Below are 68460 nucleotides of genomic sequence, written 5' to 3'. Positions count from 1 at the left end.
CCCCCTATCTATATAACTTGGACAGCCAGTCACTTAGCGGGGCTTTCACACTCACCCGATGTGATGCTCTTCCCTCAGCAATGCTTGAGGGCAGATATAAAAAAAATCCGTATATTGACAGGTTTTGTCCATGTGATATGGGGGAAATAGAGACCCTGACCCATATTTTTTTTACAATGCCCCACTCACAAAGAAATGAGGGCAAAACTGTTTGACACTCTTCCAACATCAATTTTTCTTGGTCCTGAGGATTGTGCCATGGAAAGACTATTAGAAGATGTCAATCCGAATATAACCAGAGAGGTGGCAAAATTTAGTGCTTATGTGGCTAAAAGGTGTGGACAAGTAGGGCAACAAAAATAGGAACTTTGGATCAATGATTTTATCTTTTATTCAAATTTTATTCCAGTTTTTAACTTGAACTTATGTTATGGTTTGGACAAACAGTCTTTGGAAACTGGTCACATCAATTTTATTTTGTATCTGGTCTGGAAATGTACTATCTGGATTTTATATTTTATATTTGATATTTTCTGGTCTTCGACCGAAATAAAATATTGATTGATTGATTGATACTCCACCTTTCTCTCCTGTAAGGAGACTCAAGGTGACTTATAAGCTCATTTCCTTTCCTCTCCCCACAACAGACACCTTGTGAGGCAGGTGGAGCTGAGAGAAGTCCAAAGAACTGTGACTAGCCAAAGGTCATCCAGCAGGAATGTAGGAGTGCAGAAACACATCTGGTTCACCAGATAAGCCTCTGCCACTCAGGTGGGGGAGTGGGGAATCAAATCCGGTTCTCCAGGTTAGAATCCACCTGCTCTTAACCACTACCCACTACCCCATTTTGGTGCTGCTAGCCCAGGGGTAGGGAACCTGCGGCTCGAGAGCCGCATGCGGCTCTTCTGCCCTTGCACTGCGGCTCCACGAGCCAAGCTGCCAGCTTCATCCTTGCCTGCCCTGTAGGCAGCAGGGCGGACGCACCAATTGCCCGCAGCCGGCTGGGCTGCGCCGCGGGCCTCCCCTCTCGCCTGCCCCGTTGGAGCGGGGCGGGTGCTTTCCCGGTGGCCGGCAAGGCCGAGCCGCTGGCCCCATCCTTGCCCGCCGTGCAGGCAGCAGGGTGGGTGTATCCATGCGCTTCTCAGAATGAGTGGAGTAAAAGGTAAAAAAACCCTATACAGTGTTATCTTTATTTTAAATGTCAAAAATTATTTGCGGCTCCAAGTGTTTTCTTTTCCCGTGAAAAACGGGTCCAAATGGCTCTTTGAGTGTTAAAGGTTCCCTACCCCTGTGCTAGCCTAAAAACTGCGACCCCTGCAGGCCAAAAACTGAAAAACACCAACAATACAAAAAAAACCCTGAAATTTTTGCTGCCCCCCAGGTGCGTGCCCGGTGCAACGCACACCCCCCGGTCCCCTTGTAGCTACACCTCTGCATTCTACAACTGAGCTATGGCTCTCAGTTACATGCCCCTTTCTTTTAGGCGCAATGCTATTTAAGAACCCAGCCCTGTGGCACAGGACCAACTATCAGCGCAGTGCAAATTTATACCCGGAATTATCCTTATGTTTGTGACCGATGAGCCCCCTGCGATTCTGCTGATTTGTGAGCAGGGCCAATTTTGCAAGGTGGCTTCCTTCTTTCTTCCCCCTTCCTACCCCCTTCCTGGCTTTACATTTATTTTTGGCAAGAGCTGCTGCCTCCAGCACAAAGCCACGAAGGCCGACTCGGTGCTCATAATTGTCAGGGAGAATGAAGAGGCCGTTTCTCACATCAAGACTTCTCTCCCTGCATGACAAATGCTAGCCCGGGCAGATTAAAAATCAATGCATGCCACAATATGTCATACATAAAAGCGAGTACATGCCATTAATTGGCAGGCCATCCATTAGTTGCTATTAGGGTACAAGTCTATGGCTGTAGTACAGAAACTATTGAGACAGGGGAAGGAGATAGATTATTGGCTGGTGTAAATCAAACTGAGATCTATTGAGTCCAATAAGAGTCCCAAGGATTTAGGGTATTTCTGCATTGGCTGTTGTTTGCATGAATTGTTCTGTTATGCACTGCGGGTAATTTGTGCTGCTCCCGTCTAACACTTCGTGCCCTCTTCGATCGCAGTCTGCACCTGATTTTTTTTAAATGCCAAAAGCGGCACCACACAAAACAGGGAAGAAGAAGAAGAAGAAGAAGAAGAAGAAGAAGAAGAGTAGTAGTAGTAGTAGTAGTAGTAGTAGTAGTAGTAGTAGTAGTAGTAGTAGTTTGGATTTATATCCTACCTTTCCCTCCCGTAAGGAGACTCACGATGGCTTAGAACCTCCTTTCCCTTCCTCTCCCCACAACGGATACCTTGTGAGGTAGGTGGGGCTGAGAGAGTTCCAAAGAACTGTCACTAGCCCAAGGTCACCCAGCAAGATTGTAGGAGTGCGGAAACACATCTGGTTCACCAGATAAGCCGCTGCCACTCAGGTGGAGGAGTGGGGAATCAAATCCGGTTCTTCAGATTAGAACCCACCTGCTCTTAACCGCTACACCATGCTGGCTCTCAACCGGTTTGTCTGAGATAATCTATAGATAGATAAATGCTTTTAAGTCATGTGCAGCTTATGGCAATTCCAGCAAAAGGTTTTAAAGGCAAATAGGTCACCAAGAATATGATAGAGTCTGATGGACAACATGGACTTTACATTAGATGTCGCTCATATCGCTGGACACTATAGGACACAAAAAGAAGCAGAAGACGAAACAGAAGAAGTAGAAGCAGAAGAAGTAGTCAGGATTTCTACCCCGCCTTTTTTTTCTGTAAGGAGTCTCAAGGTGGCTTACAAACTCCTTTCCCTTCTCCTTCTCCTTCTTCTTCCCACAAAATACACCTGATGAGGCAGGTGGGGCTGAAAGAGTCCTGGAGAGAACTGGGACTAGCCCAAGGTCACCCAGAAGGCTTTATGTGTAAGATCAGGGAAACACATCTGGTTCACCAAATAAGAGTCCGCCAGTCATGCGGAAGAGTAGGAAATCAAACCTGGTTCTCCAGATTAGAGTCTACCTGCTCTGTCTTAACCACTTCACCACACCGGCTGTCAAGATGCTGGACTACACGTATCATTGGTTTGATCCAGCAAAACAAACAAAAGCGGCTCGGCTTTTGACAGGTGGTTCTTTTAGAGATCATACTACCCCTGTGCTGTACCGTCTGCACTGGCTCCCAATGGAATTCCAGATCGTCTTCAAGGTGTTGGTGTTAACCTTTAAGGCCCTTAGCGGCTTGGGGCCTTCATACCTGCGAGACTGTCTAACCCCATATGTCCTGAATAGGCCTCTGCATTTGGCGGAGGCCAATTTGCTGGTAGTCCCCTGCCCTTCGTCAATGCGGCTGATCTCTACGCGGGCCAGGGCCTTTACAGCCCTGGCCCCGTCCTGGTGGAATGCTTTACCATCTGCTGTCCGAGCCCTGCGGGACCTTGGCGAGTTCCGCAGGGCCTGTAAGACCGAGTTATTCCACCGGGCCTTTGGAGATGCCAGCCTAATCTGGAGCCCCCACGACAGTTTTGCCATCTTCAGCATTGCCTGATTGCTGATCCCACCTATTTTTGGGCAATGCTGGCCCTCCTGACCTTTGAATTGGGCGCCATCTGTGCATGCATCTGTGCATGTATTTTATTTGTAAAATTTTTTTGAAATTGCTGCTATAATGTATTTTAATGAATTTTAATGTTTTATTGCTATATTGTATTTCTGAGATTTTATTTGTTTTATGTTTCATTGTACACTGCCCAGAGCCCTTCGGGGGTTGGGGGGTTTATCAAGCCCAATATATTAAACAAGCAAACAAGCAAACAAGCAAACAAGCAAACAAGCAAACAAGCAAACAAGCAAACAAGCAAACAAACAAATGTTTTAAAATCCTATTCCCTGCAATGACACTGCAGCATTCATATTTCGGTCATTTTTTTCTCTGAAGAAGCCTTCCTTACTGTAACTGTAGGAATTAAGGTTTACCTTTCCTTTTGTTATGAAACTCACCTGGCCAAAGATCTTGAGCGTAAACCGATGCATAAAAGATACTACTACAGTGTTATAAAAATCTTGAACACGAACCAATCCGTTAGAGGATAAACAGCATTAGAACGTTACAAAACACAGAATGATAAAATACAGAACTCCTAAAATTAGAACATAAATAAAATGAACCTACACAGTTCTTATATGATCGCGAGATAAAACTCATTTTGACGAGGCTTTGAAGAGATCACAGTTGCCAGGTATTATGCAACAGTTCCAGTTATTTCTGGACTGAAATATGCTAGCAGTAGGAACAGCACCCAGGTTTGCTTTTCTTGTTTCGAACAAAAGCAGCATTTTTTAAAAAATAATAATCCTATTTTTCTCTCTTGTTGAAAGACTGGCTTACTCCTTCCCCTGCCTTAGCGGATTTATTTTGCCCAATGTCTCTGAGCCTTAAATTAGTTTTAGACATAACATCAAGATTTCAAGACTGGCTTTTCCCCGCGTCCTGATTCTGAAGGGAGAACTAACTCCTCGTGATTGGAAGGAAAGGTCTTCTGGGGACAGGAGGATTATGGGTAAAAACCATTCGGCGTTTCTCCTGCCTGCTGTTGGGCCTGTAAATCCACATTTTCAGCCCCGCTTCCCCCCCCCCGAGCCAATCAAACGAGCGAATCTTTTATTGTTGCTTAAAACAACAGGCGAGCAACCGAAGCAGACGGGCTCATCTTCCGCGATCAAAATTCAGCAGGCGTCTGCTTTGGGAGACAGAGAGACGGAAAGGCAGCTTCAGAGTCGAGACCCTAGTGGTACAGACCCATTACAAAACCTTACACCACGCCATACTTCCAGTTCCGGCTGTTGAATAAACATGCCCTCTTAGAGAAGGTTTTCTCATGATAACACAAATATAGAGATAACAGAAGTATTGAGATAACACAGCTAGAGTTGCCAGATCCCCCCTGGAGGGGGTGCAGGGCTAGGGTTGTCAGATCCAGGATGGGAAAGTCCTGGGGATATGGGGATGAAGGCCGGGGAGGACAGGTAACTCAGTGGGGAGGGCCATAGAGCCCACCCCCAAGGTGGCGGCTATAGAGTCCACCTCTTTCTTTCTCACAATACTAGAACCAGGGGGCATTCATTGAAAATGCTGGGGGGAAAAATTAGGACTAATAAAAGGGAACACTTCTTAATGCAACGTGTGATTGGTGTTTGGAATATGCTGCCATAGGAGGTGGGGATGGCCACTAACCTGCATAGCTTTAAAAGGGGCTTGGACAGATTTCATTCATTCATTCATTCATTCATTCATTCATTCATTCATTCATTCATTCATTCATTCATTCATTCATTCATTCATTCATTCATTCATTTGATTTGTAGACCGCCCCATCCCCAAGGGGCTCTGGGCGGTGCACAACAATGTCAATATATATATACAGTATATAACAAAGGATCACAATAGTGACCACATAAACAATTGTTACATTTACTAAAATCCATTAAAATCCATTAAAACAGCTGTCAATACAATAATAACAGGCGCCCCATAACCCAATTTATTAAAAAGCCTCCCCAAAAGGAGGGAACGGCTGGACTCCTCTCTAGGAGGGTAACGTAGATGTAAACAAAAATAGAATGGTAAAAATAAGTGAGTAAGGGGGGGGGGGCGCCCTACTCAGCGACTGGACATTCCAAAGGCCCGGCGGGACAACTCAGTCTTGCAGGCCCTGTGGAATTCACCAAGGTCCCGCAGGGCCCAGACAGCTGGAGGAAGAGTGTTCCACCAAGCCGGGGCCAGGGCCATAAAGGCCCTGGCCCAGGTGGAGGCCAGCCGCATCATTGAGGGGCCAGGAACCACCAGCAAATTGGCCTCTGCTGAACGCATTTATGGAGGAGAAGAGATTATAGAAGAGAAGAGATGGCTACCAATCTTGATCCTCCTTGATCTGAGATTGCAAAAGCCTTAACTGTCCAGGTGCTCGGGAGCAGCAGCAGCAGAAGGCCATTGCTTTCACCTCCTGCACGTGAGCTCCCAAAGGCACCTTGTGGGCCACTGCGAGTAGCAGAGTTCTGGACTAGATGGACTCTGGTCTGATTCAGCTGGCTCGTTCTTATGTTCTTAAAGCATCCATTTTTTTTACAGAGGAATGTATCTATGTAGTCTGGAGATGAGCTGTAATTCCAGGGGATCCCCAGGTGCCACCTGGAGGCTGGCATTCCTGCTGCCAAGTCAATCTGATTCTTAAGGCATAATTCCTGGCACTCAGGTAGTGGTCTTTTATCTTGCCTACTGCCTGGCCTTTTTAACCAGATGCTGCCTGTGAAGCAGATGCTCTACCACCGAGCCATGCCCAGAGGCAAACTAGGCGTGTCGATAAACCGCATGCATAAATATTGTGTACACAATGTTCGAAAAACCATACATAAGGCATGCCCTGTCTCAATGCAGCTGCAGAACCAACGGTGAACATCGATGGGTGGAAATGGTGGACCGAAGGACACAATGAGGAAATGAACTCGGGAACATTTAACTGTGCGCCAACCCCCCCTCCCGAATTGCCCTGTGTGTATCAGTGTTATCTCCTTAAACAAAAATCCCTCTTGTTGTCTTAACCCGGGAGCTGCCCTCTGATCCCTCCTTTCTCTATGTTTCCTTTGTTCTTTTCCCCTTTCCAAATAGCTTTTCATGGAATCACTTGTATCTACAGGTCTCTCCTGCAGAAACGATGCCTCCTGCTTTCATATCCATGATGCTGGATCAGCTGGCCATGTCTGATGGGGCAAGTACTCTTTCGATTTGCCTCTTCCCTCTTCCCTTCTACTCAAGGACGTAGGTAAGGGAGAGGTTCTCAGGTTCGAACCCCCCCCCCCCATTACACTGTTTTAACTGGGGACCCCAGATTATCCCTTTAAGGTGGATATAAAAGGAGAATCTGGGCTCCCTAGTTTAAACACCATTGAAAGTGATACTGTTTGGGGGTGGATTCCAGCATCACAGTGACTGCCTGGGGGGTGGTGGTGGTGGTGGTGATGCAAAACTCAGATTTTGCACTGGGCTCCATTTTCCCTAGCTATGCTTCTGCCCGGAGGGAGAGGGTGAAACCGTGATGAAACCGTGATGAAAAGGTGCCATTTCTTTTGAAACCTGGTTGTATCTGGATTTAATTTCTTAGTGGGGATTCGACCTGAATGCCAGGTGAGAGAATTTTCTGATGTGCCAAGGAAAACCAAATTGGCAGCACATAAAATTACCGTGCTTCAAAACTTTGCGCAGCCATGCTTCAAAACTTTGAGTCTCCTTGCCCTTCCCCCCTCACAACAAACACCCCCCTCACAACAAACACCCTGACAATCTCCTTCCCCCCTCACAACAAAAACCCTGTGAGGTGGGTGGGGCTGAGAGAGCTCTGAAGAACTGAAACTAGCCCAAGGTCACCCAGCTGGCGTGTGTGGGAGTGCACAGGCTAATCTGAATCCCCCAGATAAGCCTCTACAGCTCAAGTGGCAGAGCTGGGAATCAAACCCGGTTCCTCCAGATTAGAGTACATCTGCTCTTAACCACTACACTAGTGTGCAGCGTGGAAGCCTAATGCTCTGGTTCGTATGTGTTTCTGTTGCTCCACATAATAACTGCTCATCAAAGACTGGCCCAGCTCCTGTGCTTTGATTGTGTGTTCCTGCATGGCAGGGGGTTGGACTGGATGGCCCTTGTGGTCTCTTCCAACTCTACGATTCTATGATTCTACGTTCCGTCTGCTCGGAAAGGCCCATTTCCCGAGCCTATTGAGACATCAGGTCTCCTCTCCCCAGGCCCCCTATCCACCTCCAGTGCTGTTTACTAGCTTGTGAAATCTAATGAAATGTCACTGAGTTCATGAATCTTTCCGTCCAGGGCTCGTAAGTTACGACCTGAATTATGGGGCATTTTCAATCATCTCTGAAAGCTGATCTCGCCGGCCTCCCGCGTGGCTGTGCTTTGTGTTGCTCAAATAACGGGAAAGCTCCCCTAAACAGGCACCTGGGAATTTCCTCTCATTCCCATGAATCCCCAAGTGGAGTCAAGCTGGCAGAGTTACGACGGGTGATAATATTTCACGTTTTTATAGAGCCAGCAATGCATGGGGGAGAGAGAGAGAGAGAGAGAGAGAGAGAGAGAGAGAGAGAGAGAGAGAGAGAGAGAACACAGAAAATGTCAGGATATTGAAAATTGCAAGGTGGTCATATGCTGGTCTAGAATGACTGGAATGTAACAGTCAGCAGAATTGTAAAGGTCGGAGCCTCTCTGTCTGGGTCTGCAGTGATTGGCATGTAACAGTCAGCAGAATTGTAAAGGTCGGAGCCTCTCTGTCTGGGTCTGCAGTGATTGGCATGTAACAGTCAGCAGAAGTGAAAAGGTCACAGGCCAGGATGATTAGATCATCTAGCTAATGATTTGCTGGACAAAACTATATAAGAAGACTGCATACCCAATTCAGTACCTCTCCTTCACCTTCAGGTTCGGGCTCAGATTGTTGTCAGAGTAGAGAGTGGATAGTTATTGTGATTTTTGTTCCTTTGAGAAACAAGAGATAAAGTATTCCTGTTGGAACTAAATCTACTGTCTGAGTGTTTCTTTTTCTTATACTGCAAGCAGTTACCTCCTGTTCTAGCAAGGGTGAGTTGGCACCTAGTCCTTCCGCTGTGCACTAGGCCAACAGAAAAGATGCAGCCTGCTTCAAGAGTGTGTGTAATTGGCAATACAACTTCAGTCTCCAACTGGTGGGTCAAACTAGGGTTGCCAACTTCCAGGTAGGGGCTAGAGATCTGGGATGGCAATTGCTCTTCACGCTGCAGATGTCAGTTGTCCTGGAGGAAATGGAGGGTGGACTCTGCATGGCATTTGTCAGGTCTTGGTCTGAAGTCAGTAAACGGACTCATGATGCTCGATCAGAAGTCTTTATGGAGCACACCCAGCACCTGGCTTTTGCAAAGCCAATTCTGCTGGGCTGTTGAAAATCAGTTATGTTCATCCTTCCAGATTTCCTGCCATAAATCCCCTGCCCTGGTTCCCATGAGAAAGGCCCTTCCGCACATGTGGAATAATACACTTTCAGTCCACTCTCACAATTGTTTGAAAGGGGATCTTGCTATTCCGTCCAGTAAAATGCAGCTGCAAAGCGCATTGAAAGAGGGTTGAAAGCAGAGGTGGGATCCAGCAGGTTCTCACCAGTTCCCGAGAGTAGGTTACTAATTATTTGTGTGTGCCGAGAGGGGGTTACTAATTGGGTCCGCTTTTCCGTCTCCACGCCCTCGCCTCCCCGAGAGGCATCCTGCCTTTGAACATGAAGGTTCCATATAGCAATTGTGACTAATAATGTAACTCCCTGAACTGGGTTAATCCCTTTCAAGTACTGCAATTCATTGATTCTCAGCCTTTCGTACCTTTTATCTCCGCAGTCTCTATCAAAGAACCTGTGCGTTTCACCATTGCTGTGTTCAGATTTGTGAGTTGGGGCATTTTCTACAATGTGATGATGATTTAGAAATGACCTGGTGCAAAAAAATTTTTTGGGGTTGTGGTGGAGTGGCTGCCCAAAGGGGGGCATCCAACTCAGATTTTGCCCAGGGCTCAGGTTTGCCTAGGTCTGCCCCCTTTGCTGAGGGGGGGGGGGGGCTGGCGAGGGAACCTGTTACTAAAAGTTTTGGATCACACCACTGGTGAAAGTACATTATTCTGCATGTGCGGAAGGGGCCATTGTGCAGGATGTTGGGCCCCCCAAGGTCCATTCCTGCCTTATATTTCTATGTCAGGCCCTAAATTTGGCCCTAAATAACTTTTCTTGAGAAGTTGCCACATATGTGAAGGAGGTCAGTGCGTCTGGCAAACTCTACCTCCATCCCCCAAACCAGGAAAGAGAAGGGACTCTGACAGTGTGCCAGCAGGTGATCCCCAGCTAACCAATAACCATCGTGGATAAATCAGCACAGAACAGAGCTGCCAGGTCTGACGATATTCCCACTTCCTGGATAGCTCTGTCTAGCTGTCTGTTTCAAATCTTCCGCAGGGCACGCACAATGGCATCCTCTGGTTTTTATACGAGATGACTGATGGATCAGTACGTTCTTAGCTGTGGCTTCATGATCCCTCTCAGGCCGTTAATTATTCCATCCGACGTCCGCACGGCTCTCAAGTTGATTGTTCCACAATAAATGATAAATCTCTTCTCCTCCAAAGAGCTCATTAAGGCATGTTTTATTATGAGGAAATTTGCTGATTAATCAACCGTCCATTTCCTTTCGGGCGCATTGTTTCCCCAGGATATGTTGCTGCTCCTCTTTTGAAAATACTACCATTTCCCCCCAAATAAAAGAATGTCTTCAAGTCAAAGCTGGCTTTTCTGATTTACTCACCCCCGTGCAGAGATGTTGGTGGAAATGTTAAATCCCTGGGTTCTAAATAAAAGCAGACGAAGAACTCTTCCGATGTATCTCTGACACGGTTGGAAGGCACAGATCTGGACAATGAAAACAGCTAACAGCTTTACAATGTAAAAAACAAAATATCTGTGCTGCTATCCGCCATTCTTCTCCAGGTGATAAATCCTAGTCACTCCCCATATCAGGGCTCAAATAGAAGAGGAATATCAAGGTCTCCCCTTTTTGTCCCCAGATGCCAACTGTTGATTTGACCGAATGTGTTACCTGGTTCTTCTGTTTGTGTGTAAAGTGCTGTCAAGTCACAGCCAACTTATAGCAACCCCTGCTGGGGTTTTCAAGGCAAGGGATTTGCAGAGGTGGTTTGCCATCGCCTTCCTCTGCAAAGAGGTCTCCCTTCAAAGTACCTAGCTTCCGAAATCTGATGAGATCAGGGTTTCTTCTTCTTCTTCTTCTTCTTCTTCTTCTTCTTCTTCTTCTTCTTCTTCTTCTTCTTCTTCTTCTTCTTCTTCTTCTTCTTCTTCTTCTTATTATTATTATTATTATTATTATTATTATTATTAATTCGATTTGATAGACCACCCTACCCCCGAAGGGCTCAGGGCGGTGTACAACAGAACAACAACAAACATAGTAAAAACAAATCGAATAATCCCAGTTAAAAATAATACAAAACCTTAAAACTATAGCAGCAGTGTCCTTCAATAAATAGTTAATAATTAATAACAAGAGACGTCTGGCATCACACCCCAGTGATCAAATATTTTGCCACTCTAGATCGCCCTGTCCTTATTTTGGTTATTTATAATCCAGTTTTGTATCGTTTATAACCCTTTCTGTACAGATCCCCCCAAAATGTCTGTAAAATGCTGTCAGTCTCTCCCTTGACCACAATGTATGTTTGCGGTCACCCCTTCCACATGATTGCTGGCCGCCATTTTGTGATTTCTCCCCTTTTCACTTTTTTTGTTTGTTGCTTCTAAGCTTCACAGCACAGTGCTGCCGTTCTTTACACTTCTTTAACACATCCTTCAATGATTGGCACCTTCCATCCCCCATATAGAAACCTGCAGGAAAAACAGGAAAAACCTGCAGAAAAACAGGCGAGAGGCACAGTGAGAGTTGAGAAAATGGCGCCTACGAGGTAGTGCAGGGAAGACACAGAGGCTTGGGAAACGCCTCAAAGGGATCGCACAGGGACATGAAGCCATGTTGAAAACCGTCCAATGAAAGAATCGTTTTAAAAGGGGATACATATATATATATATATAAACCTTTAATGGCATAATTAAAACAGCAGCAATATACCAGAAAAATGGCGACCTCAGTGTAATGATACAATCTCCAGTACAGTTATAACCGTTTGCTGATGACAGAGCACAAAAAGTTAGCCAGCGCTTCCAATACACTTGCAGAACCACAATCCAACATCGTTACCACAATTGATAGATTAATATTATCAATGGGGGGTTTTAACCACGGGTTTAGATATTTATTCCTGGCTAAACTGTGTAACGGGCAGTGTAATATCACGTGTTGGATTGATTCTTCGTAAGCTGAACTGCAGGGACAAAATCTTTCATTAAAAGGCACTTTCTGTATTCTGCCCTGAGTGGTAGCTGAAGGGAGAATATTGCACCTGGCAAGGGTCAGGGCTCGTCGCAATTTGGGTTCTAAGACCAAATGGAATACTTGGCCATGGTATAGGGTTTTAATGGTATACCCAAGTGCAAGGGAGAGCAGCGTTTATTAGCCTGCTGCATCAGGTGACTATACTCGAGATCATACAATCTCTTTTTGATAGTCAGCTTTAGCTCATTGGCATTCATTAAAACCAATGCATCCAAGGATAGACCCATTTCATGGATTTTCGCCTCAACAAAGGACTAAAAGGGGATACGTTTAAAACATTTTGAGGCTGCAAATAAAACGTTTTGGGGTTAAAAACAATGCAGAACTCCTCGGAAGAAACATTTTATTTCCTGCTTCTCTGTGTGGAAAGTGCCAAGGTATTATATGATGGAAAGTGCCAAGGTGTTATATGATGCTGCCTTACACTGCATTGGACCATAGGGCTATCAAGGTCAGTATTGTCAGACTTCCGGTGTGGGATTGAAGCGACTGTAGCTTTCTGTGAAAGCAGAGAGACCCAGCTAAATATTTATCAGGTTTGAGAGGCCACTCAAGCCTGAATGTCATCTCTACATCAAGGAGATTGATTTGAGATTTTAACCTGGATAGCTTTAGAGGGGCTTGGACAGATTTATGGAGGAGATGTCGATCTATGGCTACCAATCTGGATCCTCCTTGATCTGAGATTGCAAATGCCTTAGCAGACCAGGTGCTCAGGAGCAGCAGCAGCAGCAGCAGCAGCAGGCCATTGCTTTCATATCCTGCATGTGAGCTCCCAAAGGCACCTGGTGGGTCACTGCAAGTAGCAAAGAGCTGGACTAGATGGACTCTGGTCTGATCCAGCAGACTCTTTCTTATGTTCTTTGAGATCAACCACATATTTCCTAAAGGTTTCCTAAAGGAGAAGGGAGTGTCGGACACTTTTTTCTGCCCTAGAACAGAACCTGGGAGTGAGACCACCATCTTGGCTAAACCCAGCTGTGGAACTGTGAAAGGAATCAAGCTGCTTCCAAGCAGATTTCTTCCACTATGATTCATCATATGTGGATTTATAAAAAAAGAAGTATTGCCTACTCAGACTGGCAGCAACCTGCCATGGTTGCAGGGAAAGGTCTTTGATATGCCCTATCTCCTGGTCCTTTTAACTGGAGACCCTGGGAATTGAACTTGGGTCCTTCTGCACGCCAGGCAGGTACTCTACCACTGAGCCACAGCTGCTCCCATTATTTCCCCAGGATGAAAGATCACAAGGATTTACGTGAGTCTCCAGAATTAACTCTTTTGTGTTGTTTTCTCCCATTGTCTTGACAAGAGCCTCATTTTTATTAGGTTTCAAAAGGTTGTGCAAAGGGATGAACTCCAGGCACCACACAGCTTTCGAAAGGGAAGTTTGGGCCAGCAGGGCTCGGGAGCAGAAATGAAGTGAGACGAACCCTCTTAGTTATGATGGCCAGAGTGAGGGCGATCTCATTCCGCTTATCAGCCAAACACACAAGGTCAGCTTGGCTAGAACAAAAGGCTTCCTGGGAGAGACTGGAATATTCTCTTGCACGGTCTCTCTTGACCCCTGCTTTTATAAAGAAGGGCGGGGGGGGGGGATCTCTTAAGTGCTTTAAAATGGGTAGCAGTAGCGTGTGCCTGAAGCAGGGGGAAATGGAGGATTTTGGGCCACTCCCCACTTACCTCTTCTAAGTGCAACGCCGCAGCGACCTCACGTAGAAAAGCCTCCACGGCTTTTGACCACGGAGACATTTGTTCCCCACTCATTTGCCATTCAGGAAATAACGCGGGGGAGCAAGAGGAGGAGTTCCGTGGCAATCGAGCGTTCTGATTGGCTGGCACGCGTGTGCGTCATGGACACGTGGAAGTGGCGGCTGACACAAGAAGTTGTTTTTGATAGGCTCGCCCGCAAAGCCATAAAGCTCGAGCAAAGGGAGCAATGTTGGCACATCGCGTTGTGCACACATCTCAATTTCCACGAGCGTGCATTGTAAAAGAGGATGTCGCCTCGTGTCTACATCATCACGTAGCTTCATGTCGCCCACTTTCTGACGGGGACACCCTCCCTAAACAAAATGGCGGTTCCTGTTTCCTGATTGGCCGGAAGCTGTGCGTCACAGCGAATCAGCTGCGCATAAACAGCCAAGGTTCCCCACCACCCCGTGGCACCCGGGGTTTTTTTGAAAATGTTGCTCTTTGCAGAGGACCTAATTTGCCGCACGGCAAGGAGGTGGGAGAGTGGCAAATTCCGGGCAGCTGCGCAGTGGGCGCTGGTGACGTGGGGAACGTCCAGGATCCTCATGTCTTTTAAAGAGGTGACCCCGTGGCTTATGGTGAGTGGGGAGTGGCCCTTTGGCTAACGTTGTACAGGGCAAAAAAGCTCCTCTTCTTGAAATCTCTTCTTTGTTGTTACATTGGAAGTGCAAAAGCTAGCTAGTTTTCTGTGTACTGGATGGAAAAGGAGCTAGATGTCATGCCGAAGATGCCATTCCTTAAACCATGGTCAATAGCTATTCTGACAGAGGGGTTGATGGGAATCGTAGTCCATGAACTTCTGGAGGGCTGATGACACCACTTGTGAATACCCTGGAAGATAAGGATATAATTCAAAGAGATTTGAGCACACTGGGAAAGTAGGCAGATGTGAGCAAGATGCAATTCAACGAGGACAAGTGCGAAGTTCTACCTCTGGATATCAAAAATGATAAGCATACATACTGGCTAGGGCAGTGGTGGCAAACCTATGGCATGGGTGCCAGAGTTGGCACTCAGAACCCTCTCTGTGGGCACACGCAAACAGAGTCGTCCCCCCACACATCTAGGGTGGCCTATGCCACTGGGCTTGATTATTAGCATTAAACCTAAGACCTAGTTTTGGGGAAGCAGTGTAGGTAATCTGTTAAGCACTGTTAAACCTCACTGATTTTCATGCAAAGAACTAAGGTGTGAGCCTTTACCTGGGAGTAAGCTCGGTTGCTGGCAATGGGGCTTGCTTCTGAGTAAACCCTCCTAGGGTCATGATTCCCCCTTTGGAAGAGTTACACGGTTGCTTCAAAGCAAAGCCACCGACTATCACCAAGCTTACTCCTGAGTAACGTACACCTCGGAGCCAACCGTTTTTTCTAAACTAAAACCTCAGTATTCAGGTTAAATTGCCGTGTTGGCACTTCGCGATAAATAAGTGGGTTTTGGGTTTCAGTTTGGGCACTCAGTCTTGAAAATGTTCGCCATCACTGGGCTAGGGGATTCACCTCTGGGTAAGGCTGTGTGTGAACAAAATCTAGGGGGTTGGGTGGACTGTAAGCTTATTATGAGCAGTCAGTGTGATGCAGCAGCAAAAAAGGCTAATGCAGTCTAGGGCTTTGTATTTACAGAGATATAAAATCCATATCAAAAGGTGTCATAATCCCACTGTACACTGCATTGGTCAGGCCACAACTCAAGTACTGCGTGCAATTCTGGAGGCTGGACTTCAAAAAGGATGTTTACAGAATAAGAGTGGGTGCAGAAAAGAGCAATATGAATGATCTTCAGACTAAGCCCTAGGACAGTGGTGGCGAACCTTTGGCACTCCAGATGTTATGGACTACAATTCCCATCAGCCCCTACCAGCATGGCCAATTGGCCATGCTTGCAGGGGCTGATGGGAATTGTAGTCCATAACATCTGGAGTGCCAAAGGTTCGCCACCACTGCCCTAGGAGGAAAGAACTTGGGAATTTTCAGTCTGGAGAAGAGAAGAGGGGGTGGGGCAGGATTGCTCTTTTTAAACATTTGAAGGGCAAGGAAAAGCTCATGTTGGCAGCAGAGGACAGGACCCACAATAATGGGTTTAATTTGTGGACAGAAAGGTACTGGCTGATTTTTTTTCCATTGTAAGAGTAATTCAGCAGTGGAATTGGCAGTCTAGGGGGGTGATGAGCTCTCCCTCACTGGCAGTCTTCAAGGAGTTGCCTGACAAACGCTAGTCAGGGATGCTCTGGGCCAGCCTGGTGCAGTGGTTAAGAGCAGGTGGATTCTAATCTGGTGAACTGGGTTTGATTCCCCACTCCTCCACCTGAGTGACAGAGGCTTATCTGGTGAACCAGATGTGTTTCTGCACTCCTGCATTCCTGCTGGGTGACCTTGGGCTAGTCACAGTTCTCTCAGAACTCTCTCTGCCCCATCTACTTCACCAGGTGTCTGTTGTGGGGAGAGGAAGGGAAAGGAGCTTGTAAGCCACCTTGCGTCTCCTTACAGGAGAGAAAGGTGGGGTATAAATCCAAACCACCACCACCACCACCATTACCACCACCACCACCACCACCACCACCACCACCACCACCACCTCCTCCTCCTCCTCCTCCTCCTCCTCCTCCTCCTCCTCCTCCTCCTCCTCCTCCTCCTCCTCCTCTGATCCTGCATTGAGTGGAAAGTAGGACTAGAAGGCCTGTATGGCTCCTTCTAACTCTATGATTCTAAAGCCAATTCAACTTTAACTCAACAATAAATAGCAGCAAAATTTAGACTTAAAGAAGGCAAGAGTTTTCACAGTTGTTTGACTCGTTTGGGCTGCTTAATTTGTTTTTACCATCTATATATATATATAAAAGGAACCATGAGTTTGTTACTCACTCCCTAATGCGGAAACGCCTGGACCAAATACTTCAACATTTTCCCACTACGTCCCTTCCTGTGCCGGGCATGTTTTTGCACCTTTGCCGGGCGCCCGGGACACACTGGAGGCCGGGAAATTGCACGTTTCCCCCAACCTGTGGTGGCCCAATGAGGGGCTGCCATACCGGGGTGGCGTGGCTTGCCCGCCTTTGCCGCAGCGTGTGTGTTCATGCCGCGCACAACCGCCTGCAGCCGGAAACAGGAAGAGGACAGAGGAGGGCTGCTACCGAGGCCGCAGGGAAAAGCTGGTATGCCTCTCCCCTTCCTCCTACCTTCCGTTTCTAACCCCCTCTCCACGGTAAGCCACAGCGAAGCATGGCTGGGCCCGCTAGTTTACGATATAAGTATGATGTGCCAAGGCTAATGTGTACCTATGTACATACATAGCTGTCTTATACTGACTAAGCCAAGGGGCTATCAAAGTCAGTATTGTCTACTGAGACTGAAAGCAGCTCTTGAAGTGTTTCAGGAAGAGGTCTTCCACATCAGCTGCAACCTAGTCCTTTTTGAACTGGAGATGCCAGAGCATGAAACTGGCACTTTTTGTGTGCCGACAGATGCTCTATCACTAAGCTCCACCTCATCCTCATATCATTTTACAAGCATAAACAAAACCTTCCCAATGTTGCCAAAATGCCTTATTTAAAGAAAAGCAGATAGGGTGATGCCACAGTCACTGGCCAATTAATGCTGTGCATATCCAGGTTCTATTTCCAGCCCAAAGAAATGAATTTCCTCAAGTCTGGCCCTGAAAAGAGATCTCTGATAATTTTGTGAATGTGCTTTACTGTTCAGCAGTCCTCATTTCTTGGTTACATCTGTACATACTCTCTCCTTCCTGCAGTCAAAAAGTGTGGTGACCATGTAGGATACTGGCCCTGCCTGTCGTGTTCCCAAGAGAGAAAACCACAACCCGTGTGTAATATTCAGAGCCAGGCGAGGCTACGGCAGGGGAAAAAAGTCCCACTGATATCAAAAGAGCCAGGTTTTCATTCCATGTCTCCAGCATCCTCCACGGCAAGCAACAAATTGAACTTCGTGTCTGTATCGATTCCCATCTTGCTTTGAGAAAATGCTTGGGAGACATGAAGCATTAGATTTCAAAGGAAAGAATTTGCCACCGTTCCTACGGGCTCGGGGCCTCTCCCTCCCAGCCTCCCAGGCATGAAGGGATATAAAACCTCTGGGAATCTAATGAAAAGCCAGCTGCTATCAGTGTGGCTATCAGCGGCTCACCCTTCAGAAACTAAATTATCAGCAAAATCGCTTTGCCCAGGGCTTAACGTTTGCACCTTTCTTTCATTCTCAGGGGAAGAGACTCGGCATTCTACCAGTGTTTAATCAAGTTTTTCAGCAACGGGAATGAAATTGTGGCGCCCGCCCAGCCATTGACAGCCGGGCTATATATTGATATGTTTAACCCATGACTTCCGTTTCTGTTCTAACAAGAGACATGTTGGACTTGGCAAAATAAATCTGAATCAACAAAAGCCCCAGGATCTGAATAAACGCACCAGTGTTAATGCACATTAGTTTATCGCCATGCCCTGGAGCCAGAACTGATAAATGTTTTAAATCATAGGTGTCAAACTCGCGGCCCTCCAGATGTCATGGACTGCAGTACCCATCATCCCCTGCCAGCATCATGCTGGCAGGGGATGATGGGAACTGTCCATAACATCTGGAGGGCTGCGAGTTTGACACCTGTGTTTTAAATCAAAATCTCTTTACTTTCTCTTATCGATGCATCCTTTTAAGAAAGAAGAGCGGTGCGGCTCAGGGACAAAGCACTTGCTTGGCATGCAGGAAGTTCCAGGTTTGATTTCCAGTATCCCATCCTCCATTTTATCCTCATGACAACCCAGTGAGGTAGGTTAGTTAAAGAGCGTGACTAGCCCAAAATCTAGTTGGGATTTGAACCTAGATACCCCTCCCAACATACGTTCTTTAGTTATTATGCCATGCTGGCTCTCTCTTTAAAGACTCTCAGGTAACACGAATGACTTGACCCCTCAGCCTGAGTCCCTGGAGAGCCAAAACCAATCACTGAAGAGGCGAGAGAGGCAGAAGTCCGCCATGCATAGAGAGCTATCTTCCGGCTCTTTGCTGCGCAGAAGTCAGATGGTGGCAGAAAGTACTGTCAAGTCACCGATGAGTCATGGTGATCTCATGGGGTTTCAAAGAAAGAGACCTTCTGGTGTGGTTTGCCTGCCTTTACCTCACTGCCCTGGTATTCCTTGAAGGTCTCCCATCCAAATCCTGACCAGGGCTCACTTTTCTCAGGTTCTGAGATCTGATGATATTGGGTTACCCTGAGGATATTCAGGTCAAAGCTGCAGTCAGAGACAAAACAGCAAAGGTTGCCAGTGGTCATGCTTATCTAGTGAACTAGATTAGCCTGTGCACTCCAACATATGCCAGCCCTCTCAGTCCCACCTACCTCATAGGGTGTTTGCTGTGAGGGGGGAAGGGAAAGGAGTTTGCAAGCCCTTCTGAGTCTCCTTACAGAACCAAGCAGTTCTGGGGTCTGAGTCAGGGGTCTGCAAACTTGGCTCTCCAGATGTTCATGGACTACAATTCCCATCAGGAATTCCCTTACAGGAAAGAAAGGAGGGATATAAATCCAAACTCTTCTTTTCTTCCCCGGGACATATATTTGAAGTTAGTACTATTACCGTCCACATAGGTTTCAGTACCTTGGTCAGCAGCCCGCAGAGAAACTACCGCCCTATTTGCAAAACACCACCCATGTTTGAGCTGTCCATGGTGCTGAATAACCCTCCTCTCCGCCTCCTGACATTTCTGACTAGGTTTAAAATAAAGAAGCTGGCTATAATCACTGTGTGAAAATATGCCAAAAATAACCAGCTACCCCCCCCCTCTCTCTCTCTCTCTCTCTCTCTCTCTCTCTCTCACACACACACACACACACACACACACACACACACACACACACACACACACACACACACACACACACACACACACACACAGAGCGTACAAAATGCTGGATCCAGGATGCCACAAATCTCATGAACTATTTCCTGCAAAAGAGAAAGATTTTATTGCTCTATCCAGCATGCACACACATTTCTCCCTGTGAGTGCATATGGCCTTTGTCGGCTCGTAATGATATCCATGCAATAATAACCACTTTTGTGGAGTGGCCTACATGTGCACATTTGGACATGCACGAGAGCTCACTGCAACATTCTTTAGTGCAAGACTGGGTCACTGGGTGTGATGCCACTCCTCTCAGAGGGCTAGCATTTGTATATAGAGGTTAAGAGCAGGTGGACACTAATCTGGAGAATTGGGTTTGACTGCCCAATCCTCTCCACATGAGTGGTGGACACTTGTCTGGTGAACTGGATTTGTTTCCCTGCGCCCACACCTGAAGCCTGCTGGGTGACCTTGGCCTAGTCCCAGTTCTCTCAGAACTCTCTCAACCCTGTCTGCCTCACAAGGTTTCTGTTGTGGGGAGGGGAAGGGAAGGAGTTTGTAAGCCACTTTGAGACTGTTTATGGTTGAGAAAGGCAGAGTGTAAATCCAAACGTATCTCTTACTCTTCTGACTTCTCTCTGCCTGTTCTTTAAATAAGCAGATGAGGAAGGCTGTTATAGTTCTGAAATCTTTGCAACAGCCTTGTTAGGTAGGCCACTATCATTATCCCTATGTAGCTGTGGGGAAAACAGCCTGAGAGTTTGATGAAGGCTAATTAGTTTGCCTAGATTTGAACTGGGGACTTCTTAGCTGCTTGTGTTTCCTCATTCCCTAAAAGAGTGAACTATGAATCACAAATAAAATGGGGTCCTGTGGCACGTTAATGAGTTTAAGTGATTAAAATCTGGAATTCACTGCCAGAGGATGTAGGGGTGGCCACAGGTCTAGACTGATATAAAAGAGAATTAGACAGATTCATGGAAAAGAGGTTGGCCAGTGAGTGTTAGCCATGGTGACTGATTTGGAGAGAGTAAGCTTCTGAATCCTGGTGCCAGGTGACAACATCAGGGGAAGGCCTCATTCCCTGTTGTTGGCCCTTCAGGCCACTGCAGGGGCTGATGGGAATCGTAGTCCACAAACACCGGGAGGGGCAGAGTTGGACACATTTGCTGTAGTCAGGCTGCCAGAATGTGACCGATCAGCCAACGAGCGATTCAGATGGCGCTCTCCCAAGCCCGGATTCCCGGCATGCTAACCACTACACCACACCATCCCTTGGGCTGCTTTCCCTAGAAAGGACCTTCCAACGCCGGCGGTGCTGATGCCCCCAAAGCTGTGCCAAGCGGTTCTGGGGTCTGAGTCAGGGGCCTGCCAACTTGGCTATCCAGATGTTGGCAGGGACTGATGGGAATTGTGGTCCATGAACATCTGGAAAAGCCAAGTTGGCAGACCTCCGGACTTAGTCCAACTCTGCGCCTCCAGATGTTCACGGACTGCTGGCAGGAGCTGATGGGAATCTTGGTCCATGAGAACCTGGAGGGGCAGAGTTGGCCGCCTCTGCTGCAGAGCCTTCCCCTTTGCGCGCCCGCGCATCTCAGCGGGGGAGGAAGGCGCGCCGCGGGAGGGGGCGGAGGAGCGCGTCCCCTCCCCTCTCCTACCCTCCCCTCCCGGCTCCGGCAGCAGCGGCGGCAGCAGCAGCAGCAGCGGGCGCGGCGATGGCGCTGAGCAACCGGCTCCTGGCCCAGTGCCTGGGCGCCTTCCTGGCCTTCCTCTTCAGCTTCCTCGCCGCCGTGCCCCTGTCGGAGAACAGCCGCGACTTCCACGGGCGCTGCCCGCTGTTCGCCGAGGGCCTGTGGCTCAGCGCCAACCTGACGGCCGAGAAGCAGCGCTTCACCGTGCAGGAGTGGGGGCCCGGCTCGGCCTGCCGCTTCAGCCTCGCCGCCGGCCTCCTCTCCCTCCTTCTGGCCGCCGTGCAGGCCTGGAGGAGCCTCTTCTTGCTCTGCAAGGGCTACGAGGAGTAAGTGGGGGCCGCGGGCTGGGGGCGGGGGCGGGGGAGGTGTGCAGAAGAGATCCGGATAGATTAAAAGAAAGGGGGGGAATCCCCTAGAAACCTCCTCTCCCCTGCAGCTGCAGTGCGCATGAGTCAAGGCGGGGGGGGGGGGGGGGGGGGGAGAGGGAAGGGTGGAAAAAGGCATATATTTTTATTAGCATCCGGATCAATGCATTCGATGAAGGGGATGTAGGAACCTGGGCTGGCCCAGGAAAGCGTGCCTGGCGTTAGCGTCGCTGTAATAAATACATGCAATGTGATTATCCTGCTCTTTTTCTTCAAGAGAGAGCAAGAGCTCCCAGGGGCATGGCTGGGGAGGATTTGGAGCCTGCCCCACCCAAAGGACTCCTGGCAGGTCACCATAGCCATTCCCCTGGCACTGAACAAACTCGACTCCGCTCTGCTTGATCCCCCTGCAGGTCACCCAAAGCCTATTTGTCAATGTAAAAGGGTCTTGTAGTGGTTAAGAGCGGGTGGATTCTAATCTGGAGGACCGGGTTTGATTCCCCACGCCTTCCACCCAAGTGGCGGAGGCTTATCTGGTGAACCAGGTGTGTTTCCGCACTCCTACATTCCTGCTGGGTGACCTTGGGCTAGTCACAGTTCTCTCTGAACTCTCTCAGCCCCACCTACCTCACAAGGTGTCTGTTGTGGGGAGAGGAAGGGAAAGGAACTCGTCAGCCACCTTGAGTCTCCTTACAGGAGAGAAAGGGGGGAGGGTATAAGAAGAGAAGAAGAGTTTGGAGTTATATCCCCCCTTTCTCTCCTGTAGGAGACTCAAAGGGGCTGACAATCTCCTTGCCCTTCCCCCCTCACAACAAACACCCTGTGAGGTGGGTGGGGCTGAGAGAGCTCTGAGAAGCTGTGACTAGCCCAAGGTCACCCAGCTGGCGTGTGTGGGAGTGTACAGGCTAATCTGAATTCCCCAGATAAGCCTCCACAGCTCAGGCGGCAGAGCGGGGAATCAAACCCGGTTCCTCCAGATTAGATACACAAGCTCTTAACCTCCTACGCCACAGCTGTGTTTTTTTAAATCCAAACCCTTCTTCTCTTCTACACTTGGAGCCTCTCTGGGCCGGAATCAACTGGCTCTTGTGGGGTTTCTGAGCTGTGTGACTGCAGGCTGGTTGTTTTCTCCCAAGGTTTTGCCCGCATCTATGGCTGGCAGCTTTGGAGGCAGGCCACAGTAAGATGGGTCTCTACCGTGACGTGCCTCTGAAGATGCCAGCCATAGATGCGGGTGAGCAAAAACCACCGGACCGCAACCATGCAGCCCAGAAAACCCACCACAGCCAGCTCATCTTTTGTCTTAATTCAAACTATATTGGGCTGGGTGGGGAGTGTGTGTCCCTGTGCAAGTGCCCTTCACTTAGTATTTGCAGCCCATCACACGCAGGTATAGCAAACATTCCTTCCCATGCCATTTCAGGGTCTCCAATGGAATGGTTAACTGATGCCATCATTTGAGATATTGCCCAGAGCTTTGCAAATAGAGAAGTTTTGACACCATGGCCCTGCCTGTGCTATGAATGGCCTTCTCCGTGCATCGTGTGATACTGACTTGGCATTGAAGAAGAGGCTTCAGAAGGGAGTGTGGTGGAGTCTCCTTCTTTGGAGGTTTTTAAAGAGAGGCTGGGTGGCCATCTGACAGGAGTGCTTTGATTGTGTGTTCCTGCATGGCAGGGGAATTGGACTTGATGGCCCTCGGGGTCTCTTCCAACTCTATGATTCTGTGATTCCAATTTTCAGCAACTCCACTTAAGACATCTCAGATAACAGTTGGGAATGACCATTCTTGGACTGAGGCCTTGGAGACCAGTTGCCAGTATGAGTAGCCAGTCCTGGCTAGATAGGGCAATTGGTGGACTTTGCATAATGCTGCTTGGTCTATTAATGAAGACTTCCAAGTGATGGGATGCTGAGCTAGTGAGCAAGAAAAAGTTTTTAAAAATTTATTTTTGAGATTGACCCTTTGCAATTCTAACTCAGGCACAACCAAGAAGACACTATTTAAAATTTTTTTTTATTAGTTTCAGATATATCCAACATAAACTTATATGACACTTATTATGCATGAAATACCATTTTTACACATTTTTGCACAAAATTATAATTATCGTACAAGTCACTATAAGCTATAGAATACAATATTGAGAGTTATAAAGAACTACAGTAGAAGATTAAGAGAGAAGAGGAGAGAAGAGAGAGAAGAAAATTAAAGTCAGATTGTGGGACTTCCACTTAGCATCCTTTTTCCCCCTTGAATTTTAATTTCATTTATTATCCATATCTCTATACTTATCTGATAAATTTCTTATATTCTGATTTCATTAATATTAACACTTCAAATATATCAATAAATTCTTATATTCGTCTTTAAGTTGTAAAAATATTATTAAAGGTTTCCATACTTCCAAAAAGTTTTCTGTTGACTTATTTTTAAGTATGTTTGATAGTTTGTCGTAAGCTGCATATTCTGTAAGTTGCAATAACCAGTCCTCTACAGTTGGAGTCAATGTCTTCTTCCAGTTTTTGGCAAATTGTATCCTTGCCACCACTATCATGAAGACACTAATTCAGGACTTCTTGAGCAGCACAGTTTTTCCTAAGTGTCCCATAAAACTGGGAACTGTGTTAACATGTCCAACTGCTAAAAGGGATTTATTTTCTCATTCCCTGTTACCCAAATAGCCTAGGCAAGAACAAACTTGTCCCATTTTGTTCCATCTTTAAAAAAAACACTCACCAATGGAAACTTTTTAATCAGTTTTGAAACATGTGGTGGAAAGGGAAAAAAGCAATCTTGACACTCTTGTAGGAACGAGCATATCTTGAATCTTTCTGTACATGATTTTGTTGACGCAACCGTGCTTTCCTAGCATTACACAAATAAAATATATGCCTAACTTGCTCCTTTGCAATGTTTCTTAATGGGCATCTTATTATGCATCTAGCTAGTGTGGAAATAAGGGGAAAAAGATGTGAATGGGCTAAAGGGTGATCCAAAAGTTTCTGGCATCCCCCTTGCATGTCAAGGACACACACACATACATTCCCAGGGTTAGAACCAGCTGCCATCCGCCACATTGTGGGTGGGTTGTACTGTTGCTACTCTTTTAACGGGATTTTATGGATTTTAATGATGTTATTTGATTTGTCTTTTGTATACTGCTATTTGCTGTTTCTTGTTTGACTTGTATACTGCTCTGAGCCCTTCGGAGATAGAGCAGTCCATTCAATCGAATAAATAATAATAATAATAAATAATAGGCAAAGTTATATTCAAGGATGACTGCCTAATATGTTCTGGGATCCTGAACTTGAGCTGCACTTTGTTATGGGAATGGGGAGATATCTGAAGGGATATTATGTTGGTGAGGGAGCAAGCTTGTTTTCTGCTGCTCCAGAGACTGGGACCAGGAGTGATGGGTTCAAGGCAGAGGTGGGATCCAACCAGTTCTCACCACTTCTCCAGAAGTGGTTACTAATTTTGGGACTGGAGGTGCGTGTGTGCGGCGGCGCCACTGTTTGAATCCCACCACTATTGGAACCTGTTATTAAAATTTTTGGATCCCACCACTGGTTCAAGGTGAAGGAAAAGAGATTCTACCTAAACATCAGGACAAATTTCCTGACAGGCAGGGTTGTTTGACAATGGAATGCACTACCTCGGAGAGTGGTGGAGTCTCTTTTTTGGAGGTTTTTAAAGAGAGGCTGGATGGCCATCTGTCAGGAGTGCTTTGATTGTGCGTTGTGCTTTGATTGTGCGTTCCTGCATGGCAGGGGAATTGGACTTGATGGCCCTCTTCTTCTTCTTCTTCTTCTTCTTCTTCTTCTTCTTCTTCTTCTTCTTCTTCTTCTTCTTCTTCTTCTTCTTCTTCTTCTTCTTCTTCTTCTTCTTCTTCTTCTTCTTCTTCTTCTTCTTCTTCTTCTTCTTCTTCTTCTTCTTCTTCTTCTTCTTCTTCTTCTTCTTCTTCTTCTTCTTCTTCTCCTACTGCTTTAGAGAGGCTGAGTACAAACTGCTGTTTTTCACATGGTAGTTTATAAGCTGCATTGAATCTCGTTATGGTTGAGAAAAGTGGGGTATAAATCCAAACACTCCCTTTTCTGTTCTGAGTCCTCCACATCAGGGGAAATGAATCTAAAAATTGAGTGAATGCATAAAAATAAACAAATGTGCAGTTTGGAGAGATGCCCCACGTTGCTTACGAGTTTTGCTTTCCTTACTTCTCTCTGTGTTCTCCCATTTCTTGGTTACAGCTCCTTCTTTTATGCTTTCCTGAATTTGCTGATCAGCGCCTTTGTGATGTTCCTCGTCTTTATTGCCAGCACGATTGTGAGCGTGGGCTTTAAAATGTGGTGCAGTGCCCTTACGGACCAAGGCAGCCTGCCCTACAGGTGAGTACCGAAGCTGGTGCTTCTCTCTGTTGGCCTGTAAAGGCAGACAGATACGAGGGGATAAAGGTAGCAGTTGGATACAAGGAAAGCAAATGAGCAGAGGGACAGTCTTGCAATCACCTGGAAAGGTATGACTGGTTAAGCAACGCCAAGACAACATTGTTTTGCCTTTAGCCCAAATCCCCTGTTGGGGCCCAAACTCAATGTAGGTCAGAGATTCAGTTCTTTGGAAGAACTACATAGAAACATGGGAGAAATGGAACTGGCCAATATTCTCTTTTGAGATCCCAGAAGCTAAGCAGGGTGGACCCTGGCAAGTATTTAGAAGGAAAACCTCCAAGGAGTACCAGGGATATGACGTAGAGGTGAGCAATGGCAAACCACCCCCTAATGTCTCTTGCCTTGAAAACCCTACAGGCTCACTATAAATCAGCCATCTGACTCCAGACCTTTGGTTGCCAGACCTTTGGTTGAGGGCAGCAACAGTGTCCAACTGGCTGGCTTCCCTTCTCTTCCCCTACTTTCTCTCTCCTTCCCTTCCCTGCCCTTCCCTGCTCTTCCCTGCTCTTCTCTTCCCTTCCCTTCCTTTTCCTGCCTGACCTTCCCTCCTGTAGTTTGTTTTGAGGCTTCCTGTTTTCTCTATACTTGATGAGTGTGGCAATGGGATATGTATCTAATTGTTTTACATGTTGGTCAGACCCTTGCACAAATCTCCCACAAAACAGGAGCGGTAGTGGCTACCTCAAAATAGTAAGGTACAGTGTGGTATAGTGGTTAAGAGCAGGTGGATTCTAATCTGGAGAACCGGGTTTGATTCCCCACTTTTCCACCTGAGTGGCAGAGGCTTATCTGGTGAACCAGATGTGTTTCCTCACTCCTACATTCCTGCTGGGTGAGCTTGGGCTAGTCACAGTTCTTTCAGAGCTCTCTCAGCCCCACCTACCTCACAAGGTGTCTGTTGTGGGGAGAGGAAAAGAAAGGAGCTTGTAAGCCACCTTGAGTCTCCTCAAGGTGGGATATAAATCCACACTCCTCCTCCTCCGTAGAAAATGAAGAATTATTTCATCTAGACAGTGGTTCTTAGCCTTAAATCTACTACCTTCTAGTTTGTGACAGTATCATTACATATTCCTCCAGCTGCAAGGAAATGCAGTGCACAGTAGACAAATTATCTGGTATGTTCCACCATGCTTTGGGGTTGGTATTGGGAAAGATTTGTAAAGATGGTTTCTTTTCCTTCTGTTGGGTATTAACAAAATGGCTGAGGGCAGAAAAAGTGATGTGTCGCGCCTCATGATGAGGGTTGACTTATGCTTACACATCAATTTCTATGTTTCCTATTGTTTCCTATTGTCATATGTCGTAAAATGCCATAGTGAATGTTCTATTTAGGGCTTCAACGATTATTCGAATATTCGGTTAAAAAAATCTCTCAGGTTTTTTTTTTTGAAAAAAAAACCTCTGATGAATCGAATATTCGGATAAGCACCCAAGATGGCTGACAGCACTGGAAAGGCGAGAAAAAGAGGGACAGAAAAAGAGAGAGACAGAGAGAGAGAGAGAAGAGGCGTGCTGAAACCTCAAAAGCCCTGGACTTTTTTCACAGCACCAAGTAGAAATCCAAGTTATTGATAAAACAAAAAAAGGAAAAAAAAGGTAGGCAGACTTTCTTTAACTGACACTTTGCTCTGGAGCGAAACACCCAAATACTTTATTCGTCTGAAGTCTGCTCTGATGATGCCAAAAGGTAAATGGAGACTTCTTGGTTTGGTTTGATGCTAGGGTGAAATACATGGTTGGGACAATTCCTATGTGTGTTTGGGTGTTCTAGTGGATGCGGGCTTTATACGGAAGAAGGTGCTTAAGAAATGCATTCTCATTTTTTGGTCCTTTTCTGTTTGTGCGATATACATGAATTTGTCTCCATTCAGTTGCATGCCTTACTACCCTTCCGATACTGACACCATTGCACTACCACAAAGAGCCAGTTCAAATCCCTAGGTTCGAATCCCCGTTGTGCCATGGAAGCTTGCAGAGTGACCTGGGATCAGTCATATACTCCCAGCCTAGCCTACTTCACGAAGCTGCGCAAGTCTAAAACTGAGGAGTGGCTTGGGTCCATGATGGGGAAAAAAGGCAGAATATAAGCAAGCAAGCAAGCAAGCAAATAAACAAAACAGTGCTGTATCATGATTTATTTTATTTGGGTGCTGTGTGGTTTCCGGGCTGTATGGCCGTGTTCTAGCAGCATTCTCTCCTGACGTTTCGCCTGCGTCTGTGGCTGGCATCTTCAGAGGATCATTCCTGAAGATGATCCTCTGAAGATCCTCTGAAGATGCCAGCCACAGACGCAGGCGAAATGTCAGGAGAGAATGCTGCTAGAACACGGCCATACAGCCCGGAAACCACACAGCACCCCAGTGATTCCGGCCGTGAAAGCCTTTGACAATACATTTTTTGCCTTGACTCCAATCAGCTCACGAAAGTCCCCTCTCATTTCAATCCGCTTTCAATGCACTTTAACGATTGTTTGCAACTGGATCTTGCTATTTCACCCAGTAAAATCCAGCTGCAAAGTGCATTGAAAGTGCATTGTACTGCATGTGCGAAAGTGCCCTAAATTGATCCTCACAGGAGCCCTCTGTGGAAGGCTAGACTGAGCGAGAGATGAAGAGAGGCCATCCCAGGACCATCCAACAAGCTTCAGAGCAGAATGGAGATTTTTACCTGGATCTCTCCAGGTTTCGTCAGACACTGTGGCCACTACAGCCCACACAAATTGGTCCCAAACTGATGAAATGAATCTGGGCAGAATTAGACTTAGCCCGCAGGAACATTTGATGCTTCCTTACACTGAATCACAATATTAAAATATTGCTTAATTTAATATACATATATATTCAAACTTGTCAAACTTGTTATTTTTTCACGGATGCAAGACGACAGCTCAGCCGTGAAGAAACAACAAGTTTGAATATATATATTAAACTAAGCAATATTTTAATATTGTGATTGTGTTTACGTATTGCCTGGTTACCAAGCTGTTGTTCGGCATTAGGTATTATTTTGCAATCCCTCATTGTTTGATGTTTGATACTAAATCACACCATTTGGTCCATCAAGAGCAGCACTGCTTATTCAGGCTGGCAGCCGATTCCAGAGACTTTGGCTGAAATCTTTCCCCATCTAGATCAGTGGTGGCGAACCTTTTCGAGACCGAGTGCCCAAATTGCAACCCAAAACCCACTTATTTATCGCAAAGTGCCAATGCGGCAATTTAACCTGAATACTGAGTTTTTGGTTTAGAAAAAACGGTTGGCTCCCAGGCGTGCGTTACTCGGGAGTAAGCTTGGTGGTAGTCGGTGGCTTTGCTTTGAAGCAACCGTGCAACTCTTCCAACGGGTGAATCACAACCCTAGGAGGGTTTACTCAGAAGCAAGACCCATTGCCAGCAACCGAGCTTACGCCCAGGTAAAGGATCACACTTTAGTTCTTTGCATGAAAGTCAGTGGGGTTTAACAGCGCTTAACAGGGTTACCTACACTGCTTCCCCAAAACTAGGTCTTAGGTTTAATGCTAATAATTGAGCCCAGCATCCCAGGCCAGCCTAGATGTGAGGGGGGGAGTGACTCTATTTGTGCGTGCTCACAGAGAGGGCTCTGAGTGCCACCTCTGGCACCCGTGCCATAGGTTCGCCACCACTGATCTAGATCCGTATCCTTTTTAAATAGAGCTAAAACTGGATTGAATCTGGGATTTTCTGCGTGCCAAGTCGCTGAGCCACGGCCTCTTCCTGCCATGGCTTCCAAGGCTTGTACATATTACAAGCTGAGCATCCTTTCCAGGAGACGTTCCAAATTGATTCATACTCTAACTTGAGATTCTGCACTTGCACAATGTTAGTTTAATTTTCGTCTGTCCTAGTCTTGGACAGTATTTAAAATTCAGAATTGAAGCCTACAAGATTATTTTAAGGCTCCAGGGGACTCCAGGTATGCTGACGGAAGCGCACACTCTTTGTAAAAAGAGAGGAAGCTACCCAATCCCGGCATTTTTGTCTAAACCGTGGGAAATTTCTCAACGCAGTGTCTGAGGGATGGACCTCTGATTAGCATCCGAAGTTAGGACAAAAAAAGGCTGAAGCAAGAATATGTTTTGTGCGATTGCAGGACCTTCTCAATTTGAGCTCATAATTTCTGAGCAAACAATCCATGATGGCACTTGTCATTAGCCACCCATTCTTGTTCACAATGAGGAGAATTTGACAATTATGGACAACGTTGTCTGAGTGCTCCAAATGTAACTGGTTGGATACAGCTCAGCATTTCCACATGCTCTGCAGCTGTTGTGTGAGCGGATGTGCAAGAAAAAGACAGCAGTAGCTGCATGTGCTAAGTCAAACTTACTGCATTTCCACTTGTGCAAGATATTGTGCTCTATAATATATAGAGAGGAAAACACCGCACACACGTGCACTTTGAATCCACTTTCAACGCACTTTGCAGCTGGATTTTACTGTGCAGAATAGCAAAATCCACTTTCAAACAATTGTGAAAGTGGATTGTAAATGCATTATTCTGCACGTGCGGAAGAGGCCTGGGTGTTGGAAACAGAACTATGCTTAAGTCCATTTCTATTTCTACTTGCATATCACTGGATTCAAGCCAGTGTCTTGTATCCGGGCTGTGTGATACAGGTCATTCATAACTGTTGTATTGTTGGGTGGATTTGGGGTGCACAAACATCACTGTCAGAATTTTAGATATTGTTTGTGGTGCCGTTAGTACTGAGCATCGCACCTCCCGTTCCCAGTATGAATCTGTGAACCCTTTAAGGATTTCCAGTGGTCTAACATATACACACCACCTTTTCAAAACCCCTGTGCTCCCTTGCCCTGGTGTTGTCGTGAACAAACATGCATCGAATCAGAATTTTAAGAGCAGAAGAAGAGGTCTTCTGATCCATCTAGCTCAGCCTTTTGTTTCCATCAGTGGTCAGCAACATGTCCCCAGGAAACCCACCAACAGAGCATGAATGAAACAGCCTTCTTATTGCCTCTTGTTACTCAGTGTTCAGCAAATAGAAGTAAGCAAACAGCAATGCTCTCCCAGTGAGTCCAACAGTCTAATATGTGCTGATGTAACATTTACTAAAAATTCCTCTTCATATTACATAAGTATCGTGTAGTGACTGCCAGGCATGAAGCCTCCCAGTTTTAGTGACAGCACAGAAAGGCCCCGACAAACGTAGGGTTGGATCCTCTCGTTTTATTCCACCAACTTTACTCTGGCATAACATTCCTTCTCCTGGTGGAAAAAGGCTTTTTGGAGTGGTTGGATCTTATGGATTTATTCTGTAACAGTAGCATCTTCCTTTGGTACAAAATACCTTCCCTCGATGCAGGGGCGTATCTATAAAAATAGCACCTGGGCAAAGAGTAGAAAGTACGCCCCATTATGCCAGTAAAATTCTGCACCCCCCCAGCATCCTCCCTCCTGCCCCCTGCCTGCCCTGTGCCCCTACCTCTCTCCAGAGGCTTGTGTGTGTGAGCAATGCAGAGCTTCTCTTGGAAGAGCAGCCAATGCTCCATTTGCTTCAGCTTTTCCGCCCTCCCCCCATGAGTAAATGGCAGCAGCCCAGGGACATTTGATCCCATATATCCCCCTAGGTCAGTGATGGCGAACCTATGGCACGGGTGCCAGAGGTGGCACTCGGAACCCTCTCTGTGGGCACGCGCACACAGAGTTCGTCATGTGGGGGTGGGAAATCACCCCCATACACACACACATCTAGGCTGGCCTGGGCCACTGAGCACGACGTGCACGCACCGCAGTGAGCAGGGAGGACTTGGCTGGCGGGCCTAGTACCTGTGCTCCAGGTGGCTGCTGCCCTAGGGGGCGGGTGCAGAGGAGGCAGAGATGCTAGAGAAGCACAGAGCAGTGTACGCGGGACTTGCTGGAGGCTAGAGCAGGCTGGCCCCTGCTCGAGTGGGTGGAGCGGAGGAAGAGGGAGCCAACTGGTTTTTTCTAAACTAAAACCTCAGTATTCAGGGTAAATTGCCGTGTTGGCGCTTTGCGATAAATAAGTGCGGTTTGGGTTGCAATTTGGGCACTCGGTCTCAAAAAGGTTCGCCATCACTGCCCTAGGTGGTGCAGTGCTGCGATGGCATTAAGGGAAGGCACCTTGAGGCCATGAGTGGAACAACTCAATAGGATCCAACCCAAGCACAGTTTATGTACAGAATATGGCTATAGCTGAACAGTTCATACAGCATCTTTTGTTCACAACCTGAAGGAAACTGGCAGCAACACAGAAAAACACCTGAAAGTGTATTAACATTTTGGCCCTAGTTCAATTATTTCTGTGTGTGATAAAACTGAAGCGAGCTTTGATTGACAGGCTGCAAGAATGGCTGCAGGACGAAAGTTCGTCTGCTTTTCAAAGGGTCGAGGATGATTGTTTTAAAAGGACGATGTTGTCAGGCAGCGGTGGGCTTTTCGTGCTAGAAAATGAAGCTTTATGGCAACTTGATTCAGATGAAGCCTGGAAAGCTCTTTTGGAATGGCTGAAATGATTTTCTCTTCTTTCCCTTTTCACCCGACGCGTCTTCTCCTCCAAGTTGTGAAGAGTTGCAGGACATAGATCTTGAGCTGAATTTAGAAACCTCGTCGTTCTATGACCAGTTTGCCATCACGCAGGTGAGTCAAAGGCTATCCCACTTGGTCTCTCTGTTCCTAGGAAAGGATCTGGATATTCTGTAACAATCTCTCTGAACAAAGAAGCATCCAGTACCCCTACCATTGCTTGAGGCCTGTTTGCATGTGCATGTCCATCATTGTAGGCAGTGAGAAGTTACGGGCTGTGGTAGTCATCCAGTGATTCACAACTGCATTTGTGAATTGACTCAGGTGAATACCGTATATACCGGCCTATAAGACGACTTTTTAACACAGGAAAATCTTAACAAAAGCCGGGGGTTGTCTTATAGGCCGGGCACCCCCCACCCCCTGCTTGGACTTGCCACCGCCTAGCCCAAGGCTCTTTCCTGCTTGCTGTGCGGCTCTTGCCCGCCTGCCCGCCGCCGCCGCCGCCACCGGCCCCACACATCCCCCTCGGCTCAGGCTGGCTCCAGGTTGCCCTTCAGGCAGTCAGCCTGAGCCTCTGTCTATGATTTTCTTAAAAGGGCAATTCCCCAAAGACTGCTTAAAGGGGAAAGTTTCCCCTTTAAGCAATCTTTGGGGAATTGCCCCTTTAAGAAATTCAGAGCCGGGAAGAGACTGGCGGGAGATCTCCCCTCTTCCCCAGCCAGCCAGGCAGCCTCCGTGCAAGAGAGGAGCTCCAGCTAGCAGCTTCCATACGAGGATTGCAGGCTGGGGCACCCCTCGTTTCCACGGAGGCTGCCTGGCTGGATGGGGAAGAGGGAACATCTCCCCTCTTCCCCAGCCAGCCAGGCAGCCTCCGTGGAAACGTCCGTGTCCCGTCCCTGCAACAATCGGCTGGCCTCCACCGAGGCCAAGGAAGGCCACCCGGGGTGCCGCCGCTGCTCTGTCCCGCCCCCACGACGATCGGTCGGCCTCCGCTGAGGCCAAGGAAGGCCGCCTGGGGTGCCGCCGCTTCTGCTCTGTCCCACCCCCAGGACAATCAGCCAGCCTCCGCCGAGGCCAAGGAAGGCCATCTGGGGTGCCGCTGCCGCCGGGGCTCTGTCCCGCCCCTGCGACGATCGGCCTGCCTCTCCTGAGGCCGAGGCCACACAGGGTGTCTCCGCTGCCTCTGCCACGGGGTAGTCTTATATGGCGAGTATGTGCCGAAATCTATATTTTAACTGGAAAAGTGGGGGGGTCGTCTTATACCCCCAGTCGTCTTGTACGCCGGTATATAAGGTAGCATTATTTTGGAGATTCAAATGGAAGCGATAGTTGCCTAATTAAGAACAAGAGTCTGGCATCAATGTTGAGGGCAGCCAGTTTTGCCCAGAGAAGTTCTCTCGGCACAGAGTCAAAGGCAGCCTTTAAATCAATAAAGGCAGCGTAGAGTTTGTTATCTGCATTGATTGAGTATTTACTGGATAGGTGTAATAGCACCAAGGCGTGGTCCAGAGGAGATTTCCCCTTGTGAAAGCCTATTTGTTCAGCCCCCACTGCACCAGAGTGGGAAAGCCACAGCTGAAGTTTCTTCAGTAGCAATTTGGCATAAATCTTCCCTATCACTGAGAGGAGGCTGATGGGGCGGAAGTTGGCAGGCTCTGAGTGACTTCCTTTTTTATGGATGGGAAACACAGTCGCAGACAGCCAAGTCTTGGGTAGGATACCTGAGTTGTTTACTTGGGTAAAAAGAGTGGCCAGGATAGGGGCCCACCAATCAGTATGAAATTTCAGAATCTCTGGAATTATAGAATCGGGGCCAGGGGCTTTCCTTCCTTTGAGGTCCTCTAACAGCTCAACTACTTCTTGAGATGAGACAGGAGGCTGGAAGTGATAGGTGGATTTATAGGTGGGGTTGGATTCAGACTTAATAGTAACAAGAATTTTTCCACACCTGGAGCATGATTTTAGTGCCTCTCCCTGTTCCATGACTCCACAAAGGGCCTCAAAAAACTTGCTCCTGGGGAATCCCCTCTCTTCTGAGGAGAGGGTTTCAGGGAGGTATAAAATCTCTTTGAGCCCATGGAAAGATCTAGTCTGCATTCAAACCATCATTTGGATATTATCAGCCCTGTCCATGAGTTGGATGTGGCGTAGCAGCTGCCCTTGGCTGCTGCCCACAAAGAGGCTTCCTGGTGATGTGGGGAGGCTGGAAAAGTCCAATAGCCTCCTTACCACCAAGGACCCTCTGTAGGCTCCAATGGCTTAAGTCCAAAGCATGGCCCTCTAATGTAATGCTGCCAATGACCGGGAGGGGCCGGCTAAGGTTGGTTCCTCTCCTGACCATGCCCCACCCCACCCCACCCCTGGAGGACAGGAGAGATGGACTTGTCAGATCCTGCAATCCAAGCTGGAATACTTGGCAATCAAACCAACAATAGTTTGAGACAAAAAAGACCCAGTGAAACATGTGGGGATTGTTATTGAGTCAAAATCTTGCCTTCGTTCGGCAGAGGCGAAAATCTTGCCTTCGTTCGGCAGAGGCGAATTTACTGGTGGTCCCCCGTCCCTCTATGATGTGGCTGGCCTCTACCCGGGTCAGGGTTTTTACGGCCCTAATGGAACACCAGCTTTCACCAGCTGTTAGGGCCCTGCGGGACCTTGGGGGGTTCCGCACTGCCTGCAAGACTGAGCTGTTCCACCGGGCTTTTGGGGGGGGGGCAGGCCGTGGAGTTACTGCCCCTCCTTGATGCCCGGTGTATTATCTGTCTTCATTTCTGGCATTTTCCAGTCCCCTCCTGGGGGATAGGATCGGACGTCATCCATTAAATTGTGGGTGGGCCTTATTGCTGCTACTGATTTTATTGAATTTTATTGAATTTTAACTGAATTATTTGATTTGTCTTTCCTACTTTGCTATTTACTGTTTGTTTTATGTGATGTAAACCGCTCTGAGCCCTCTGGGGGTAGACCGGTCTATCAAATCAAATTAACAACAACAACAACAACAACAACAAAATCACTGTCTGCCAAATGCAGAAAGCTGCTCTACTAGGCTCTGCAAACATTTTACGCCGATACGTCACGTCTTCCTAAGTTCCAGGGTGGAACTCGAAGCGGATAGAAGGCCAACACCAACCAGTGATCTGGCGGTTGTGATACAATGTGTTTGTTGTTTTTGTCAATAATAATAATAATAATAATAATAATAATAATAATAATAATAATAATAATAATAATAATTCACAAAATACAAGGACCTACAAATTGAAGTTGAACGATTGTGGCAGAAAAGAACAACAGTAATCCCACTAGTAGTCAGTGCTCTAGGAGGAATCCCAAGAAATCTTGAAAAACATCTGGAAAGCCTAAACTTGGACAGAACATCAGTCCACATGCTGCAGAAAGCAGCACTTCTAGGAACTGCACACATTCTACGCAAATACCTCTAATATCCTAGGTCCTTGGGAAGGACTCGATATTCAGAGATGAATTCCAGACACTTGTGCTGTGTTGTTATGTGTATACTACTACTACTACTACTACTACTACTACTACTACTACTACTACTACTACTACTAATACTAATAATAATAATAATAATAATAATAATAATAATAATAATAATAATAATAATAATAATAATAATAAATGAAATTGCCAGTTATACTTTTGGTTCTTCAGCTGATTTTGCAAAGAACTGTTAAAAACCATTTAATTTCCTCTTCTGTATCTCTTTCTCTCTAGTTTGGCCTCTGGGCTGCCTGGCTGAGTTGGCTAGGAATTACCATTTTGGCCTTCATGAAGGTTTATCATAATTACCGACAGGAAGACCTCCTGGATAGCCTGATTCACGAGAAGGAGTTTTTGCTCGGACGCTCTTCCTCACGAACTTCTTTTCAGGATGAAAAAAGTGGCATGATCTAACAAGTGGACGAGCCAGTTGTAGGTTTTCTAATTTGCTGTTCTAGTCGAAGTTTAAGTATGGAAATAGTGTGGGAATGTCTGTGAAGTGGATTTTAAGAATGTGGGATTGAGCATCCCGTTAGGGGGATATTTGTGGTCTGTAGACACACCGCCATTAGTGTAACCCATAGGGCTCGTTCACACATGCATGCACAACGTCATAACCTCCCGTCGTTGGCATATTCAGGCCATAATGGCCTCTTGGCCAAACATACAAACTCTCTCCTCTGAAAAGTATGACATATTATATTTGAGTTGACATCAGGGGATCTCAACATTTTGTTTAGGGGGATTAATCTGTGAAGGCCTCATTTATACGTGCCAGTTATCCCTGGAAGTAGGAATGGATTCCCTGGAAGTAGGAATTTGATTGTGTGTTCCTGCATTGCAGGGGGCTGGAACTTGATAGCCCTCGGGGTCTCTTCCAACTCTATGATTCTGTGATTCTATGGATGAATAGTGAGCATGCATGTGTGAACCATGTAGTCTTAGTACTTTGATATAGATTCTTTTTGCGGATTAAAAAGGCCATCAACGACTAGCTTATTCTTCAATCTCCTGCTGGATTTAGCCTTGAGCATTTATGTGTCTTCTCAAGATGTTTCAAAACATATGCCCAGTTCATTCAAACACCCAGAAGGTTCCTCTCCAGTACAAAGATAATGCCATGAATGATGTGGACCTATTTACCTTATAAATCCCCAGATAGGAAGCTCTCGTGCATAGTTCAGGGTCCCACTGGTGCAAAAAATAAAAATCCCAGTTATTGTAATTCTTTCCATCCAGTGTTCTTGCTTCTATGACACATTCTTCATTATTGAGTGATTGGGAGGAAGCAGGGAGATCTATACTTACTTAGTGAATGAAACTTTCTAAATCGTTGTCCCAAGGGCCCAGTTCCTGACACCATCATGTATTAGGCCAGATGGTTATGTCCATTGGCTACAATACGTAGGGTTCTGATTTCAGCAGATGTCCTCACAAACTCCTGAAGAGTGACATTGGGAATCATATGCTATGCCACAGGTGTCAAACTCGTGGCCCTCCAGATGTTATGGACTACAGTTCCCACCATCCCCTGCCAGCATGATGCTGGCAGGGGATGATGGGAACTGTAGTCCATATCAGCGGAGGGGCGCGAGTTTGACACCTATGTGCTAAGCACATGGTGCATGGTGGTATTACACATGACAGGTGGGGGGGGGGCAATACTAAGAAGCTCCACTTGAAAGTAAGTCCCATGTTATTTTATTTAATCAGTGGCATAGTGGTTAAGAGCAGGTGCATTCTAATCTGGAGGAACTGGGTTTGATTCCCCGCTCTGCCACTTGAGCTGTGGAGGCTTATCTGGGGAATTCAGATAAGCCTTTGCACTCCCACACATGCCAGCTGGGTGACCTTGGGCTAGTCACAGTTCTCTCTGAGCTCTCTCAGCCCCACCTACCTCACAAGCTGTCTGTTGTGGGGAGAGGAAGGGAAAGGAGCTTGTCAGCCCCTTTGAGTCTCCTACAGGAGAGAAAGGGGGGATATAAATCCAAACTCTTCTTCTTATCATTCATTCATTCATTCATTCATTCATTCATTCATTCATTCATTCATTCATTCATTCATTCATTCATTCATTCATTCATTCATTCATTCATTCATATTCCACCCTTTCCCCACGGGGCTCAGGGCGGATTACAACATAAAAACTTAACCATTGACTAAAAATATGGCATTACTATTAAAAACAATTAAAATATATTAAAATGTCATACTGAGCGCCCAAACTAATAGATTAAACTGATGGCAATTAATAAACATTTCCATCTCCCCCCTCCCCCTCCCCAGAGGCCAAGAGAGATGATCTCCAAAATTCAATCCGGCTGGCTAGATCGAAAGGCCTGGCGGAACAGCCGCGTTTTGCGTGCCCTGCGGAATTGCCACAACTCCCGCAGGGCCCAAACATCGCTTGGCAGCTTGTTCTACCAGGCCAGAAGCGAGCCGGATATCTCTCGAGCTAGGATTTATTCAATAGGATTTATTCAATTGGATTTACTTCCAGGAAAGAGACTTTAGGATTGCAGCCACTGCGTTGGATTTTAGACTAAATTGGTAATTTCCACGGATCCCCTCTTGACTTCTGCAGACCCTTCTCGAGTACAGTTCCATTCCGCCACTGGAAAATTTAATCTGGATCCAGCCCATTGTCTTTGGAAGAAAACATGCCCATTTTTCAGTGGACTGCCAGCTACCTAATAAATCATGTATATAAATTATGCTTTTGTCCAAGTGTTGATATCATCTGGTCTCTCCCCCCCCCCCCCAAATTTTACTGTTGATTTAGGATGTAAATATTCATTGTTATTATTACTTTTATATCCTGCCTTTTGTTCAACAGGGAAGTTAAGGCAACATATCTAGGGCTCCTAGGAAGCATCTCATTCAGGCACTGATCAGACCCAAACCTGTTTAGGATCAGCAAAGTTACTGGGTCAGGTGTCTTCCAACCATACCTTGGGGCCCAGAAGTACAATTGCGCCCCTCAATTGAAACATTAAGAGGATAGGATCCAAATGTAATGCCAATTTCTTATGTTCTTATGGTCATTCATGACCAGGAGATTTCCCACTATGAATTCTAAATTTCAAACCAATGAAAATTACGGGATTGAAATTGCTCAGGGTTTCCCCCAAATGCGAACCTTGACACTGAGGTACATTCGCCCCTCCTTCTCACTAAAATACCCCTGACTCATTTTTAAAGAAAGAAATCTTTTATCAGGATTGGAATTTGCGGCCATGTTGAACATTGCACAAATCTGAATTATGCATTTTAATGTATTGTCGAAGGCTTTCATGGCCGGATTCAACTGGTTGTGGTGGGTTTTCCAGGCTGTGTGACCATGGTCTGGTGGATCTTGTTCCTAATGTTTCACCTGCATCTGTGGCTGGCTGGCATCTTCAGAGGTGTATCACAGAGAGAAGTCTGTTACTAGACACAGTAAGAGATTTTCCTCTGTGATACACCTCTGAAGATTCCAGCCACAGATGCAGGTGAAACGTTAGGAACAAGATCCACCAGACCACGGCCACACAGCCTGGAAAATCCACAACAACCAGTATGCATTTTAAATTTGTTCTGCACTTCTTCTTCTTTTTTTAAAATCTGCTCCTAGGAAATTTGGTTCAGCCACAGGGCAGTGTATTAGATTATCGTCATATTGGATTTTTTTTAAAAAAGTAAGTTGTTGCATATATTGGATAAACTCTGTAGGTCTCCTGGAGGGATTGCAGAGCAACTTGGGTTTTTTTAATTCATCTTTGAGGTTGGCATGTGAAATATATTATTATTGCTTAGTAAAACGTAGTGACCTGGGCACTAGAGACAGCTGCCTTGTAAGCAATTAATATATAATGCTTGCTTCTTCATATACGCAACTAGAATCTTTTAATGATATACTCTGCTGTAGAACGTGGAAGTACTACTATTCCTTTGTGATCTTGCTTTCATCGGGTGATTATTATCAGCTACCTGTGTGTACATTCCACAGCTGTCTGGTCAGGTAGATGGCTTGTCTTTAAACTGGGATGCTTTTTCCCTTTGTGCCAAACTAGTCCAGGTAAAAGTTGCCATCCAAAGAATCAGAATGCTGCAGGCCCTTTATGCATTTGTGGTTTCCTTTGCATGGAACGTCCATTTCCTTTGAGTTTGGTTCTGAGTTACACATGTGTTTCCTCCTCTTCAGAACTCACTGTGCTGCACATCAAAGAAGCCCCGTGGTTTCTAATAGCAGGCAAAGTGCAGTGCAAATCATCCCCAGCGTACAATTTGTTTATTTCACTGCAGTGGCAAACTGGGTTGAATTTTTCATTGTGCTGTTCTCTAGAACCCCAAGATGTCTTTCCCTCTCAGTCTCTGCAAGTTCAGACCCCATTGTCTCTGTGTGTGTGTGCATGTATGTGTGATTTACACAGCTGATTTATGGCGACCAGTAGGGTTTTCAAGGCAAGAGATACTTGCCTATTTATTTATATATTTATATATTTGTTTGTTTGTTTGTTTATTTACTGCCCTATCCTCACAAGGCTTAGGGCAGGTCACAGTATAATTTCCCAAAGATACAAACAGTAAACTTTAAAACATTACAATAATAACAGTACAAAAACATATACTATAGTACTAAAATCAATACTAGGACAGGTGTTAAAAACAGATGGGTGATGAAGCCCCCCCCTCTATTCCTCCCCCCCCCCCGGAGGCTGAAAGAAGATGACAACTGGGGTGATGTGTGGTTTCTGGGCTGTATGGCCGTGTTCTAGCAGCATTCTCTCCTGATGTTTCGCCTGCATCTGTGGCTGGCATCTTCAGAGGATCTGATAGTAGTGGGGGGTGGGGGGGGGGGGGGGGGGGGGGGGGAGGGGTGGGGGGGGGGGGGGGTGGGGGGGGGGGGGGGTGGGGGGGGGGGGGGGTGGGGGGGGGGGGGGGTGGGGGGGGGGGGGGGTGGGGGGGGGGGGGGGTGGGGGGGGGGGGGGGTGGGGGGGGGGGGGGGTGGGGGGGGGGGGGGGTGGGGGGGGGGGGGGGTGGGGGGGGGGGGGGGTGGGGGGGGGGGGGGGTGGGGGGGGGGGGGGGTGGGGGGGGGGGGGGGTGGGGGGGGGGGGGGGTGGGGGGGGGGGGGGGTGGGGGGGGGGGGGGGTGGGGGGGGGGGGGGGTGGGGGGGGGGGGGGGTGGGGGGGGGGGGGGGTGGGGGGGGGGGGGGGTGGGGGGGGGGGGGGGTGGGGGGGGGGGGGGGTGGGGGGGGGGGGGGGTGGGGGGGGGGGGGGGTGGGGGGGGGGGGGGGTGGGGGGGGGGGGGGGTGGGGGGGGGGGGGGGTGGGGGGGGGGGGGGGTGGGGGGGGGGGGGGGTGGGGGGGGGGGGGGGTGGGGGGGGGGGGGGGTGGGGGGGGGGGGGGGTGGGGGGGGGGGGGGGTGGGGGGGGGGGGGGGTGGGGGGGGGGGGGGGTGGGGGGGGGGGGGGGTGGGGGGGGGGGGGGGTGGGGGGGGGGGGGGGTGGGGGGGGGGGGGGGTGGGGGGGGGGGGGGGTGGGGGGGGGGGGGGGTGGGGGGGGGGGGGGGTGGGGGGGGGGGGGGGTGGGGGGGGGGGGGGGTGGGGGGGGGGGGGGGTGGGGGGGGGGGGGGGTGGGGGGGGGGGGGGGTGGGGGGGGGGGGGGGTGGGGGGGGGGGGGGGTGGGGGGGGGGGGGGGTGGGGGGGGGGGGGGGTGGGGGGGGGGGGGGGTGGGGGGGGGGGGGGGTGGGGGGGGGGGGGGGTGGGGGGGGGGGGGGGTGGGGGGGGGGGGGGGTGGGGGGGGGGGGGGGTGGGGGGGGGGGGGGGTGGGGGGGGGGGGGGGTGGGGGGGGGGGGGGGTGGGGGGGGGGGGGGGTGGGGGGGGGGGGGGGTGGGGGGGGGGGGGGGTGGGGGGGGGGGGGGGTGGGGGGGGGGGGGGGTGGGGGGGGGGGGGGGTGGGGGGGGGGGGGGGTGGGGGGGGGGGGGGGTGGGGGGGGGGGGGGGTGGGGGGGGGGGGGGGTGGGGGGGGGGGGGGGTGGGGGGGGGGGGGGGTGGGGGGGGGGGGGGGTGGGGGGGGGGGGGGGTGGGGGGGGGGGGGGGTGGGGGGGGGGGGGGGTGGGGGGGGGGGGGGGTGGGGGGGGGGGGGGGTGGGGGGGGGGGGGGGTGGGGGGGGGGGGGGGTGGGGGGGGGGGGGGGTGGGGGGGGGGGGGGGTGGGGGGGGGGGGGGGTGGGGGGGGGGGGGGGTGGGGGGGGGGGGGGGTGGGGGGGGGGGGGGGTGGGGGGGGGGGGGGGTGGGGGGGGGGGGGGGTGGGGGGGGGGGGGGGTGGGGGGGGGGGGGGGTGGGGGGGGGGGGGGGTGGGGGGGGGGGGGGGTGGGGGGGGGGGGGGGTGGGGGGGGGGGGGGGTGGGGGGGGGGGGGGGTGGGGGGGGGGGGGGGTGGGGGGGGGGGGGGGTGGGGGGGGGGGGGGGTGGGGGGGGGGGGGGGTGGGGGGGGGGGGGGGTGGGGGGGGGGGGGGGTGGGGGGGGGGGGGGGTGGGGGGGGGGGGGGGTGGGGGGGGGGGGGGGTGGGGGGGGGGGGGGGTGGGGGGGGGGGGGGGTGGGGGGGGGGGGGGGTGGGGGGGGGGGGGGGTGGGGGGGGGGGGGGGTGGGGGGGGGGGGGGGTGGGGGGGGGGGGGGGTGGGGGGGGGGGGGGGTGGGGGGGGGGGGGGGTGGGGGGGGGGGGGGGTGGGGGGGGGGGGGGGTGGGGGGGGGGGGGGGTGGGGGGGGGGGGGGGTGGGGGGGGGGGGGGGTGGGGGGGGGGGGGGGTGGGGGGGGGGGGGGGTGGGGGGGGGGGGGGGTGGGGGGGGGGGGGGGTGGGGGGGGGGGGGGGTGGGGGGGGGGGGGGGTGGGGGGGGGGGGGGGTGGGGGGGGGGGGGGGTGGGGGGGGGGGGGGGTGGGGGGGGGGGGGGGTGGGGGGGGGGGGGGGTGGGGGGGGGGGGGGGTGGGGGGGGGGGGGGGTGGGGGGGGGGGGGGGTGGGGGGGGGGGGGGGTGGGGGGGGGGGGGGGTGGGGGGGGGGGGGGGTGGGGGGGGGGGGGGGTGGGGGGGGGGGGGGGTGGGGGGGGGGGGGGGTGGGGGGGGGGGGGGGTGGGGGGGGGGGGGGGTGGGGGGGGGGGGGGGTGGGGGGGGGGGGGGGTGGGGGGGGGGGGGGGTGGGGGGGGGGGGGGGTGGGGGGGGGGGGGGGTGGGGGGGGGGGGGGGTGGGGGGGGGGGGGGGTGGGGGGGGGGGGGGGTGGGGGGGGGGGGGGGTGGGGGGGGGGGGGGGTGGGGGGGGGGGGGGGTGGGGGGGGGGGGGGGTGGGGGGGGGGGGGGGTGGGGGGGGGGGGGGGTGGGGGGGGGGGGGGGTGGGGGGGGGGGGGGGTGGGGGGGGGGGGGGGTGGGGGGGGGGGGGGGTGGGGGGGGGGGGGGGTGGGGGGGGGGGGGGGTGGGGGGGGGGGGGGGTGGGGGGGGGGGGGGGTGGGGGGGGGGGGGGGTGGGGGGGGGGGGGGGTGGGGGGGGGGGGGGGTGGGGGGGGGGGGGGGTGGGGGGGGGGGGGGGTGGGGGGGGGGGGGGGTGGGGGGGGGGGGGGGTGGGGGGGGGGGGGGGTGGGGGGGGGGGGGGGTGGGGGGGGGGGGGGGTGGGGGGGGGGGGGGGTGGGGGGGGGGGGGGGTGGGGGGGGGGGGGGGTGGGGGGGGGGGGGGGTGGGGGGGGGGGGGGGTGGGGGGGGGGGGGGGTGGGGGGGGGGGGGGGTGGGGGGGGGGGGGGGTGGGGGGGGGGGGGGGTGGGGGGGGGGGGGGGTGGGGGGGGGGGGGGGTGGGGGGGGGGGGGGGTGGGGGGGGGGGGGGGTGGGGGGGGGGGGGGGTGGGGGGGGGGGGGGGTGGGGGGGGGGGGGGGTGGGGGGGGGGGGGGGTGGGGGGGGGGGGGGGTGGGGGGGGGGGGGGGTGGGGGGGGGGGGGGGTGGGGGGGGGGGGGGGTGGGGGGGGGGGGGGGTGGGGGGGGGGGGGGGTGGGGGGGGGGGGGGGTGGGGGGGGGGGGGGGTGGGGGGGGGGGGGGGTGGGGGGGGGGGGGGGTGGGGGGGGGGGGGGGTGGGGGGGGGGGGGGGTGGGGGGGGGGGGGGGTGGGGGGGGGGGGGGGTGGGGGGGGGGGGGGGTGGGGGGGGGGGGGGGTGGGGGGGGGGGGGGGTGGGGGGGGGGGGGGGTGGGGGGGGGGGGGGGTGGGGGGGGGGGGGGGTGGGGGGGGGGGGGGGTGGGGGGGGGGGGGGGTGGGGGGGGGGGGGGGTGGGGGGGGGGGGGGGTGGGGGGGGGGGGGGGTGGGGGGGGGGGGGGGTGGGGGGGGGGGGGGGTGGGGGGGGGGGGGGGTGGGGGGGGGGGGGGGTGGGGGGGGGGGGGGGTGGGGGGGGGGGGGGGTGGGGGGGGGGGGGGGTGGGGGGGGGGGGGGGTGGGGGGGGGGGGGGGTGGGGGGGGGGGGGGGTGGGGGGGGGGGGGGGTGGGGGGGGGGGGGGGTGGGGGGGGGGGGGGGTGGGGGGGGGGGGGGGTGGGGGGGGGGGGGGGTGGGGGGGGGGGGGGGTGGGGGGGGGGGGGGGTGGGGGGGGGGGGGGGTGGGGGGGGGGGGGGGTGGGGGGGGGGGGGGGTGGGGGGGGGGGGGGGTGGGGGGGGGGGGGGGTGGGGGGGGGGGGGGGTGGGGGGGGGGGGGGGTGGGGGGGGGGGGGGGTGGGGGGGGGGGGGGGTGGGGGGGGGGGGGGGTGGGGGGGGGGGGGGGTGGGGGGGGGGGGGGGTGGGGGGGGGGGGGGGTGGGGGGGGGGGGGGGTGGGGGGGGGGGGGGGTGGGGGGGGGGGGGGGTGGGGGGGGGGGGGGGTGGGGGGGGGGGGGGGTGGGGGGGGGGGGGGGTGGGGGGGGGGGGGGGTGGGGGGGGGGGGGGGTGGGGGGGGGGGGGGGTGGGGGGGGGGGGGGGTGGGGGGGGGGGGGGGTGGGGGGGGGGGGGGGTGGGGGGGGGGGGGGGTGGGGGGGGGGGGGGGTGGGGGGGGGGGGGGGTGGGGGGGGGGGGGGGTGGGGGGGGGGGGGGGTGGGGGGGGGGGGGGGTGGGGGGGGGGGGGGGTGGGGGGGGGGGGGGGTGGGGGGGGGGGGGGGTGGGGGGGGGGGGGGGTGGGGGGGGGGGGGGGTGGGGGGGGGGGGGGGTGGGGGGGGGGGGGGGTGGGGGGGGGGGGGGGTGGGGGGGGGGGGGGGTGGGGGGGGGGGGGGGTGGGGGGGGGGGGGGGTGGGGGGGGGGGGGGGTGGGGGGGGGGGGGGGTGGGGGGGGGGGGGGGTGGGGGGGGGGGGGGGTGGGGGGGGGGGGGGGTGGGGGGGGGGGGGGGTGGGGGGGGGGGGGGGTGGGGGGGGGGGGGGGTGGGGGGGGGGGGGGGTGGGGGGGGGGGGGGGTGGGGGGGGGGGGGGGTGGGGGGGGGGGGGGGTGGGGGGGGGGGGGGGTGGGGGGGGGGGGGGGTGGGGGGGGGGGGGGGTGGGGGGGGGGGGGGGTGGGGGGGGGGGGGGGTGGGGGGGGGGGGGGGTGGGGGGGGGGGGGGGTGGGGGGGGGGGGGGGTGGGGGGGGGGGGGGGTGGGGGGGGGGGGGGGTGGGGGGGGGGGGGGGTGGGGGGGGGGGGGGGTGGGGGGGGGGGGGGGTGGGGGGGGGGGGGGGTGGGGGGGGGGGGGGGTGGGGGGGGGGGGGGGTGGGGGGGGGGGGGGGTGGGGGGGGGGGGGGGTGGGGGGGGGGGGGGGTGGGGGGGGGGGGGGGTGGGGGGGGGGGGGGGTGGGGGGGGGGGGGGGTGGGGGGGGGGGGGGGTGGGGGGGGGGGGGGGTGGGGGGGGGGGGGGGTGGGGGGGGGGGGGGGTGGGGGGGGGGGGGGGTGGGGGGGGGGGGGGGTGGGGGGGGGGGGGGGTGGGGGGGGGGGGGGGTGGGGGGGGGGGGGGGTGGGGGGGGGGGGGGGTGGGGGGGGGGGGGGGTGGGGGGGGGGGGGGGTGGGGGGGGGGGGGGGTGGGGGGGGGGGGGGGTGGGGGGGGGGGGGGGTGGGGGGGGGGGGGGGTGGGGGGGGGGGGGGGTGGGGGGGGGGGGGGGTGGGGGGGGGGGGGGGTGGGGGGGGGGGGGGGTGGGGGGGGGGGGGGGTGGGGGGGGGGGGGGGTGGGGGGGGGGGGGGGTGGGGGGGGGGGGGGGTGGGGGGGGGGGGGGGTGGGGGGGGGGGGGGGTGGGGGGGGGGGGGGGTGGGGGGGGGGGGGGGTGGGGGGGGGGGGGGGTGGGGGGGGGGGGGGGTGGGGGGGGGGGGGGGTGGGGGGGGGGGGGGGTGGGGGGGGGGGGGGGTGGGGGGGGGGGGGGGTGGGGGGGGGGGGGGGTGGGGGGGGGGGGGGGTGGGGGGGGGGGGGGGTGGGGGGGGGGGGGGGTGGGGGGGGGGGGGGGTGGGGGGGGGGGGGGGTGGGGGGGGGGGGGGGTGGGGGGGGGGGGGGGTGGGGGGGGGGGGGGGTGGGGGGGGGGGGGGGTGGGGGGGGGGGGGGGTGGGGGGGGGGGGGGGTGGGGGGGGGGGGGGGTGGGGGGGGGGGGGGGTGGGGGGGGGGGGGGGTGGGGGGGGGGGGGGGTGGGGGGGGGGGGGGGTGGGGGGGGGGGGGGGTGGGGGGGGGGGGGGGTGGGGGGGGGGGGGGGTGGGGGGGGGGGGGGGTGGGGGGGGGGGGGGGTGGGGGGGGGGGGGGGTGGGGGGGGGGGGGGGTGGGGGGGGGGGGGGGTGGGGGGGGGGGGGGGTGGGGGGGGGGGGGGGTGGGGGGGGGGGGGGGTGGGGGGGGGGGGGGGTGGGGGGGGGGGGGGGTGGGGGGGGGGGGGGGTGGGGGGGGGGGGGGGTGGGGGGGGGGGGGGGTGGGGGGGGGGGGGGGTGGGGGGGGGGGGGGGTGGGGGGGGGGGGGGGTGGGGGGGGGGGGGGGTGGGGGGGGGGGGGGGTGGGGGGGGGGGGGGGTGGGGGGGGGGGGGGGTGGGGGGGGGGGGGGGTGGGGGGGGGGGGGGGTGGGGGGGGGGGGGGGTGGGGGGGGGGGGGGGTGGGGGGGGGGGGGGGTGGGGGGGGGGGGGGGTGGGGGGGGGGGGGGGTGGGGGGGGGGGGGGGTGGGGGGGGGGGGGGGTGGGGGGGGGGGGGGGTGGGGGGGGGGGGGGGTGGGGGGGGGGGGGGGTGGGGGGGGGGGGGGGTGGGGGGGGGGGGGGGTGGGGGGGGGGGGGGGTGGGGGGGGGGGGGGGTGGGGGGGGGGGGGGGTGGGGGGGGGGGGGGGTGGGGGGGGGGGGGGGTGGGGGGGGGGGGGGGTGGGGGGGGGGGGGGGTGGGGGGGGGGGGGGGTGGGGGGGGGGGGGGGTGGGGGGGGGGGGGGGTGGGGGGGGGGGGGGGTGGGGGGGGGGGGGGGTGGGGGGGGGGGGGGGTGGGGGGGGGGGGGGGTGGGGGGGGGGGGGGGTGGGGGGGGGGGGGGGTGGGGGGGGGGGGGGGTGGGGGGGGGGGGGGGTGGGGGGGGGGGGGGGTGGGGGGGGGGGGGGGTGGGGGGGGGGGGGGGTGGGGGGGGGGGGGGGTGGGGGGGGGGGGGGGTGGGGGGGGGGGGGGGTGGGGGGGGGGGGGGGTGGGGGGGGGGGGGGGTGGGGGGGGGGGGGGGTGGGGGGGGGGGGGGGTGGGGGGGGGGGGGGGTGGGGGGGGGGGGGGGTGGGGGGGGGGGGGGGTGGGGGGGGGGGGGGGTGGGGGGGGGGGGGGGTGGGGGGGGGGGGGGGTGGGGGGGGGGGGGGGTGGGGGGGGGGGGGGGTGGGGGGGGGGGGGGGTGGGGGGGGGGGGGGGTGGGGGGGGGGGGGGGTGGGGGGGGGGGGGGGTGGGGGGGGGGGGGGGTGGGGGGGGGGGGGGGTGGGGGGGGGGGGGGGTGGGGGGGGGGGGGGGTGGGGGGGGGGGGGGGTGGGGGGGGGGGGGGGTGGGGGGGGGGGGGGGTGGGGGGGGGGGGGGGTGGGGGGGGGGGGGGGTGGGGGGGGGGGGGGGTGGGGGGGGGGGGGGGTGGGGGGGGGGGGGGGTGGGGGGGGGGGGGGGTGGGGGGGGGGGGGGGTGGGGGGGGGGGGGGGTGGGGGGGGGGGGGGGTGGGGGGGGGGGGGGGTGGGGGGGGGGGGGGGTGGGGGGGGGGGGGGGTGGGGGGGGGGGGGGGTGGGGGGGGGGGGGGGTGGGGGGGGGGGGGGGTGGGGGGGGGGGGGGGTGGGGGGGGGGGGGGGTGGGGGGGGGGGGGGGTGGGGGGGGGGGGGGGTGGGGGGGGGGGGGGGTGGGGGGGGGGGGGGGTGGGGGGGGGGGGGGGTGGGGGGGGGGGGGGGTGGGGGGGGGGGGGGGTGGGGGGGGGGGGGGGTGGGGGGGGGGGGGGGTGGGGGGGGGGGGGGGTGGGGGGGGGGGGGGGTGGGGGGGGGGGGGGGTGGGGGGGGGGGGGGGTGGGGGGGGGGGGGGGTGGGGGGGGGGGGGGGTGGGGGGGGGGGGGGGTGGGGGGGGGGGGGGGTGGGGGGGGGGGGGGGTGGGGGGGGGGGGGGGTGGGGGGGGGGGGGGGTGGGGGGGGGGGGGGGTGGGGGGGGGGGGGGGTGGGGGGGGGGGGGGGTGGGGGGGGGGGGGGGTGGGGGGGGGGGGGGGTGGGGGGGGGGGGGGGTGGGGGGGGGGGGGGGTGGGGGGGGGGGGGGGTGGGGGGGGGGGGGGGTGGGGGGGGGGGGGGGTGGGGGGGGGGGGGGGTGGGGGGGGGGGGGGGTGGGGGGGGGGGGGGGTGGGGGGGGGGGGGGGTGGGGGGGGGGGGGGGTGGGGGGGGGGGGGGGTGGGGGGGGGGGGGGGTGGGGGGGGGGGGGGGTGGGGGGGGGGGGGGGTGGGGGGGGGGGGGGGTGGGGGGGGGGGGGGGTGGGGGGGGGGGGGGGTGGGGGGGGGGGGGGGTGGGGGGGGGGGGGGGTGGGGGGGGGGGGGGGTGGGGGGGGGGGGGGGTGGGGGGGGGGGGGGGTGGGGGGGGGGGGGGGTGGGGGGGGGGGGGGGTGGGGGGGGGGGGGGGTGGGGGGGGGGGGGGGTGGGGGGGGGGGGGGGTGGGGGGGGGGGGGGGTGGGGGGGGGGGGGGGTGGGGGGGGGGGGGGGTGGGGGGGGGGGGGGGTGGGGGGGGGGGGGGGTGGGGGGGGGGGGGGGTGGGGGGGGGGGGGGGTGGGGGGGGGGGGGGGTGGGGGGGGGGGGGGGTGGGGGGGGGGGGGGGTGGGGGGGGGGGGGGGTGGGGGGGGGGGGGGGTGGGGGGGGGGGGGGGTGGGGGGGGGGGGGGGTGGGGGGGGGGGGGGGTGGGGGGGGGGGGGGGTGGGGGGGGGGGGGGGTGGGGGGGGGGGGGGGTGGGGGGGGGGGGGGGTGGGGGGGGGGGGGGGTGGGGGGGGGGGGGGGTGGGGGGGGGGGGGGGTGGGGGGGGGGGGGGGTGGGGGGGGGGGGGGGTGGGGGGGGGGGGGGGTGGGGGGGGGGGGGGGTGGGGGGGGGGGGGGGTGGGGGGGGGGGGGGGTGGGGGGGGGGGGGGGTGGGGGGGGGGGGGGGTGGGGGGGGGGGGGGGTGGGGGGGGGGGGGGGTGGGGGGGGGGGGGGGTGGGGGGGGGGGGGGGTGGGGGGGGGGGGGGGTGGGGGGGGGGGGGGGTGGGGGGGGGGGGGGGTGGGGGGGGGGGGGGGTGGGGGGGGGGGGGGGTGGGGGGGGGGGGGGGTGGGGGGGGGGGGGGGTGGGGGGGGGGGGGGGTGGGGGGGGGGGGGGGTGGGGGGGGGGGGGGGTGGGGGGGGGGGGGGGTGGGGGGGGGGGGGGGTGGGGGGGGGGGGGGGTGGGGGGGGGGGGGGGTGGGGGGGGGGGGGGGTGGGGGGGGGGGGGGGTGGGGGGGGGGGGGGGTGGGGGGGGGGGGGGGTGGGGGGGGGGGGGGGTGGGGGGGGGGGGGGGTGGGGGGGGGGGGGGGTGGGGGGGGGGGGGGGTGGGGGGGGGGGGGGGTGGGGGGGGGGGGGGGTGGGGGGGGGGGGGGGTGGGGGGGGGGGGGGGTGGGGGGGGGGGGGGGTGGGGGGGGGGGGGGGTGGGGGGGGGGGGGGGTGGGGGGGGGGGGGGGTGGGGGGGGGGGGGGGTGGGGGGGGGGGGGGGTGGGGGGGGGGGGGGGTGGGGGGGGGGGGGGGTGGGGGGGGGGGGGGGTGGGGGGGGGGGGGGGTGGGGGGGGGGGGGGGTGGGGGGGGGGGGGGGTGGGGGGGGGGGGGGGTGGGGGGGGGGGGGGGTGGGGGGGGGGGGGGGTGGGGGGGGGGGGGGGTGGGGGGGGGGGGGGGTGGGGGGGGGGGGGGGTGGGGGGGGGGGGGGGTGGGGGGGGGGGGGGGTGGGGGGGGGGGGGGGTGGGGGGGGGGGGGGGTGGGGGGGGGGGGGGGTGGGGGGGGGGGGGGGTGGGGGGGGGGGGGGGTGGGGGGGGGGGGGGGTGGGGGGGGGGGGGGGTGGGGGGGGGGGGGGGTGGGGGGGGGGGGGGGTGGGGGGGGGGGGGGGTGGGGGGGGGGGGGGGTGGGGGGGGGGGGGGGTGGGGGGGGGGGGGGGTGGGGGGGGGGGGGGGTGGGGGGGGGGGGGGGTGGGGGGGGGGGGGGGTGGGGGGGGGGGGGGGTGGGGGGGGGGGGGGGTGGGGGGGGGGGGGGGTGGGGGGGGGGGGGGGTGGGGGGGGGGGGGGGTGGGGGGGGGGGGGGGTGGGGGGGGGGGGGGGTGGGGGGGGGGGGGGGTGGGGGGGGGGGGGGGTGGGGGGGGGGGGGGGTGGGGGGGGGGGGGGGTGGGGGGGGGGGGGGGTGGGGGGGGGGGGGGGTGGGGGGGGGGGGGGGTGGGGGGGGGGGGGGGTGGGGGGGGGGGGGGGTGGGGGGGGGGGGGGGTGGGGGGGGGGGGGGGTGGGGGGGGGGGGGGGTGGGGGGGGGGGGGGGTGGGGGGGGGGGGGGGTGGGGGGGGGGGGGGGTGGGGGGGGGGGGGGGTGGGGGGGGGGGGGGGTGGGGGGGGGGGGGGGTGGGGGGGGGGGGGGGTGGGGGGGGGGGGGGGTGGGGGGGGGGGGGGGTGGGGGGGGGGGGGGGTGGGGGGGGGGGGGGGTGGGGGGGGGGGGGGGTGGGGGGGGGGGGGGGTGGGGGGGGGGGGGGGTGGGGGGGGGGGGGGGTGGGGGGGGGGGGGGGTGGGGGGGGGGGGGGGTGGGGGGGGGGGGGGGTGGGGGGGGGGGGGGGTGGGGGGGGGGGGGGGTGGGGGGGGGGGGGGGTGGGGGGGGGGGGGGGTGGGGGGGGGGGGGGGTGGGGGGGGGGGGGGGTGGGGGGGGGGGGGGGTGGGGGGGGGGGGGGGTGGGGGGGGGGGGGGGTGGGGGGGGGGGGGGGTGGGGGGGGGGGGGGGTGGGGGGGGGGGGGGGTGGGGGGGGGGGGGGGTGGGGGGGGGGGGGGGTGGGGGGGGGGGGGGGTGGGGGGGGGGGGGGGTGGGGGGGGGGGGGGGTGGGGGGGGGGGGGGGTGGGGGGGGGGGGGGGTGGGGGGGGGGGGGGGTGGGGGGGGGGGGGGGTGGGGGGGGGGGGGGGTGGGGGGGGGGGGGGGTGGGGGGGGGGGGGGGTGGGGGGGGGGGGGGGTGGGGGGGGGGGGGGGTGGGGGGGGGGGGGGGTGGGGGGGGGGGGGGGTGGGGGGGGGGGGGGGTGGGGGGGGGGGGGGGTGGGGGGGGGGGGGGGTGGGGGGGGGGGGGGGTGGGGGGGGGGGGGGGTGGGGGGGGGGGGGGGTGGGGGGGGGGGGGGGTGGGGGGGGGGGGGGGTGGGGGGGGGGGGGGGTGGGGGGGGGGGGGGGTGGGGGGGGGGGGGGGTGGGGGGGGGGGGGGGTGGGGGGGGGGGGGGGTGGGGGGGGGGGGGGGTGGGGGGGGGGGGGGGTGGGGGGGGGGGGGGGTGGGGGGGGGGGGGGGTGGGGGGGGGGGGGGGTGGGGGGGGGGGGGGGTGGGGGGGGGGGGGGGTGGGGGGGGGGGGGGGTGGGGGGGGGGGGGGGTGGGGGGGGGGGGGGGTGGGGGGGGGGGGGGGTGGGGGGGGGGGGGGGTGGGGGGGGGGGGGGGTGGGGGGGGGGGGGGGTGGGGGGGGGGGGGGGTGGGGGGGGGGGGGGGTGGGGGGGGGGGGGGGTGGGGGGGGGGGGGGGTGGGGGGGGGGGGGGGTGGGGGGGGGGGGGGGTGGGGGGGGGGGGGGGTGGGGGGGGGGGGGGGTGGGGGGGGGGGGGGGTGGGGGGGGGGGGGGGTGGGGGGGGGGGGGGGTGGGGGGGGGGGGGGGTGGGGGGGGGGGGGGGTGGGGGGGGGGGGGGGTGGGGGGGGGGGGGGGTGGGGGGGGGGGGGGGTGGGGGGGGGGGGGGGTGGGGGGGGGGGGGGGTGGGGGGGGGGGGGGGTGGGGGGGGGGGGGGGTGGGGGGGGGGGGGGGTGGGGGGGGGGGGGGGTGGGGGGGGGGGGGGGTGGGGGGGGGGGGGGGTGGGGGGGGGGGGGGGTGGGGGGGGGGGGGGGTGGGGGGGGGGGGGGGTGGGGGGGGGGGGGGGTGGGGGGGGGGGGGGGTGGGGGGGGGGGGGGGTGGGGGGGGGGGGGGGTGGGGGGGGGGGGGGGTGGGGGGGGGGGGGGGTGGGGGGGGGGGGGGGTGGGGGGGGGGGGGGGTGGGGGGGGGGGGGGGTGGGGGGGGGGGGGGGTGGGGGGGGGGGGGGGTGGGGGGGGGGGGGGGTGGGGGGGGGGGGGGGTGGGGGGGGGGGGGGGTGGGGGGGGGGGGGGGTGGGGGGGGGGGGGGGTGGGGGGGGGGGGGGGTGGGGGGGGGGGGGGGTGGGGGGGGGGGGGGGTGGGGGGGGGGGGGGGTGGGGGGGGGGGGGGGTGGGGGGGGGGGGGGGTGGGGGGGGGGGGGGGTGGGGGGGGGGGGGGGTGGGGGGGGGGGGGGGTGGGGGGGGGGGGGGGTGGGGGGGGGGGGGGGTGGGGGGGGGGGGGGGTGGGGGGGGGGGGGGGTGGGGGGGGGGGGGGGTGGGGGGGGGGGGGGGTGGGGGGGGGGGGGGGTGGGGGGGGGGGGGGGTGGGGGGGGGGGGGGGTGGGGGGGGGGGGGGGTGGGGGGGGGGGGGGGTGGGGGGGGGGGGGGGTGGGGGGGGGGGGGGGTGGGGGGGGGGGGGGGTGGGGGGGGGGGGGGGTGGGGGGGGGGGGGGGTGGGGGGGGGGGGGGGTGGGGGGGGGGGGGGGTGGGGGGGGGGGGGGGTGGGGGGGGGGGGGGGTGGGGGGGGGGGGGGGTGGGGGGGGGGGGGGGTGGGGGGGGGGGGGGGTGGGGGGGGGGGGGGGTGGGGGGGGGGGGGGGTGGGGGGGGGGGGGGGTGGGGGGGGGGGGGGGTGGGGGGGGGGGGGGGTGGGGGGGGGGGGGGGTGGGGGGGGGGGGGGGTGGGGGGGGGGGGGGGTGGGGGGGGGGGGGGGTGGGGGGGGGGGGGGGTGGGGGGGGGGGGGGGTGGGGGGGGGGGGGGGTGGGGGGGGGGGGGGGTGGGGGGGGGGGGGGGTGGGGGGGGGGGGGGGTGGGGGGGGGGGGGGGTGGGGGGGGGGGGGGGTGGGGGGGGGGGGGGGTGGGGGGGGGGGGGGGTGGGGGGGGGGGGGGGTGGGGGGGGGGGGGGGTGGGGGGGGGGGGGGGTGGGGGGGGGGGGGGGTGGGGGGGGGGGGGGGTGGGGGGGGGGGGGGGTGGGGGGGGGGGGGGGTGGGGGGGGGGGGGGGTGGGGGGGGGGGGGGGTGGGGGGGGGGGGGGGTGGGGGGGGGGGGGGGTGGGGGGGGGGGGGGGTGGGGGGGGGGGGGGGTGGGGGGGGGGGGGGGTGGGGGGGGGGGGGGGTGGGGGGGGGGGGGGGTGGGGGGGGGGGGGGGTGGGGGGGGGGGGGGGTGGGGGGGGGGGGGGGTGGGGGGGGGGGGGGGTGGGGGGGGGGGGGGGTGGGGGGGGGGGGGGGTGGGGGGGGGGGGGGGTGGGGGGGGGGGGGGGTGGGGGGGGGGGGGGGTGGGGGGGGGGGGGGGTGGGGGGGGGGGGGGGTGGGGGGGGGGGGGGGTGGGGGGGGGGGGGGGTGGGGGGGGGGGGGGGTGGGGGGGGGGGGGGGTGGGGGGGGGGGGGGGTGGGGGGGGGGGGGGGTGGGGGGGGGGGGGGGTGGGGGGGGGGGGGGGTGGGGGGGGGGGGGGGTGGGGGGGGGGGGGGGTGGGGGGGGGGGGGGGTGGGGGGGGGGGGGGGTGGGGGGGGGGGGGGGTGGGGGGGGGGGGGGGTGGGGGGGGGGGGGGGTGGGGGGGGGGGGGGGTGGGGGGGGGGGGGGGTGGGGGGGGGGGGGGGTGGGGGGGGGGGGGGGTGGGGGGGGGGGGGGGTGGGGGGGGGGGGGGGTGGGGGGGGGGGGGGGTGGGGGGGGGGGGGGGTGGGGGGGGGGGGGGGTGGGGGGGGGGGGGGGTGGGGGGGGGGGGGGGTGGGGGGGGGGGGGGGTGGGGGGGGGGGGGGGTGGGGGGGGGGGGGGGTGGGGGGGGGGGGGGGTGGGGGGGGGGGGGGGTGGGGGGGGGGGGGGGTGGGGGGGGGGGGGGGTGGGGGGGGGGGGGGGTGGGGGGGGGGGGGGGTGGGGGGGGGGGGGGGTGGGGGGGGGGGGGGGTGGGGGGGGGGGGGGGTGGGGGGGGGGGGGGGTGGGGGGGGGGGGGGGTGGGGGGGGGGGGGGGTGGGGGGGGGGGGGGGTGGGGGGGGGGGGGGGTGGGGGGGGGGGGGGGTGGGGGGGGGGGGGGGTGGGGGGGGGGGGGGGTGGGGGGGGGGGGGGGTGGGGGGGGGGGGGGGTGGGGGGGGGGGGGGGTGGGGGGGGGGGGGGGTGGGGGGGGGGGGGGGTGGGGGGGGGGGGGGGTGGGGGGGGGGGGGGGTGGGGGGGGGGGGGGGTGGGGGGGGGGGGGGGTGGGGGGGGGGGGGGGTGGGGGGGGGGGGGGGTGGGGGGGGGGGGGGGTGGGGGGGGGGGGGGGTGGGGGGGGGGGGGGGTGGGGGGGGGGGGGGGTGGGGGGGGGGGGGGGTGGGGGGGGGGGGGGGTGGGGGGGGGGGGGGGTGGGGGGGGGGGGGGGTGGGGGGGGGGGGGGGTGGGGGGGGGGGGGGGTGGGGGGGGGGGGGGGTGGGGGGGGGGGGGGGTGGGGGGGGGGGGGGGTGGGGGGGGGGGGGGGTGGGGGGGGGGGGGGGTGGGGGGGGGGGGGGGTGGGGGGGGGGGGGGGTGGGGGGGGGGGGGGGTGGGGGGGGGGGGGGGTGGGGGGGGGGGGGGGTGGGGGGGGGGGGGGGTGGGGGGGGGGGGGGGTGGGGGGGGGGGGGGGTGGGGGGGGGGGGGGGTGGGGGGGGGGGGGGGTGGGGGGGGGGGGGGGTGGGGGGGGGGGGGGGTGGGGGGGGGGGGGGGTGGGGGGGGGGGGGGGTGGGGGGGGGGGGGGGTGGGGGGGGGGGGGGGTGGGGGGGGGGGGGGGTGGGGGGGGGGGGGGGTGGGGGGGGGGGGGGGTGGGGGGGGGGGGGGGTGGGGGGGGGGGGGGGTGGGGGGGGGGGGGGGTGGGGGGGGGGGGGGGTGGGGGGGGGGGGGGGTGGGGGGGGGGGGGGGTGGGGGGGGGGGGGGGTGGGGGGGGGGGGGGGTGGGGGGGGGGGGGGGTGGGGGGGGGGGGGGGTGGGGGGGGGGGGGGGTGGGGGGGGGGGGGGGTGGGGGGGGGGGGGGGTGGGGGGGGGGGGGGGTGGGGGGGGGGGGGGGTGGGGGGGGGGGGGGGTGGGGGGGGGGGGGGGTGGGGGGGGGGGGGGGTGGGGGGGGGGGGGGGTGGGGGGGGGGGGGGGTGGGGGGGGGGGGGGGTGGGGGGGGGGGGGGGTGGGGGGGGGGGGGGGTGGGGGGGGGGGGGGGTGGGGGGGGGGGGGGGTGGGGGGGGGGGGGGGTGGGGGGGGGGGGGGGTGGGGGGGGGGGGGGGTGGGGGGGGGGGGGGGTGGGGGGGGGGGGGGGTGGGGGGGGGGGGGGGTGGGGGGGGGGGGGGGTGGGGGGGGGGGGGGGTGGGGGGGGGGGGGGGTGGGGGGGGGGGGGGGTGGGGGGGGGGGGGGGTGGGGGGGGGGGGGGGTGGGGGGGGGGGGGGGTGGGGGGGGGGGGGGGTGGGGGGGGGGGGGGGTGGGGGGGGGGGGGGGTGGGGGGGGGGGGGGGTGGGGGGGGGGGGGGGTGGGGGGGGGGGGGGGTGGGGGGGGGGGGGGGTGGGGGGGGGGGGGGGTGGGGGGGGGGGGGGGTGGGGGGGGGGGGGGGTGGGGGGGGGGGGGGGTGGGGGGGGGGGGGGGTGGGGGGGGGGGGGGGTGGGGGGGGGGGGGGGTGGGGGGGGGGGGGGGTGGGGGGGGGGGGGGGTGGGGGGGGGGGGGGGTGGGGGGGGGGGGGGGTGGGGGGGGGGGGGGGTGGGGGGGGGGGGGGGTGGGGGGGGGGGGGGGTGGGGGGGGGGGGGGGTGGGGGGGGGGGGGGGTGGGGGGGGGGGGGGGTGGGGGGGGGGGGGGGTGGGGGGGGGGGGGGGTGGGGGGGGGGGGGGGTGGGGGGGGGGGGGGGTGGGGGGGGGGGGGGGTGGGGGGGGGGGGGGGTGGGGGGGGGGGGGGGTGGGGGGGGGGGGGGGTGGGGGGGGGGGGGGGTGGGGGGGGGGGGGGGTGGGGGGGGGGGGGGGTGGGGGGGGGGGGGGGTGGGGGGGGGGGGGGGTGGGGGGGGGGGGGGGTGGGGGGGGGGGGGGGTGGGGGGGGGGGGGGGTGGGGGGGGGGGGGGGTGGGGGGGGGGGGGGGTGGGGGGGGGGGGGGGTGGGGGGGGGGGGGGGTGGGGGGGGGGGGGGGTGGGGGGGGGGGGGGGTGGGGGGGGGGGGGGGTGGGGGGGGGGGGGGGTGGGGGGGGGGGGGGGTGGGGGGGGGGGGGGGTGGGGGGGGGGGGGGGTGGGGGGGGGGGGGGGTGGGGGGGGGGGGGGGTGGGGGGGGGGGGGGGTGGGGGGGGGGGGGGGTGGGGGGGGGGGGGGGTGGGGGGGGGGGGGGGTGGGGGGGGGGGGGGGTGGGGGGGGGGGGGGGTGGGGGGGGGGGGGGGTGGGGGGGGGGGGGGGTGGGGGGGGGGGGGGGTGGGGGGGGGGGGGGGTGGGGGGGGGGGGGGGTGGGGGGGGGGGGGGGTGGGGGGGGGGGGGGGTGGGGGGGGGGGGGGGTGGGGGGGGGGGGGGGTGGGGGGGGGGGGGGGTGGGGGGGGGGGGGGGTGGGGGGGGGGGGGGGTGGGGGGGGGGGGGGGTGGGGGGGGGGGGGGGTGGGGGGGGGGGGGGGTGGGGGGGGGGGGGGGTGGGGGGGGGGGGGGGTGGGGGGGGGGGGGGGTGGGGGGGGGGGGGGGTGGGGGGGGGGGGGGGTGGGGGGGGGGGGGGGTGGGGGGGGGGGGGGGTGGGGGGGGGGGGGGGTGGGGGGGGGGGGGGGTGGGGGGGGGGGGGGGTGGGGGGGGGGGGGGGTGGGGGGGGGGGGGGGTGGGGGGGGGGGGGGGTGGGGGGGGGGGGGGGTGGGGGGGGGGGGGGGTGGGGGGGGGGGGGGGTGGGGGGGGGGGGGGGTGGGGGGGGGGGGGGGTGGGGGGGGGGGGGGGTGGGGGGGGGGGGGGGTGGGGGGGGGGGGGGGTGGGGGGGGGGGGGGGTGGGGGGGGGGGGGGGTGGGGGGGGGGGGGGGTGGGGGGGGGGGGGGGTGGGGGGGGGGGGGGGTGGGGGGGGGGGGGGGTGGGGGGGGGGGGGGGTGGGGGGGGGGGGGGGTGGGGGGGGGGGGGGGTGGGGGGGGGGGGGGGTGGGGGGGGGGGGGGGTGGGGGGGGGGGGGGGTGGGGGGGGGGGGGGGTGGGGGGGGGGGGGGGTGGGGGGGGGGGGGGGTGGGGGGGGGGGGGGGTGGGGGGGGGGGGGGGTGGGGGGGGGGGGGGGTGGGGGGGGGGGGGGGTGGGGGGGGGGGGGGGTGGGGGGGGGGGGGGGTGGGGGGGGGGGGGGGTGGGGGGGGGGGGGGGTGGGGGGGGGGGGGGGTGGGGGGGGGGGGGGGTGGGGGGGGGGGGGGGTGGGGGGGGGGGGGGGTGGGGGGGGGGGGGGGTGGGGGGGGGGGGGGGTGGGGGGGGGGGGGGGTGGGGGGGGGGGGGGGTGGGGGGGGGGGGGGGTGGGGGGGGGGGGGGGTGGGGGGGGGGGGGGGTGGGGGGGGGGGGGGGTGGGGGGGGGGGGGGGTGGGGGGGGGGGGGGGTGGGGGGGGGGGGGGGTGGGGGGGGGGGGGGGTGGGGGGGGGGGGGGGTGGGGGGGGGGGGGGGTGGGGGGGGGGGGGGGTGGGGGGGGGGGGGGGTGGGGGGGGGGGGGGGTGGGGGGGGGGGGGGGTGGGGGGGGGGGGGGGTGGGGGGGGGGGGGGGTGGGGGGGGGGGGGGGTGGGGGGGGGGGGGGGTGGGGGGGGGGGGGGGTGGGGGGGGGGGGGGGTGGGGGGGGGGGGGGGTGGGGGGGGGGGGGGGTGGGGGGGGGGGGGGGTGGGGGGGGGGGGGGGTGGGGGGGGGGGGGGGTGGGGGGGGGGGGGGGTGGGGGGGGGGGGGGGTGGGGGGGGGGGGGGGTGGGGGGGGGGGGGGGTGGGGGGGGGGGGGGGTGGGGGGGGGGGGGGGTGGGGGGGGGGGGGGGTGGGGGGGGGGGGGGGTGGGGGGGGGGGGGGGTGGGGGGGGGGGGGGGTGGGGGGGGGGGGGGGTGGGGGGGGGGGGGGGTGGGGGGGGGGGGGGGTGGGGGGGGGGGGGGGTGGGGGGGGGGGGGGGTGGGGGGGGGGGGGGGTGGGGGGGGGGGGGGGTGGGGGGGGGGGGGGGTGGGGGGGGGGGGGGGTGGGGGGGGGGGGGGGTGGGGGGGGGGGGGGGTGGGGGGGGGGGGGGGTGGGGGGGGGGGGGGGTGGGGGGGGGGGGGGGTGGGGGGGGGGGGGGGTGGGGGGGGGGGGGGGTGGGGGGGGGGGGGGGTGGGGGGGGGGGGGGGTGGGGGGGGGGGGGGGTGGGGGGGGGGGGGGGTGGGGGGGGGGGGGGGTGGGGGGGGGGGGGGGTGGGGGGGGGGGGGGGTGGGGGGGGGGGGGGGTGGGGGGGGGGGGGGGTGGGGGGGGGGGGGGGTGGGGGGGGGGGGGGGTGGGGGGGGGGGGGGGTGGGGGGGGGGGGGGGTGGGGGGGGGGGGGGGTGGGGGGGGGGGGGGGTGGGGGGGGGGGGGGGTGGGGGGGGGGGGGGGTGGGGGGGGGGGGGGGTGGGGGGGGGGGGGGGTGGGGGGGGGGGGGGGTGGGGGGGGGGGGGGGTGGGGGGGGGGGGGGGTGGGGGGGGGGGGGGGTGGGGGGGGGGGGGGGTGGGGGGGGGGGGGGGTGGGGGGGGGGGGGGGTGGGGGGGGGGGGGGGTGGGGGGGGGGGGGGGTGGGGGGGGGGGGGGGTGGGGGGGGGGGGGGGTGGGGGGGGGGGGGGGTGGGGGGGGGGGGGGGTGGGGGGGGGGGGGGGTGGGGGGGGGGGGGGGTGGGGGGGGGGGGGGGTGGGGGGGGGGGGGGGTGGGGGGGGGGGGGGGTGGGGGGGGGGGGGGGTGGGGGGGGGGGGGGGTGGGGGGGGGGGGGGGTGGGGGGGGGGGGGGGTGGGGGGGGGGGGGGGTGGGGGGGGGGGGGGGTGGGGGGGGGGGGGGGTGGGGGGGGGGGGGGGTGGGGGGGGGGGGGGGTGGGGGGGGGGGGGGGTGGGGGGGGGGGGGGGTGGGGGGGGGGGGGGGTGGGGGGGGGGGGGGGTGGGGGGGGGGGGGGGTGGGGGGGGGGGGGGGTGGGGGGGGGGGGGGGTGGGGGGGGGGGGGGGTGGGGGGGGGGGGGGGTGGGGGGGGGGGGGGGTGGGGGGGGGGGGGGGTGGGGGGGGGGGGGGGTGGGGGGGGGGGGGGGTGGGGGGGGGGGGGGGTGGGGGGGGGGGGGGGTGGGGGGGGGGGGGGGTGGGGGGGGGGGGGGGTGGGGGGGGGGGGGGGTGGGGGGGGGGGGGGGTGGGGGGGGGGGGGGGTGGGGGGGGGGGGGGGTGGGGGGGGGGGGGGGTGGGGGGGGGGGGGGGTGGGGGGGGGGGGGGGTGGGGGGGGGGGGGGGTGGGGGGGGGGGGGGGTGGGGGGGGGGGGGGGTGGGGGGGGGGGGGGGTGGGGGGGGGGGGGGGTGGGGGGGGGGGGGGGTGGGGGGGGGGGGGGGTGGGGGGGGGGGGGGGTGGGGGGGGGGGGGGGTGGGGGGGGGGGGGGGTGGGGGGGGGGGGGGGTGGGGGGGGGGGGGGGTGGGGGGGGGGGGGGGTGGGGGGGGGGGGGGGTGGGGGGGGGGGGGGGTGGGGGGGGGGGGGGGTGGGGGGGGGGGGGGGTGGGGGGGGGGGGGGGTGGGGGGGGGGGGGGGTGGGGGGGGGGGGGGGTGGGGGGGGGGGGGGGTGGGGGGGGGGGGGGGTGGGGGGGGGGGGGGGTGGGGGGGGGGGGGGGTGGGGGGGGGGGGGGGTGGGGGGGGGGGGGGGTGGGGGGGGGGGGGGGTGGGGGGGGGGGGGGGTGGGGGGGGGGGGGGGTGGGGGGGGGGGGGGGTGGGGGGGGGGGGGGGTGGGGGGGGGGGGGGGTGGGGGGGGGGGGGGGTGGGGGGGGGGGGGGGTGGGGGGGGGGGGGGGTGGGGGGGGGGGGGGGTGGGGGGGGGGGGGGGTGGGGGGGGGGGGGGGTGGGGGGGGGGGGGGGTGGGGGGGGGGGGGGGTGGGGGGGGGGGGGGGTGGGGGGGGGGGGGGGTGGGGGGGGGGGGGGGTGGGGGGGGGGGGGGGTGGGGGGGGGGGGGGGTGGGGGGGGGGGGGGGTGGGGGGGGGGGGGGGTGGGGGGGGGGGGGGGTGGGGGGGGGGGGGGGTGGGGGGGGGGGGGGGTGGGGGGGGGGGGGGGTGGGGGGGGGGGGGGGTGGGGGGGGGGGGGGGTGGGGGGGGGGGGGGGTGGGGGGGGGGGGGGGTGGGGGGGGGGGGGGGTGGGGGGGGGGGGGGGTGGGGGGGGGGGGGGGTGGGGGGGGGGGGGGGTGGGGGGGGGGGGGGGTGGGGGGGGGGGGGGGTGGGGGGGGGGGGGGGTGGGGGGGGGGGGGGGTGGGGGGGGGGGGGGGTGGGGGGGGGGGGGGGTGGGGGGGGGGGGGGGTGGGGGGGGGGGGGGGTGGGGGGGGGGGGGGGTGGGGGGGGGGGGGGGTGGGGGGGGGGGGGGGTGGGGGGGGGGGGGGGTGGGGGGGGGGGGGGGTGGGGGGGGGGGGGGGTGGGGGGGGGGGGGGGTGGGGGGGGGGGGGGGTGGGGGGGGGGGGGGGTGGGGGGGGGGGGGGGTGGGGGGGGGGGGGGGTGGGGGGGGGGGGGGGTGGGGGGGGGGGGGGGTGGGGGGGGGGGGGGGTGGGGGGGGGGGGGGGTGGGGGGGGGGGGGGGTGGGGGGGGGGGGGGGTGGGGGGGGGGGGGGGTGGGGGGGGGGGGGGGTGGGGGGGGGGGGGGGTGGGGGGGGGGGGGGGTGGGGGGGGGGGGGGGTGGGGGGGGGGGGGGGTGGGGGGGGGGGGGGGTGGGGGGGGGGGGGGGTGGGGGGGGGGGGGGGTGGGGGGGGGGGGGGGTGGGGGGGGGGGGGGGTGGGGGGGGGGGGGGGTGGGGGGGGGGGGGGGTGGGGGGGGGGGGGGGTGGGGGGGGGGGGGGGTGGGGGGGGGGGGGGGTGGGGGGGGGGGGGGGTGGGGGGGGGGGGGGGTGGGGGGGGGGGGGGGTGGGGGGGGGGGGGGGTGGGGGGGGGGGGGGGTGGGGGGGGGGGGGGGTGGGGGGGGGGGGGGGTGGGGGGGGGGGGGGGTGGGGGGGGGGGGGGGTGGGGGGGGGGGGGGGTGGGGGGGGGGGGGGGTGGGGGGGGGGGGGGGTGGGGGGGGGGGGGGGTGGGGGGGGGGGGGGGTGGGGGGGGGGGGGGGTGGGGGGGGGGGGGGGTGGGGGGGGGGGGGGGTGGGGGGGGGGGGGGGTGGGGGGGGGGGGGGGTGGGGGGGGGGGGGGGTGGGGGGGGGGGGGGGTGGGGGGGGGGGGGGGTGGGGGGGGGGGGGGGTGGGGGGGGGGGGGGGTGGGGGGGGGGGGGGGTGGGGGGGGGGGGGGGTGGGGGGGGGGGGGGGTGGGGGGGGGGGGGGGTGGGGGGGGGGGGGGGTGGGGGGGGGGGGGGGTGGGGGGGGGGGGGGGTGGGGGGGGGGGGGGGTGGGGGGGGGGGGGGGTGGGGGGGGGGGGGGGTGGGGGGGGGGGGGGGTGGGGGGGGGGGGGGGTGGGGGGGGGGGGGGGTGGGGGGGGGGGGGGGTGGGGGGGGGGGGGGGTGGGGGGGGGGGGGGGTGGGGGGGGGGGGGGGTGGGGGGGGGGGGGGGTGGGGGGGGGGGGGGGTGGGGGGGGGGGGGGGTGGGGGGGGGGGGGGGTGGGGGGGGGGGGGGGTGGGGGGGGGGGGGGGTGGGGGGGGGGGGGGGTGGGGGGGGGGGGGGGTGGGGGGGGGGGGGGGTGGGGGGGGGGGGGGGTGGGGGGGGGGGGGGGTGGGGGGGGGGGGGGGTGGGGGGGGGGGGGGGTGGGGGGGGGGGGGGGTGGGGGGGGGGGGGGGTGGGGGGGGGGGGGGGTGGGGGGGGGGGGGGGTGGGGGGGGGGGGGGGTGGGGGGGGGGGGGGGTGGGGGGGGGGGGGGGTGGGGGGGGGGGGGGGTGGGGGGGGGGGGGGGTGGGGGGGGGGGGGGGTGGGGGGGGGGGGGGGTGGGGGGGGGGGGGGGTGGGGGGGGGGGGGGGTGGGGGGGGGGGGGGGTGGGGGGGGGGGGGGGTGGGGGGGGGGGGGGGTGGGGGGGGGGGGGGGTGGGGGGGGGGGGGGGTGGGGGGGGGGGGGGGTGGGGGGGGGGGGGGGTGGGGGGGGGGGGGGGTGGGGGGGGGGGGGGGTGGGGGGGGGGGGGGGTGGGGGGGGGGGGGGGTGGGGGGGGGGGGGGGTGGGGGGGGGGGGGGGTGGGGGGGGGGGGGGGTGGGGGGGGGGGGGGGTGGGGGGGGGGGGGGGTGGGGGGGGGGGGGGGTGGGGGGGGGGGGGGGTGGGGGGGGGGGGGGGTGGGGGGGGGGGGGGGTGGGGGGGGGGGGGGGTGGGGGGGGGGGGGGGTGGGGGGGGGGGGGGGTGGGGGGGGGGGGGGGTGGGGGGGGGGGGGGGTGGGGGGGGGGGGGGGTGGGGGGGGGGGGGGGTGGGGGGGGGGGGGGGTGGGGGGGGGGGGGGGTGGGGGGGGGGGGGGGTGGGGGGGGGGGGGGGTGGGGGGGGGGGGGGGTGGGGGGGGGGGGGGGTGGGGGGGGGGGGGGGTGGGGGGGGGGGGGGGTGGGGGGGGGGGGGGGTGGGGGGGGGGGGGGGTGGGGGGGGGGGGGGGTGGGGGGGGGGGGGGGTGGGGGGGGGGGGGGGTGGGGGGGGGGGGGGGTGGGGGGGGGGGGGGGTGGGGGGGGGGGGGGGTGGGGGGGGGGGGGGGTGGGGGGGGGGGGGGGTGGGGGGGGGGGGGGGTGGGGGGGGGGGGGGGTGGGGGGGGGGGGGGGTGGGGGGGGGGGGGGGTGGGGGGGGGGGGGGGTGGGGGGGGGGGGGGGTGGGGGGGGGGGGGGGTGGGGGGGGGGGGGGGTGGGGGGGGGGGGGGGTGGGGGGGGGGGGGGGTGGGGGGGGGGGGGGGTGGGGGGGGGGGGGGGTGGGGGGGGGGGGGGGTGGGGGGGGGGGGGGGTGGGGGGGGGGGGGGGTGGGGGGGGGGGGGGGTGGGGGGGGGGGGGGGTGGGGGGGGGGGGGGGTGGGGGGGGGGGGGGGTGGGGGGGGGGGGGGGTGGGGGGGGGGGGGGGTGGGGGGGGGGGGGGGTGGGGGGGGGGGGGGGTGGGGGGGGGGGGGGGTGGGGGGGGGGGGGGGTGGGGGGGGGGGGGGGTGGGGGGGGGGGGGGGTGGGGGGGGGGGGGGGTGGGGGGGGGGGGGGGTGGGGGGGGGGGGGGGTGGGGGGGGGGGGGGGTGGGGGGGGGGGGGGGTGGGGGGGGGGGGGGGTGGGGGGGGGGGGGGGTGGGGGGGGGGGGGGGTGGGGGGGGGGGGGGGTGGGGGGGGGGGGGGGTGGGGGGGGGGGGGGGTGGGGGGGGGGGGGGGTGGGGGGGGGGGGGGGTGGGGGGGGGGGGGGGTGGGGGGGGGGGGGGGTGGGGGGGGGGGGGGGTGGGGGGGGGGGGGGGTGGGGGGGGGGGGGGGTGGGGGGGGGGGGGGGTGGGGGGGGGGGGGGGTGGGGGGGGGGGGGGGTGGGGGGGGGGGGGGGTGGGGGGGGGGGGGGGTGGGGGGGGGGGGGGGTGGGGGGGGGGGGGGGTGGGGGGGGGGGGGGGTGGGGGGGGGGGGGGGTGGGGGGGGGGGGGGGTGGGGGGGGGGGGGGGTGGGGGGGGGGGGGGGTGGGGGGGGGGGGGGGTGGGGGGGGGGGGGGGTGGGGGGGGGGGGGGGTGGGGGGGGGGGGGGGTGGGGGGGGGGGGGGGTGGGGGGGGGGGGGGGTGGGGGGGGGGGGGGGTGGGGGGGGGGGGGGGTGGGGGGGGGGGGGGGTGGGGGGGGGGGGGGGTGGGGGGGGGGGGGGGTGGGGGGGGGGGGGGGTGGGGGGGGGGGGGGGTGGGGGGGGGGGGGGGTGGGGGGGGGGGGGGGTGGGGGGGGGGGGGGGTGGGGGGGGGGGGGGGTGGGGGGGGGGGGGGGTGGGGGGGGGGGGGGGTGGGGGGGGGGGGGGGTGGGGGGGGGGGGGGGTGGGGGGGGGGGGGGGTGGGGGGGGGGGGGGGTGGGGGGGGGGGGGGGTGGGGGGGGGGGGGGGTGGGGGGGGGGGGGGGTGGGGGGGGGGGGGGGTGGGGGGGGGGGGGGGTGGGGGGGGGGGGGGGTGGGGGGGGGGGGGGGTGGGGGGGGGGGGGGGTGGGGGGGGGGGGGGGTGGGGGGGGGGGGGGGTGGGGGGGGGGGGGGGTGGGGGGGGGGGGGGGTGGGGGGGGGGGGGGGTGGGGGGGGGGGGGGGTGGGGGGGGGGGGGGGTGGGGGGGGGGGGGGGTGGGGGGGGGGGGGGGTGGGGGGGGGGGGGGGTGGGGGGGGGGGGGGGTGGGGGGGGGGGGGGGTGGGGGGGGGGGGGGGTGGGGGGGGGGGGGGGTGGGGGGGGGGGGGGGTGGGGGGGGGGGGGGGTGGGGGGGGGGGGGGGTGGGGGGGGGGGGGGGTGGGGGGGGGGGGGGGTGGGGGGGGGGGGGGGTGGGGGGGGGGGGGGGTGGGGGGGGGGGGGGGTGGGGGGGGGGGGGGGTGGGGGGGGGGGGGGGTGGGGGGGGGGGGGGGTGGGGGGGGGGGGGGGTGGGGGGGGGGGGGGGTGGGGGGGGGGGGGGGTGGGGGGGGGGGGGGGTGGGGGGGGGGGGGGGTGGGGGGGGGGGGGGGTGGGGGGGGGGGGGGGTGGGGGGGGGGGGGGGTGGGGGGGGGGGGGGGTGGGGGGGGGGGGGGGTGGGGGGGGGGGGGGGTGGGGGGGGGGGGGGGTGGGGGGGGGGGGGGGTGGGGGGGGGGGGGGGTGGGGGGGGGGGGGGGTGGGGGGGGGGGGGGGTGGGGGGGGGGGGGGGTGGGGGGGGGGGGGGGTGGGGGGGGGGGGGGGTGGGGGGGGGGGGGGGTGGGGGGGGGGGGGGGTGGGGGGGGGGGGGGGTGGGGGGGGGGGGGGGTGGGGGGGGGGGGGGGTGGGGGGGGGGGGGGGTGGGGGGGGGGGGGGGTGGGGGGGGGGGGGGGTGGGGGGGGGGGGGGGTGGGGGGGGGGGGGGGTGGGGGGGGGGGGGGGTGGGGGGGGGGGGGGGTGGGGGGGGGGGGGGGTGGGGGGGGGGGGGGGTGGGGGGGGGGGGGGGTGGGGGGGGGGGGGGGTGGGGGGGGGGGGGGGTGGGGGGGGGGGGGGGTGGGGGGGGGGGGGGGTGGGGGGGGGGGGGGGTGGGGGGGGGGGGGGGTGGGGGGGGGGGGGGGTGGGGGGGGGGGGGGGTGGGGGGGGGGGGGGGTGGGGGGGGGGGGGGGTGGGGGGGGGGGGGGGTGGGGGGGGGGGGGGGTGGGGGGGGGGGGGGGTGGGGGGGGGGGGGGGTGGGGGGGGGGGGGGGTGGGGGGGGGGGGGGGTGGGGGGGGGGGGGGGTGGGGGGGGGGGGGGGTGGGGGGGGGGGGGGGTGGGGGGGGGGGGGGGTGGGGGGGGGGGGGGGTGGGGGGGGGGGGGGGTGGGGGGGGGGGGGGGTGGGGGGGGGGGGGGGTGGGGGGGGGGGGGGGTGGGGGGGGGGGGGGGTGGGGGGGGGGGGGGGTGGGGGGGGGGGGGGGTGGGGGGGGGGGGGGGTGGGGGGGGGGGGGGGTGGGGGGGGGGGGGGGTGGGGGGGGGGGGGGGTGGGGGGGGGGGGGGGTGGGGGGGGGGGGGGGTGGGGGGGGGGGGGGGTGGGGGGGGGGGGGGGTGGGGGGGGGGGGGGGTGGGGGGGGGGGGGGGTGGGGGGGGGGGGGGGTGGGGGGGGGGGGGGGTGGGGGGGGGGGGGGGTGGGGGGGGGGGGGGGTGGGGGGGGGGGGGGGTGGGGGGGGGGGGGGGTGGGGGGGGGGGGGGGTGGGGGGGGGGGGGGGTGGGGGGGGGGGGGGGTGGGGGGGGGGGGGGGTGGGGGGGGGGGGGGGTGGGGGGGGGGGGGGGTGGGGGGGGGGGGGGGTGGGGGGGGGGGGGGGTGGGGGGGGGGGGGGGTGGGGGGGGGGGGGGGTGGGGGGGGGGGGGGGTGGGGGGGGGGGGGGGTGGGGGGGGGGGGGGGTGGGGGGGGGGGGGGGTGGGGGGGGGGGGGGGTGGGGGGGGGGGGGGGTGGGGGGGGGGGGGGGTGGGGGGGGGGGGGGGTGGGGGGGGGGGGGGGTGGGGGGGGGGGGGGGTGGGGGGGGGGGGGGGTGGGGGGGGGGGGGGGTGGGGGGGGGGGGGGGTGGGGGGGGGGGGGGGTGGGGGGGGGGGGGGGTGGGGGGGGGGGGGGGTGGGGGGGGGGGGGGGTGGGGGGGGGGGGGGGTGGGGGGGGGGGGGGGTGGGGGGGGGGGGGGGTGGGGGGGGGGGGGGGTGGGGGGGGGGGGGGGTGGGGGGGGGGGGGGGTGGGGGGGGGGGGGGGTGGGGGGGGGGGGGGGTGGGGGGGGGGGGGGGTGGGGGGGGGGGGGGGTGGGGGGGGGGGGGGGTGGGGGGGGGGGGGGGTGGGGGGGGGGGGGGGTGGGGGGGGGGGGGGGTGGGGGGGGGGGGGGGTGGGGGGGGGGGGGGGTGGGGGGGGGGGGGGGTGGGGGGGGGGGGGGGTGGGGGGGGGGGGGGGTGGGGGGGGGGGGGGGTGGGGGGGGGGGGGGGTGGGGGGGGGGGGGGGTGGGGGGGGGGGGGGGTGGGGGGGGGGGGGGGTGGGGGGGGGGGGGGGTGGGGGGGGGGGGGGGTGGGGGGGGGGGGGGGTGGGGGGGGGGGGGGGTGGGGGGGGGGGGGGGTGGGGGGGGGGGGGGGTGGGGGGGGGGGGGGGTGGGGGGGGGGGGGGGTGGGGGGGGGGGGGGGTGGGGGGGGGGGGGGGTGGGGGGGGGGGGGGGTGGGGGGGGGGGGGGGTGGGGGGGGGGGGGGGTGGGGGGGGGGGGGGGTGGGGGGGGGGGGGGGTGGGGGGGGGGGGGGGTGGGGGGGGGGGGGGGTGGGGGGGGGGGGGGGTGGGGGGGGGGGGGGGTGGGGGGGGGGGGGGGTGGGGGGGGGGGGGGGTGGGGGGGGGGGGGGGTGGGGGGGGGGGGGGGTGGGGGGGGGGGGGGGTGGGGGGGGGGGGGGGTGGGGGGGGGGGGGGGTGGGGGGGGGGGGGGGTGGGGGGGGGGGGGGGTGGGGGGGGGGGGGGGTGGGGGGGGGGGGGGGTGGGGGGGGGGGGGGGTGGGGGGGGGGGGGGGTGGGGGGGGGGGGGGGTGGGGGGGGGGGGGGGTGGGGGGGGGGGGGGGTGGGGGGGGGGGGGGGTGGGGGGGGGGGGGGGTGGGGGGGGGGGGGGGTGGGGGGGGGGGGGGGTGGGGGGGGGGGGGGGTGGGGGGGGGGGGGGGTGGGGGGGGGGGGGGGTGGGGGGGGGGGGGGGTGGGGGGGGGGGGGGGTGGGGGGGGGGGGGGGTGGGGGGGGGGGGGGGTGGGGGGGGGGGGGGGTGGGGGGGGGGGGGGGTGGGGGGGGGGGGGGGTGGGGGGGGGGGGGGGTGGGGGGGGGGGGGGGTGGGGGGGGGGGGGGGTGGGGGGGGGGGGGGGTGGGGGGGGGGGGGGGTGGGGGGGGGGGGGGGTGGGGGGGGGGGGGGGTGGGGGGGGGGGGGGGTGGGGGGGGGGGGGGGTGGGGGGGGGGGGGGGTGGGGGGGGGGGGGGGTGGGGGGGGGGGGGGGTGGGGGGGGGGGGGG

General features: G+C 65.4%; 1 protein-coding gene across 1 annotated transcript; it reads left to right on the top strand.

The window, feature by feature from the left end:
* Nucleotides 1-21339: 21339 nt before the first annotated feature.
* On the top strand, nt 21340-37938 carry TMEM179 (transmembrane protein 179). Its single transcript, XM_048483270.1, has 4 exons — nt 21340-21669; nt 25963-26100; nt 32720-32798; nt 36429-37938. Exons 1-4 carry the CDS (start codon nt 21368-21370, stop codon nt 36606-36608), a joined length of 699 nt encoding a protein of 232 aa, XP_048339227.1. The 5' UTR covers nt 21340-21367; the 3' UTR covers nt 36609-37938.
* The last annotated feature ends 30522 nt before the right edge of the window (nt 37939-68460 follow it).

The sequence above is a fragment of the Sphaerodactylus townsendi genome, linkage group LG02 (genome assembly GCF_021028975.2).
Source record: "Sphaerodactylus townsendi isolate TG3544 linkage group LG02, MPM_Stown_v2.3, whole genome shotgun sequence".
In the NCBI taxonomy this organism is placed as follows: domain Eukaryota; kingdom Metazoa; phylum Chordata; class Lepidosauria; order Squamata; family Sphaerodactylidae; genus Sphaerodactylus; species Sphaerodactylus townsendi.
This window is presented reverse-complemented; position numbering and strand designations above follow the sequence as displayed.

Excerpts from the sequence above, each read along its gene's own strand:
- TMEM179 (XM_048483270.1), top strand. The coding sequence starts at position 21,368 with ATGGCGCTGAGCAACCGGCTCCTGGCCCAGTGCCTGGGCGCCTTCCTG. Across the intron at positions 26,101-32,719 it reads CAAGGCAGCCTGCCCTACAG|TTGTGAAGAGTTGCAGGACA; the intron begins GTGAGTACCGAA and ends TTCTCCTCCAAG. Across the intron at positions 32,799-36,428 it reads ACCAGTTTGCCATCACGCAG|TTTGGCCTCTGGGCTGCCTG; the intron begins GTGAGTCAAAGG and ends CTTTCTCTCTAG.